General features: G+C 39.0%; 1 protein-coding gene across 1 annotated transcript; it reads left to right on the top strand.

Annotated features, from left to right (window-relative positions):
• Positions 1-39805: 39805 nt before the first annotated feature.
• LOC114268318 (monooxygenase 1) lies at positions 39806-46524 on the top strand. The gene is made up of 6 exons (XM_082875203.1): positions 39806-39977; positions 40107-40253; positions 43785-43835; positions 44063-44231; positions 45465-45693; positions 45862-46524. The coding sequence occupies exons 1-6, from the start codon at positions 39874-39876 to the stop codon at positions 46389-46391; spliced, it is 1230 nt and encodes a 409-aa protein (XP_082731329.1). The 5' UTR covers positions 39806-39873; the 3' UTR covers positions 46392-46524.
• Positions 46525-72089: the final 25565 nt, after the last annotated feature.

Below are 72089 nucleotides of genomic sequence, written 5' to 3'. Positions count from 1 at the left end.
AGATGTCGTAAACTAGGCTTAAGAATGCCTAGAATGGGATGAGGATGCAAAGATGTACTCAGAAAACATTTTCAGAAAATCAGAGGTCCCGCTCGAGCGTGGGTTTCTCCGCTCGAGCGGACATGCTGACAAAGGTCTCCGCTCGAGCGTACATTACTCCGCTCGAGCGGACTGTAAAACAGTGCAAGATGCTGGGAGCTGGAATTCCCCGCTCGAGCGCCACTTTCCCCGCTCGAGCGGGAGACCAAAATCTGGAAAATCCAGATTTGAACTCCAATGCTCAAATCAAGTTCCAATGCATCAAATTCGATCCTTTTGGGCTAATTTTCTGGAAAACACTTCAAAACTCATAATACAACATGTTTCAAAGATCAATTTGAGAAATCAAAGCCCAAAGGTAGTTCAATTAAACATGATTTCAAACCAAGGTTCAAGAACAACAACTCAAATGTGACATGCATGGCTTTAATCAACTTCAAAGCTCCAAAGTAAGTTCAAATGAGTCTAAACTTCCAAAAACATGATGAATTCATGATCTACTCTCAAGACATGAACATGCATGTGAGGAATTATGAACTACAACCTCTAAACTTCAAAATACATACATGCATGCAAGCCTTAAGCTTCAATTCAACATTAAGAGGCCAATTCTTGACTCAACTCTTCAATTAACATGGAGCATGCAAGAACTAGCTTGAATACAAGAATGAAAAGATGAAATTCTTACCTAAGTCTTGTACATCAAGTGTAGAAGCTTAAATATGAAATCTATACTTCAATCCCCTTAATTTCCAAGCAAGACCAAGCAAAATGAGATGAAATCCAACTCTCTCCCTTATCTCTCTCTCTCTAGTTGGCAAGAGCAAGGAATGAGCTGAGCAAAATGTTTGTTTCAAGCATACAAAGGCTCTAACATGTCATAAATAAAAGGCCCACTAACAATGGCAATAAGGTAAATAAGGCAACTATTGCAATTTAACTCATTTTAATCTAATTTAATCATACCTAATCAGTTTTCAGATAATTACACTATAAAATCACATAAATTATGATGATCATGAAACACTAATCGGTTTCTGGTTCGGCCGCCGATAAGGCCTTCAATTCGCACTTTAAACATTAAAACATGAACAGATAGTTCAACAGTCAAACAGATAGACATGCAATTAAACAGATACCGTCGATCGATCAGTTTCAGAATTCAGTCAGTCTCAGTTTAGCAGTAATCAGTGACAGTATCAGTAATCAATGGTCAATCAGTGATCAGTGATGAGAGTTGTTACACTAGCCCTCATCACGACAGCAAGAAAGTTGATGCATTACTTTCAAGGCCATACCATTGGTGTACTAACGGACCACCCCCTCCGGTCAGTACTCCGTAGTGTAGAGGCGTCAGGGCGCGTTTCAAAATGGGCTCTTGAACTTGGTCAGTACGACATTCAGTTTCTACCTAGAATCTCAATCAAGGGGCAAGTACTTGCCGACTTTGTAGCTGATTCACTGGGGGTCTTGCCGACTTCAAGGTTGATGAAATTCAACCTAAGCCGGACTGGAGAATTTATGTCGGGGACATTTGGCAATTGTACTGTGATGGATCGTCCAATCAACGCGGCAGTGGGGCTGGAGTAGTGATCATGGCTCTTGACGGAGCAATAATCGGGGAGGCTGTCAAACTCAGCTTCGAAGCATCAAACGACGAGACCGAATATGAGGCCCTGCTAACCGGCTTGCGTAATGCTCATCTCTTGGGTGCTCGGCGTCTGCTCATTTTTTGTGATTTGAAACTAGTGATCAATCAACTGAAGGGGGAGTACGTGGCCAAAAATGATCGTATGGTCGCTTACATGAAAATGGCAAATTCCTTGTTGGAAAAATTCGACCATCATGAGCTGAACCAAATAACTCGTGATCAGAACACACACGCAGACGCCCTAGCATGCCTAGTCTCAGCTACTAACTCAGAGATTAAACGGACAATCGAAGTGGGTTTCATCCCTAAACCAAGCATTGGCCCTTCAAAAGAAGTCTAGATCAATGTCATAGAGTCAGGTCCAAGTTGGATGGACTCCATTGCTGCATTCCTATCTTCCAAACAGCTCCCGTTGGATAAGAAAGAAGGATACAAGCTACGGAACAGAGCCCTGCGATACTATTTGGACCCGCAAGGAAAACTTTACAAAAAATCTCTTTCTGGCCCGTACCTAGAGTGCGTTCATCTGGATAAAGTCGAGGGACTCCTGACTCAAATACATGACGGTAGCTGTGGTGCCCATTCTGGCAGGCGCTCTTTGGCCCATCGAGCTGTGACACAAGGGTATTATTGGCCGACAATGAGAGCTGATGCCAAATGTTACGTCAAGAAATGTGAACAGTGCAAGAAGTTTTCTCCCTTAACCCACCTGCCTACTGAGGAGTTAAGCTCTATAACCAGTCCTTGGCCGTTCGCCCAACGGGGACTTGACATCGTCAGGCCGCTGCCTCGCGTCCCGGGCAACAAGCGATTTCTGATTGTCGCAACAAATTATTTCACAAAATGGGTAGAAGCGGAGGCACTAACGCACATCTGAGACACTGATATGAAGCGTTTTCTATGGAGAAATATCATAACGTGATTCGACATTCCAAGAGCACTAGTCTCCGAAAACGGCACCCAATTTAATTGCGGTGTCTACAAAGAACTGTGCAGCAAGTATGGTATTCGGCCCTATTTCTTCACCCCAGCTTATCTACAGAGCAACGGCCAAGCTGAAGCCTCCAACAAAGTCATTCTGGACGGCATCAAGAAGAGGCTGGAGAAAGCTAAGGCAGATCGGTTGAAGAATTATCGAGTGTATTGTGGGCTCATCGCACTACTCCAAGATGGTCTACTGGTGAAACGCTGTTCGCCTTGTGCATCGGGAATCAAGCCATCATCCCCTTGGAAATCGGCCTCCCAACCTTGAAATCGAAATTTTTTCATATAGGCCGAAATGACATGATGTTAGCCTTGGATTTAACTCTGATTGAAGAACGAAGAGACCGTGCCCTTGCATCCATGGCACGGTACCAGCAGCAGCTCGCTAAGTCATATAGTCAACGCGTTCAGCTACGCCGTTATGTTCCAGGCGAATTGGTCCTGAAGAAAGTGCTTCCAGCTGCCAAGAATCCGGCTGACGGGAAATTGGGACCTAACTGGGATGGCCCCTATCAGATCGACTCGATCACGGGAACAGGGGCATATCGGCTCAAAGACATGTTTGGAAAAAGTATGCCACGCCTTGGAATTCTTCGCATTTGTGTAAATTTTATCATTGAACCTGACCTATGGGGCAAGATATTCGTTTTGAATGATTCACCATGTACACATTTTGTTTTCGCAACGCAAAGTCTCTTATTTCCTCACTGTGAAATTCAACTTCTTACAACTCTTAAGCCTCCGAATTCGGAGCGCCCTTCGTGGATATCACGATTGGCCAAGATAAGTCTCCGGATTTGGAGCCCCACCAGGGCAAGACGCTTGTGGGCCGATTAAGCCTCCGGATTTGGAGCCCCATCAGCGCGAGACGCTTTTGGGCCGATTAAGCCTCCGGGTTCGGAGCGCCTTTCGTGGATATCATGATTGGCCAAGATAAGTCTCCGGATTTGGAGCCCCACCTGCGCAAGACACTTGTGGGTCGATTAAGCCTCTAGATTCAGAGCCCCATCAGCGCAAGATGCTTTTGGGCCGATTAAGCCTCCAGATTCAAGGCGCCCTTCGTGGATATCACGATTGGCCAAGGTAAGTCTCCGGATTCGAAGCCCCACCGGCGTAAGACATTTGTGGGCCGATTAAGCCTCCGGATTCGGAGCCCCATCAGCGCAAGACGCTTTTGGGCCGATTAAGCCTCCAGATTCAGAGCGCCTTTCATGGATATCACGATTGGCCAAGATAAGTCTCCGGATTCGAAGCCCCACCAGCGCAAGACGCTTGTGGGTCGATTAAGCCTCCGGATTCGGAGCCCCATCAGTGCAAGACGCTTTTGGACCGATTAAGCCTCCGGATTCGGAGCGTCCTTCGTGGATATCACGATTGGCCAAGATAAGTCTCCGGATTCGGAGACCCACCGACGCAAGACGCTTGTGGGCTGATTAAGCCTCCAGATTCAGAGCCCCATCAGCGCAAGATGCTTTTGGGCCGATTAAGCCTTCGGATTCGGTGCGCCCTTCGTGGATATCACGATTGGCCAAGATAAGTCTCCGGATTTGGAGCTCCACCAGTGCAAGACGCTTTTGGGCCAAATAAACCTCCGAATTCGGAGCACCATCCGTGCAAGTCACGGTTGCTTTGAATAAACCTCCGGATCGGAGCCCCATCCGTGCAGGTCGCGTTTGGGCCAAATAAGACTCCAGATTCGGAGCACCTTGCGAGGCTAACACAACACACGGTGATAAGCCGTATAAATATAAATTGAAACATGCAAGAATTCAAAATGAAATGTTTCGTTAAATTCTACTGGCACAAGCTGTATAAACATAAATTGAAACACGCAAGCATTCAAAATGAAATGTTTCATTAGATTCATCAACTAGCATAAGCCGTATAAACATAAATTGAAACATGCAAGCATTCAAAAAGAAATGTTTCATTAAATTCATCAACTGGCACAAGCCGTATGAACATAAATTGAAACATGCAAGCATTCAAAATGAAATGTTTCATTAAATTCATCAACTGGCACAAGCCGTATAAACATAAATTGAAACACGCAAGCATTCAAAATGAAATGTTTCATTAAATTCATCAACTGGCACAAGCCGTATAAACATAAATTGAAACATGCAAGCATTCAAAATGAAATGTTTCATTAAATTGATCAACTGGCACAAGCCGTATAAATATGAGTTGAATCACGCCAACATATGAAACAGTGCATTTTATTAAATTAGAAAATAAATACATAATCTGCACTCAATCTACGTGTGAACATTACAAGGTCTGCTTTTATTTGGCGTCTCCCTCATCATCACTCTTCTCGACTTCGAAGGCAGAAAAGGGGAAATCATCACACTGATAAAGCGGAGACGCCGAATTGATAGATGCTGCCCAGAGAGCCTCAGCGGCCTAAAGCGCCTTGATCCAACCGTGGTTAAATCCATGATTTTCACATCAGCAAACTTCCTCCGCAAGTTTTTCCTTGGTCTTGTCTATTCCGGCCTTCCGACCGTCATGAAAGCCTTTTTCAAAGGCCCTGGATTTTGCAGTCTCAATCGCAAACATGCTAGTCGTATCTCTATCAGCGATCGCATGACTTATTAGCCTCTGGGTCACCCTCTCTTCCGCGATCGGGTTAGGGTGGCTGGCCGATTGTGACTCGGCAGCCTTGACTTTCCTTAGTTCGCGCTCAGCCTTCTCCGCACGAGCTTCTAAGTTCCGAATGCGTTCGTCTCTCTGCTCTATATCCCGCCGAACAGCATGAAGACGCATGCCGATTTCATAGGAGGTGTACAGCCCCTTCACCGCCCCATGAATGTCTCCACGAAACACTTCAAAATCCTGTCGACCTACCATCGACTACTGGACTTCAGGTGGAAAAATCTGTCGAGCGAACTCGACTGCCACATTTGGGTCATGAATGATTGAATCCGCCTCCGTCATTGGTCTATTCCCCAGAAAGAATGCAAAACTCAATGGGCGCGGTGCCACATCAGATTCTCTTCCAGAACAGGGTTGAGGAGATTTGCCCCGTGGCTGCTTATCCCTTCTGGGCGACCTACTTCGATGACGAGGGGACTGGCGTCTCTCCCGCTCCCTCGAAATCCTACTTCTCGTGCGCGTAGGTTCGCCAATTCAATTCATATCTCCTTCCAGCTCAGCTAATGTCCTCGCCTATTCTCTGTCGTTGAAGAAAAGTCTATTTGACATTCGCACTTGTTTAACCTTCCTCAATGGAGTGGAATGAGTTACTGAATCTGAGCATATAAATAGGACCTACATGCATGAAGTACACGCCCCATTTATTCCCTATGGGGGCAGCCCCTCCGAGGCGATCTCATTAATACTAAAATTTCAGCAGCCCGGCGCCGATTGAATCATGTGCCCCAGCCAATCCATGAACCTCTGTTATTCGGTGTTTTAGTTCATGAACCAGCTGGGGCAAGGGCAGATTCATCAATCTAATCGGCTTATGTGCCCCAGCTACTCCATGAACTGATTTATCAGTACTTCATGACTTCATTTTATTCGGCGTTCCAGTTCTTGAACCAGCTGGGGCAAGGGCAGATTCATCAATCTAATCGGCTTATGTGCCCCCACTGCTCCATGAACTGATTTATCAGTACTTCATGACTTCATTTTATTCGGCGTTTCAATTCATGAACCAGCTGGGGCAAGGGCAGATTCATCAATCTAATCGGCTTATGTGCCCCAACCGCCCCATGAACTGATTTATCAGTATATCATGACTTCATTTTATTCGGTGTTCCAGTTCTTGAACCAGCTAAGGCAAGGGCAGATTCATCAATCTAATCGGCTTATGTGCCCTAGCCACCCCATGAAATAATTTAGCAGTACTTCATTACTTCATTTTATTCGGCATTCCAGTTCTCAAACCAGCTAGGGCAAGGGCAGATTCATCAATCTAATCGGCGGACGTGCCCCAGCCGCTCCACGAATCTCCATAATTCGATATTTTAGTTCATATACCAGCTGGGACAATGGCAGATTCATCAATCTAATCGGCTTATGTGCTCCAGTCGCCCCATGGACTAATTTATCAGTACTTTATGACATCATTTTATTCGGCGTTCCAGTTCTCAAACCAGCTGGGGCAAGGGCAGATTCATCAATCTAATCGGTGGACATGCCCCAGCCGCTCCACGAATCTCCGTAATTCAGCATTTTAGTTCATACACCAGCTATGGCAAAGGCAGATTCATCAATCTAATCGGCTTATGTGCCCCAGCCGCTCCATGAATCGATTTACCAGTACAGTATTCATGAGTTCATTTTATTCAGATTCATCAATCAAATTCATTAGTCTAATCGGCTAAATTCATCAATCTAATCTGCTACATTTTACCAGTACAGTATTCTTTTGCCGTCTCACTTAGTCGTGAAATTTTGTTATTGTAACTATTGATTATTTTAATTATTTTCATATAACAAACAATATATGCAATAAACTTAAGAGCGTAGGAAATTTTCATTAATAAATTGGGCGCTCACAGCGGTCATTTTACACATGAAAATTGGTTGACATCCAAAAAGAGAAAAATCTACTAGCAAAAAACCTACAAAAAAATTGTGCATCTAAGATGCCTACCAAAAATGAAAATATGCCTTAGTCATTCCTCAGGGTCAAACGCCAGCAGCTCAATGTCCACCTGCTCATATGGAATTGGCTGTGCCAATGTTGCATTCGCAACAGTGAGGGCTTTGACCCAGCCGTGTTTCAAGCCCCGGTTCTCAAACTTTGGTATTTCTTCTGCGTAGCTTTCCAAGGCGGCCTCTTGCCCAGCTTGGAACACTTTGGAAGTCTCGGAGTTGGCTATTTCCTTTGCCTTCTTCGATTCCTCCAAGTCGGCTTCCAGCTTGGCGATTGCCTCTTGGGCTAACTTAAGTGCATCCTCCCTTGCCTTTTCCCTTTCCTCGATGGCAAGCCTTAACTGATCGAAATTTCTCGCTCGCTCAGCCTCAGAGTCGACTATCGCGCGTTCTAACGCTGCTTGCGCTGCCTCATAATCGGCCCTTTGAGAGGGCGCCACAACCTTGTTCTGTTCATTTTCAATTCTGGCTTTCAAGAGGCCGATCTGTTCTATGGCGTCGTGTTGACAACGGCCGATCTCGGCTATCCTGCCCACCACAACAAACAAATAATCAGAAAAATATTTACAAATGTATATATGTGAAGACGGAAGATTGCAGATAAGACAAGTAACGTACTGATAAGGCCGACTGAGCGGCCAAAGCAATTAGCATTAGATCTGACTCCGCTCGAAATACGGCTCTGTCGACCGACAGGGATATCGAGGAGGCCATGCACAAGGCCATAGTCGGGTCCCTCAAAGCCGAGGAATCTGAGGAAATCGGCATATTTCTGATCCTTGGTTGAATCGTGAATCGAAGGACCAAATTCGATTCCTCAATGCGGGGCCGTTTATCGCTCTGTTCCTCATCATGCCCGGCCTCTAGATCAGCGGGGCGCTTTTCTTCCCTTCGCTCACCTTCGTCGACCCGCCCCACCTGCTCTATCTCGACTATTTCAGGATGAGCCATCTCTTCCACAATAACAGAAGGAGTAGACTCGGCGACCGGGGCCGGTGTAGACTCAGCGACCATGGCAGGTGGAGTTTCTGATCGGACGGCCTCGACTCTCCTCTTGGGGGCCATTCTCTCGACGTTTTTCTTCTGCGCAAGTTGCAAATGTGATTCCCCAGCCATGTCCTCAGGATAAGTGCCGGGGAGATCTCCTAAGTTTGTAAAAATGTCTTCAAAGACGTCCACTCGGCCGGATGTGGATGGAGGCTTAGACAAATTTAGTCCAGCTTTCTCAAACGCCGAGTTAAGGGCTTCGTCTACCTCGGCTCCCAATTATTTTGGGTCCTCAGTGATCTGATCGGCTATTTGTTCTTCTGCGTGTTCCGAATCAGATTCTTCAAAACCAATCTCCTTCAGACTTTTAAAGCTGGAGAAGATAAGGGCTGCAAGATGATTTTCGCCTCTTGGAACTGGAATATGGTCTGCCGCCAAAAACGTTGCATAGGACGGCGCGTAGCGCAAGAGAATATGAGTCGCCCTTCCTTGTTTTTGAAGATTTGGACGGCCAACGAACTGCAGAGCGATTTTAATATCCGCAAGTACAGCGTCGTTGGCTGAAACCAACACTTTTTTCAAATCGTTGCCTGTCCAAACAAAACGGTAAGTACATGAAAGGATAGTCGAATACACATACGGAAATAAAAGCAACTAGAATGAGCTATATGGCCACCTAGATCTCCTTTTCGCCTAGACACGAGATCTAGGCGACTTTCACCCTCGTCAAATTCCCAATTGCCTTGAACAACAACCATCACGTCGTCAACACGCTTGCCAGAGCTGGCAAGCATGGTCACTAAATGATGATCGGTGTCCTTGGTCCTAAGAAAATGGTGTCCTAGCCGGCTAGTGAACTTGGCTAAGGCATAGCAATGCCTAATCGCAGGTATGCCTAGGTTAATCCTAAGACGACGGTTCAACTCTATGATCCCAATTATGATGCAAAAAAAAATTCATGTTAGGCTGGGAAAGAATTAGGCCCCAATGTCGAATGACGGGTCTTAAAAACGGATGAAGGGGAAAACGGACGCCGCCTTCAGCAATTGATAAAAGAGGGAAGATGATTGTGCTCTCATCGGTCCTCCGCATATCAATGGTGCTGTCTTCTACGAGAGACAGTTGGACGTCATCGGGGATGGAATAATGGCATCAGAAGCCGGAAATTCGATCCGTAGAAAGGAGTTCTTTCAAATTTTTTGCCATCGTAGCCAGCCTAGGGATTATGCAAAACTAATAGTAAACAAGAAAATGGTATTGGGAGTGAAAGAGAAGAGAACTTACAGGAATGGAAGGGATGTTGAGAGACAGAAGAAAGTTGCAGAGGTCGCCAGGTGGAGGAGTTGTACTAGAAGGCGAGCCAAAAATCTTGAGTATTCAAAGTATACATTCAAAGAGACAAAGTTTTAAACCGCATTAAATGGAGGAAGCGGACGAAGAGGCGGGAACTTGTAATGATGACTTAAAAACGTGTGCATTCTGACACGCTTTGGAATGAGGTTAATCGCCGAATTTTTGACTTTTCAAGCTCGAAACCGAACACACCGACTAAACAGTGTTAGTGGGGTGTTCGGGGGGCAATTGTGGTAGCCAAATAAAATGAAACGCAAATAGGCCAAAGTATATATCTGCCCAATCGGTATATAGTATGTACTCGGCCCCGTCTCTCACGTTTCATATGCTGAATAACGTGACCGGCCACAGATCAGTTGAGACAGGGGCCGATTGAAAGTTAGAATACGGCATAATGGGGGGGCCGAGTGAACAATCACATGACAGGTCGAGAGTGGGCCCTGCGTAGAGGACTAGGAGAGTATATAAATAGAAGAATGACAAACAAAAAGATATATGTGAGAACAAATATGCTTAAATTAAGATACAAGCAATCTAGAGAGTATACACTAGCTTATCCGTCGGAGTGCTAATCTCGGCACCCCCGACCGGAGTATTCATTCTTTTTCAGGTTACTAGCTGAGGATCACAAGCGTCCCATTGGATCCAAAGGTATTTCCAAACCACTTCCCCACAATATGTTAATCCAGAATTTCCATATTTGTGATTAAAATTTAGCTAGTATATAGTTTACGTATAAAAAGAATTTAAGTCACACATTTGTATTTTTGAAAAAAATTATGAGTTTGTAACATTACTAATATTGATGATATATATATATGCAGATTTAACAGGTTCAAATGATACATCAAAAATCATATCGTCAGCACTAGAATCAGTAAAGGGATTTCCAAGAGAAACGTTAGAGATGATACAGAACTGTGACGTAGATTCACTGACTTTTAATGGCACTCAATATCGAGCTCCATGGGAGTTACTAAATGCGAGGCTTAGAAAAGGAATAGTGACGGTTGCTGGAGATGCCATGCACGTAATGGGCCCATTTCTCGGACAAGGAGGCTCAACTGCATTGGAAGACGCTATAGTCCTCAATGAACTCCATCCACCTTCTCTGCCTCAAATTTAAGTCTCTCCGTGTAAACAGATACTTCAAACTCTTGTGGTCCGAGAACACCTCGAACCTCTCACCATAAAGGTAGTGCCTCCAAATCTTCAAAGCAAAAATCACAGCTGCTAGTTCTAGGTCATGTGTAGGGTAATTCTTCTCATGTATTTTCAACTGACGTGAGCCACAAGCTACCACTTTCCTCTCTTGCATCAACACACAACCCAAACCCTCCCGTGAGGCGTCACAATAAACCGCATAACCCAACCCTCTCTCCGGAATAATCAAAACCAGAGCGGTGGTCAGTCTAACCTTCAACTCTTGGAACGACTTTTCACAAGTCTCACTCCACACAAACTTGACCCCTTTCCGCGTCAATCTAGTCAACGGCGAAGCTAGCCTGGAGAAATCTTTTACAAACCGGCGGTAATACCCAGCTAATCCCAGAAAACTGCGGATCTCAAACACACTCTTAGGCTGTGCCCAATCTTGCACTGCCTCAACCTTGGATGTATCAACAGACACCCCTTCCTCGGATACTACATGGCCTAAGAATTTGACTTCTCCTAGCCAGAACTCACACTTCCCAAACTTGGCATACAGCCTATGGGTTCTAAGCAGTTCAAGCACTACTCTCAAGTGTTCCTCGTGCTCTTCCTCAGAAGACGAATAGATAAGAATGTCGTCCACGAAAACGACTACGAAGCGATCTAGGAATTCCCGGAAGATCCGGTTCATCAAGTCCATAAAGACTGCCGGTGCATTGGTAAGCCCGAATGGCATCACCAGAAACTCATAATGGTCATACCGCGTACGGAATGCCGTCTTTGGAATATCCTCCTCCCTGATCCTCAACTAGTGGTAACCCGATCTCAAGTCTATCTTAGAGAAACAACGGGAACCCTTCAACTGATCAAACAAATCATCTATACGAGGCATAGGGTACTTATTCTTAACCGTAGCCTGATTCAACTTCCAGTAGTCGATACACAATCTGAAGGCACCATCTTTCTTTTTAGCAAAGAGGGCCGGTGCTCCCCACGGCGAAACATTAGGGCGGACAAAACCCTTATCCAACAATTCCTGGAGCTAAATCTTCAATTCACTCAACTCGGCTGGGGCAAAACGATAAGGTGCCATAGAAATCGGCGCCGTGCCGAGCACTAAATCAATAGAGAACTCGATCTCTCGGTGAGGTGGCAAACTAACGAGGTCTTCGGGAAAAACATCCGAATACTCACAAACCACCCTCGGCAATACAATCTGGGTCTCATCACACTCACCACTCATAAAGCTAGCAAGTAGACCACTAAGCTCATTCCGCCCTCGTGGATCATACACCGGCGGCAACACACTACCAACCCGATCCCCCAAGAAATGGAAACACTCCCCGCTCTCAAGGTACAAACTGTGACCCTCTGGCGGTAGCAATCAATAACAGCCCAGTATGACGATAGCCAGTCCATACCCAAAATAACATCAAAACCCTTCATGGGCAAAACAACAAAGGGAAAAGGAAGCCTACGGTCGGCGACCTCTATATCACAACCTCTACATCCATGTTTCAAAATCAATTCACCCCCAACAGGTGATGCTACACAAATAGGAGATGCTAATAGTGCCAACTCCAACTCCAACTCCAACACAGATGCAAATGCAGCAGACACAAAAGAATAAGACGCACCCGTATCAATCAATACACTAGCAACCGAGTTGCAAAACAGAAAGGTACCTCTCACTACTGATGGAGCCGGTACTAGGTCCTGCGCGGTAACAGCATACACGCGCCCTGTAGGCCCCTGATCCACCTGCTCACCTCTAGGAGCAAAAGACTGCTGCACTGACTGGGACGACGAAGCTCTCGGATTGGCCCTCGAGGCCTGCACAGACTGAGCTGGCTGATAACTCTGCGTCTGCCTAGAACCAGATGCTCCTGAAGTGGCACTCAACTGTGGCAATACCTCTTCAGGTGCCCAGGCTGACCACACTGATAACAAGACAAAGGCTGGCCCCTACCCTGACTCTACTGAAGACTTGTGACCCAGCTGGCCACATGCAAAACAAGTCAAGCCTCCCTGACTACCTCTCCCTGAGCTTGCACTCGGCACTGGGAAGGTCGATCTGGCCAAACCACCCTGAGACTGTTGAGGGTTAGAGCCCCTCTGTCTCCTGCCGTCACCCTGACCATCATGGCTCCTCTTGGAGCCTCTCTGCCCCTCATCCTCCTCCTGCATCATGAGGGCCATATGAGCTGCAGCATCAACCAAACATCTGTACTCTCGAATAAACGACCCTCCAATCCTCAACTTGAGTCCACGCTTCAACTTCCACTCAAACTCAAAGCAACGGCGTTCCTCGGACGCCACAAGCTCAAGTGCAAACCTGGACAAACTAGTAAAAGTAGCCTCAAACTCGGCCACTAACAAACCCTGCTGTTTAAGCTGGCAAAATTGCTCCCTCAGCTTCTCCCTAGCAGCTGAAGATAAAAACTTCTCTTGGAAGGTATTCACAAACGCCTCCCATGCTCCACCAACACGGCCCTTCTCGTACTTCCACCATTGACCCGCATCTCCCTTCAGCTGGAAGGATGCCAAGGTCACTTTTAACACCCCGTCCTCGATGCCAAGCATCTCGAACGTCTTCTCCATCTGTTCCAACCACTAGTCAGCCTTAAGTGGCTCTTTCGGATCCCCAACAAACTCGTCCAGGTTAGACCGGAAGAACTCCCTCTTCAAGAAAGAAGGTCCTGCCTCAGTAACCTGGTTCTCAGCTTTGAGAATACCGAAAGCTCCCGCTATTTCCCGGGCCAAGGCGCCCATAGCCTGCTGACCCGCTGGCTCGACCACATTGGCCTGGCCAACTCCCTCCTGCTGTGCCAGAATATCATCCGGTAAAGGCATCTCCTGCCTACCACGCCTGCCACGTCCTCGTCCTGACATCCTAATAAAGGTAACCAAGACTATTAGCACATTCACGAATGTGTCGAAGCTATAACACCCGCGTCCTAATGCATGGACAACTGTAATTCACTCCACGTAAGCACATAATCGCATAAGCAATTACGAATTTCATTCCCGGATAATGATAGTCCCGAGGCGTTACTAGAGTTTCGATTAGAAACAGCATTGATCAAGTGCCTTTCCAACAAGACTCCCAGAAACCCAAGGATCCAATCAATATCCTAGAAACTACATTCCATACCCACATAGTCACATAAGCATGTTATCAACTAAACATATAACATATGACACAACACCTAAGTCTCTCTCAAGCGAGACAAACCCATTGTGATACTAATCACTTCCCGCATACCCAAAGTATTCGAACCCGGTACGCTCTAATACCAAGTTGTAACGCCCTCAAAATAATACATAAAACTCATCACTTTAGACATGCATTGATATAAAAGAAGCCAACCATTTATATTCATCAGAGTAGTTCTTACAACAGTATTACATGTTAACGACAAAAGCAAATGCCCTAAGGGCTTACAGCTTTCCAAGTTAACACTTGGTTACACACAAGAAGAGTACTAACTCTATACAAAATAAGCCCTTGGCTTGATATACATGTAATGTAAACAAAGTAAACAAAAAGAGTCTTCAACTCTCATCAGCACCCAAGCTATGTCCTTGGAGGTGGCATGCTACCTGTACCTGAAAATAATGTCCCATATAGGGTGAGCCAACGCCCAGTAGAGATATACTAAACACAGTATGAGCAATAACTAAGACATTAGCAAAATGATAAATGTTTAGTTCCCATACATCAATTCATAACTCATTCCCATTACATGACCACTATGTCCATGTTTCATTTCCGTTTCCATTTCTTATCAATTTTCCATTTTCAACAACGGCTCAGAACCTGGCCAACCACTTATATGAGACAGTGACTCATATTAAACGTTTCCCATTTTACTACAGATAAACATATTAGTTATATCAACATCTCAACAGATAAGCATACAAGTTGTATCCACATTTCGACAAATAAGCATATTAGCTATATCAGCACTTCCCAAGATAAGCATATGAGCTGTATCAACACTTCTATAGATAAGCATATGAGCTGTATCAACACATTATCTGATAAGCATATGAGCTGTATCAGTGGAGTCCATCCCCTATCTCCTCCCAAACAAAATCCGGTTTAGAGGTCCATCCCCTATCTTCCCCTAAACCGTGGAGTACATCCCCTATCTCCTCCCACACACACAATGTATACACACATAGGTCATATGCACAATCAGTCAATACATAACGTTAATGTATTCTATCAACCGTCATACTCTATGACATATCCAATTGATTAGTTTTAGTTTGCCTAATCATCATGCATTGTCTACAACAATCAAAACTACCCTCCACCGGTAGCCCAAGCAATTATTTCTAAACAGATAATAAAGGCTTCAACAGATAAAATATCAATGTTTCCAATAGTGAGTGATTAATAAATCCAACTCTACTATTTCACAATATAATGAGCCAATTTTATTATTTCCAACTCAATTCCATATAACCCCAATCTTCCCAAATTAATTATACCAATTAATTTATGCAACAAATTAGAGCTTTCCACCCCATTTCCCAATATTGACCAAATGGTCTATGTATCAACAACCAACAACAATAATACCATTTTGAAACCCAAAATACATATTTAAGAATCAAAATGACAAAACCCCCTTTTTAACATTTTCAAACCCTAACTTCCCAAAACCAACCATTTAACAAAATACCCAATTATCTATGTCAAAACCCATAATAGTGAGTAAGAATCCCAACCTCAAATTCGGAGCCCAAGAGAAGAAGATGAAGAAAACCAAAATGCTCCAAACTCCAAGATCCATGGATCAAAATGAAGCCCTCGACGATCAACACAACTTTTACAAAGGGCAAAGGGAAGGAAAACACTCTAACTAGATCAAACCCTAGAAAGAAGGCAAGGTTCTGGAGAGAGAGACTCTCAAATGGTCTTTTCAGAAAAGTAAGAGAGAGAATGAGGATGTAAAAAGTGACTTTACAATGCCCAGCTGCCAACTGATATATGACATTCTTGCTCGAGCGAAAAACACAACGCTCGAGCGTCAAGAACAAAGACAAGGTCCGCTCGAGCGCAATAAGGCCCGCTCTAGCGCAATGACACAAGAATAAAGTACATCCGCTCGAGCGAGAAAACCAGTCCGCTCGAGCGTAGATCTCCCCTTCCCAGAACTTAAACCAAGAATGTACTACCCGCTCGAGCGCCAACAAGCCCGCTCGAGCGTGACCCGCTCGAGCGCAGAAAACCTGCTCGAGCGTAGAAATCACGACTACAGAAGTTTTGCAGGGACACGAAAATACTAGGAGTGTGCAATCTCCGCTCGAGCGTCATAACACCCGCTCGAGCAGACAACCAAAAGCCAAACTCCGCTCGAGCGCAGAATTACCCGCTCGAGCGCAACACCGAAAACCTGGGCAACAACACTAGAGACCAAAACTCATCCTACCTGTTCGAAACATGCCCAACACATCCCAAAACTCAAACAAACGAATTAAAGGATGACAACAAGGTATACAACCACTAATCCCACGGAACCAAAGTCCGGAATACGACAAATACAGAAAGAGAAAACCGGGATCGCTATATCCATCATTTTTCTTTCCCATTCATTTTCTCTTGGGGTTTGGAGCAGAGAGCTCCTGATCTCTCTCTCTCTCTCTCTCTCTCCTCCTCCTCCATTGTTGCTCAAGCTTTGAGCTTAGAGTGGGAGTCTTTAAAGTGAGATTTTGCAAAAATTTTGTATATAAAAGTTGGAGAGCTCGTCGTACTCTTCGCGATGGCAATCTTGGATTCATGATCGGGCGATGTTTGCCTTCCAGATCTGCTTTTCGTCATTATTTGAGGTAGGGACTTTCTTCATATTTTTACATTAATGCTATGTTAGGATTATTTTGAGAAAATATATCATTATAAGAGGTATTGCATATATATATATATATTTGAATTTTTGTTTGGTAATTTTTGGAGGAAAATTTATGTTGAAATGTTAAGAATGTTGGCTTTTTAAAATTGATTTGGGAAAATCATTTTGTGTTGATAATTTTGCAAAGCAATCCGAAAATAAAATTTAATAGTTGTATGGATTGTCTCTACATCATATTATGATTAGATGCTTTATTTTAAGAAATATAAAGTTGAATTTTTTTTTTTATCTTTGATTTGGAATTTATTTTTGAGAAAAATAAATTAATGTTGAGAAATATGGAGTAAATGCTTAAGTAGGAATTATAGAGTTGCATTGGGATTAAAACTCTGAAAGTGTTATATTCATGATATTTTATAAAAGGTGATATGTTGATGATTAAGTTGTGTTCATTTTTATGAAAATAAAATTGTGAAATGTGGACTTTCAAACTCATAACCTTAAAAATGTTACTATTGGGCATATTTCATAATTTTTTATGTATATATCATGTTGGTTAAGTAATTTTAGAAAAAGTTGTGAAATTGTTATTGGTAGAGAATTTGGAAACAATATTACCTCTTTAAATAGCTTGGTATGAAAAATGGTTATGTTGACGTATAGTTATGTTTGAGGGATGAGGCATGTGAAATTAGGTTTGGTATTATTAATTTGAAATTTTTTGAATATAATAAACTTACTAATTTAGTAGATTAAATTAGTTTTGGTTAAAAGGTTATATCTGTTATGGTTAAAAGTGTGTTATTAAGATTATACCATAACTTTTGACATAGTAGGATGGAAATGGTAATATTTAATAAGTAGGGATTTCCTTTAAGTTATATACATATTTTTGCAAGATTTCGATGATTTTCAAAATCATCCTTTGATTTGTTTTGAAAATTGATTGTTGATTCAAGAAGATGAGAGATTTTTTTGAAAGTGGGTTTACTTTCTTGTTCCTTTTAAAATAGAAATTGAGGGTTTTGAACTATGAGGATTGAAGAGAGATGTTTTCGATGGCTTTCTTTCAATAAATGAAGATGAGTGGTTTTTGTGAGAAAATCTAGAAATTGGGGGTGGATGTTGACAATCTTTGAAGATGTTGTTATATTTATTTTGTGTGCCAAAATAAATGATGTATGAAAAAGTGTTCATTTGTTTACATATAAATGATGGTTTTCATGGAATATGAGAATTGTTGAAATTTTGAAAATTGTTGTTCAAAATGTTGATATAGTTTTGAAGTGACTAAATGGTTGACATTACTCTAAGTGTGAGAATCTTGTTGTCCCATGCATGAATTAGAATAAAAGTATTTATATTCACCTTAAGAAATCATATTGAAATAAGGAATGAGAATTTTGATCACAATAGGAATATTGTGTGGAAGTATTGAAAGTGGAAGAAATATTGCATTGTATTATTAATCATTGCATTGGCATATGAATTCAGTTGATAACGATAAGCTTTGAAATTTGATTTGAAAACTTTGCATTGAGAAAGGAATATTGGGAAACAAGTTTTCATGAAATGATTTTGGGGTAAATATGGCGGTAAGTCTTGAAAGGTGGTGTAGATGTTAGGTGTCGAGCCTTCCAGTTAATATTGGTAAAAATGACAGATTATAGGTGTCGAGCCTTCTAGTTAATGCTGGTAAAAATGACAAATTAGTACTCTACTTGCAGACACCAGCCTAGGGATTACCTGAGTTGTATTTACCATCTTGGAATTTTATTAAAATTGTTGGATTAATGTGTTTTCAAAATGACATTGTGCGCAAGATTTTCAAAAGATGAGAAAAATATTTTGAGCATGACATGGCATATGCATTCATCTCATAAGACCGTATAAAATGGATTTGATAAATTGTTTAATTATTTGATTCAATTGATAATGAGATAATTGAATGAATTGAAAAGGATGTCCTGTTGCTATTGAAACATGTTTATTTACTTAAGTTAACTTGTTGTGGTTAATTAAATAAATTGGATTTAAGAGATTATATAATAAAATCATGTGGCTTTGACATGATATGATTTCACGTATATGTATGAGTATTTTGGTATTCGCATATCTTCTAATACTTTAATATGAGATTGCTTGGTGAGCTAGTGGTTGCTCATCCCCTGCCTGTACATGTGAATAGGGAATGCTTGTCAGACTTGAAGATCAAACAATGGGTTTTACCATTTCATAAGTGTAATGTAGTAATGGATTGTACTACTTCATTTGTTGTTTGGCTGAGTGTTATTTTTTTTGTAAAGAGTAGTGTCCTCTCTTTTATTGTAAGCCTAAGGGCATTTCTTTTATTTGTATGTAAATGTCATTGTTGTATAATGAGAGGGAATATGTATATTTAATTATTCATCATTTCATCCAATGATGATATGTTATTTGTAAATGGACTTAATTAATGAATATTGGTAAGGTTTTCCGAGACATTGAGGAGCGAATGATGAGATTGGTGCAGATTTCCATGAAAACATATGCTGCTGGATGCTTCTAGAAACTTCGTCTGTAGTGTTGAAACTTCTATGCATCGTCTTGATGGTCATCTTCTTTCGTGAGAGACTCGGTCATACTCGTTATGATTGTGGCCGGCTATAATTAAGTATAAATTATTTAACAAGTCCGAACATATCTATTCAATGATATTTCATCATTTTATCTAACGTTTTCTTAATTTTTAAGGTTTATGTATTCTTTCAATTATTATCTTATCAATCAAGTAAAAACGAGATTTATGTTAAAATAATATCACAGTCAACAAACTCCAATTTTCATGAGAGCTCGTTTAGATTTTCCATGATTATGTTTTTTTTTTTTTATGCAATTTTCATTTATTTTGTGAATTTGGCTTAAATTAGTAGTTAGTGAATGGTGGTTGATAGATAGTGAAAAACAAGTTACAAATTCAATAACAATATTACATTGCTTGAGCACTTATGCTATTTTAGCATAATAAATACTAATGAGTGGAGCAACTCATAACAAATTTGTTTAGTGCACTTTTACTGTGATAAAATAACTCCTAAAAAGAAAATTTTCTACACCTTTGGAAATGCTCTTAGGTATGAAACTTAAAGCAACACATTGGGTATGGATATCCAAATTTTGTATTGGGGAGCACCAAAATGAAGAAAGCATAAAACAAAAAGAAAAGAAAAGGATAGTAGTACTTTAGTTTTCTCTCACGTTAGTTAAAAGTTACATAAGCCTATGAGTAGCAAAATAAAAGTAAGAAAATTTTGAGCAATGCTACATGCGTAGAATAAATGCAGAAAATTAGAGCAATACTACATGCACAGAATAAATGCACAAAAACATTAATGTGTGTGTTGGATTCATTTTAGAAGTGGTACCCACCATACAAGATTTGAATATAGACCAACAATTAAATTTTTACGCAATTTTTTTTGCACATATCTTTTTCAAAAAATTATTATGCAAACATATTCAGAAAAAAAAAATTAATTGCAACTTCTTTGTAATTTATTTTTTTTTTCTCGAGTGTGTATTTTACATGAATGATTACATAGGTTCTTCCTTTCTTCCTATATAGGAAAATGTGATGGTGTGAAACTCAGTTGTATAGCTTGCGTATAAATAATACCAAATCTATTCATATTTTTTATTAATCTTCAACCCATTACCACTGGTAGAATTTAATAAAAAAAATTATGCCTAGAGCCAAAATATTAATTACCATTTTATTGCCTAGCTTGGCCGATGCAAGAAACTCAACAGCTCAAATTGGTTTTGTGGTAGTTTAATTTTGAATAAGAACATAAGCTTGCAATTTTCAATCTTTTTTGTAATTCTTACATTATGGCTAAATAATGATGGAATATGAGGTGATTAGACCATAGCACGGTACACCCTCCTGAGTCTAATTGATCATCTTGGAGTGGTGACAAGCCTCTCGTGGCTCAGATCTTAGCCATTTCTTGCTCAGCGGTTAGAGGGATGAAGGTGATATCTGGAAGATTTGGGTCTGGTTTAGGAGTTGGCTCAACCAAGAAGTCAATGACTCTGCCTTTGCGCAGTGCACTGTATCAGTAGCTCAGTTCGTAAGCAAGCAATTCATGGCAAAGCTAGCCTGGATGTCTCAGTGCGGCCCTAATTGCCTCTTGGTTAGCTCAGCTATAATTTGATGCCAAGTGTTTGTAATCTGCATACAAAAGGTGAGTGTTAGATCAGCAACGAATATCAACATGAAGAGTATAACCGAGCTACATTGGCTTACCAGCATCTCCCTTATTGTTGTTTATACCAACCCGATATGTTTGCTTCGGTGTTAGGTTTTATTTCTTGGCAGTCCCGTTTGACAAAACTCCTTTCAATTGTATTTATTTTCGCTCTTTTATTTCAGTGAGGCTATGAGTGTTTAGATGCGAATCCAACTCGAATCGTGCTTTTGCAAAGAAGTTTGTGATGTCAATGTATACAAGTTTGCCACTTCGCTGATTATTACAGGGGTCGAGCTGCCCGGTCAGCTCGCGGCCCGAAGCAAAATGCAAAAATGCATTCAAAGTTGCCTATCCGATCATGTTATACTTTTCCAGATTTTCCAGTTTTGGTCTTCTCGCTTAGCGGGGAAAGTGACGCTCGAGCGGGGTTTGCAAGCTCACAATATCTCTGCAATGCCTGAAAAAGTACTGGATGGTGTGATTTGACGCTCGAGCGTCAAAACCGACGCTCGAGCGTGGAGCCTGTATGAAATCACAGAATTTGAAGTCTCCGCTCGAGCGGTAAGACCCATGCTTGAGCGGACCGCGCGAACCCAGATTTCCAGATTTGTTAAAGAATTGGTTTTCTTCCCAATCTAGGATTACTTTTGGTTCTCTATAAATACTTGGTTTTCTCCCAAAACTAGGTAATTGATTGAAGTCCTCCAGATCTTCTTTTTGGTTCTTAAGGTTCATATCTGGGGATATTTTGTTATTTTTCTTTGATGTTTTATTGAGTATTCAACTCATGGTTTAAAGAGAGTACATCAAAGGTTTGTTTGTTATACACAAAAGAGAGAGTTGTTCTTCAGTTATGGAGTCTGAAGAATTCGAGCCTGAAGCTTTGGTGGAATCCGGAGTGGCTCATCAGAAAGACAATTTCGTGGTGAAGATGGGGTTGGAAGAGGCACATAGAGGTTGGTTCAATTAGGCATTGTGGATTCGCTAGATAATTGAGAGTATACCTGTGTAATTCCTTTAATTCTTCTTAGTGGATTGTCTTGTGGCAGTTGCCCGTGGTTTTTTTTATCACAGTTGGAGGTGTCCAATTGTGGTTTTTCCACGTAAAAATCGTTGTGTCTTTTTCTCTTGATTGTTTGATTGGGATTGTTTTTTACTGCTTATTATTGATACATAATCACAAATCAACATCTAGGGTTTCTAGATTTTTGAATTCGGTATTCTCGTAATTCCCAAAAACCCATATAAAGTCATCATCATGCATTTCTTTGTCAGTGGTGCTTTCTATCAGTTTTGCTCGGCCCTTTTCTCACTTTAAGGTACCAGTAGAGGCCACCTTTATTTTTGCTAAGTGTGTATTGGTGAAATATATCGGTCAGACCCAGGTGTAGACCGGTTTGATGGTTCATCTAGGCTACACTATTAATTATTTTAAAGGTATTGGTTAAGACCTAGGTTAGGCATAACCTGGTTTGTCTAAGAAACTCACAAATGAGGGGTAGGACTGGGAAACGAAACCCCTCTCCCCCTCTCCCCTCTATTATTGATACCAAGGTAAAAAGGCACTAGTCAAGTCGACCCCAAGGCTTTACTCCCTCTTTGGCTAGTTCAAATTGAACATCACCTAGGATTGAAAATTCTTTACAAAAGTCAGCAATTGCTCCTAGTGAGCTCACCCTAAAGCGGTATTTGCCCATTTTTAGCTCGGTTCAAAGCTTCATGCAGAAAATAACCCCGATTGTTCAGTTGAAAAATAGCACCAAATGACAGTGTTAAGGTGTGCTTGATCAAGTCCTAGTTCAATCTGTAAGGCAGAAAAATAATTTTTTTGCGCGGGATCATTGCTCATTTATAGCCCGATTTTTGGGAAAAGGGCCTGTTTAGTGGTTTAGCCCAATTTTTGGGCAAAAAGCCTGTCTAGTGGTTTAGCTCGGACATGGACAAGGGGCAAGAGGCCATAGCTCGGGTTTTTGAACAGGAGCTATATAGTTCAGTATCCAGATCAGTGAGCCAGAAATCCCTAGCTCGGTCTTTGGGTAGGAGATATATTGTTTTTAGGATCAGAGTCAGTGAGCTAAGTCTATAGCTCGGTTGGGAGCACACGATGGCAAACAGACCAAAGTCTTGGTTTTAGCTCAGTCTAAGAGGCTATGTTGCTAAGTTAGCTTGGTCTTAGAGCATTGCAGGTTCCACATATGAGAAACTAGTTTTAGTTCGGTGTCTTCAGATTTTAAGATTGAAAGTGTGGTTTCAGCTCGATCTGTCCTAGGGTTCTTAGAGTTCATAACAAAACCTGGGCGAGAATAACTCCAAATGAAGATCTATACCCAAAATAAGTCTAAGTGTTCGTTAATCTACGTTAATGGGCATTTTAAAGGTCATAGTTACAGTTATAGGTTCAGAATCCCAGTTTAGGGTAGGAAAATGCACAAAAAAAAGAAAATGCAGTAAAGAACATCAAGAACAAAGAGGAAAGGTCATGAGAAACTTACCAATTTGGGACTAAAAAACTAATCCAATCTGCAGAAATACTCTAGAAATGCAAACGACTAGGTTAATGCAAAAGACATGGCGTGATCACGCGGCAACGACAACAGGGGCAACGATGAAAAGGGTGTGCATGTGTAGCACTCTAGTTTTTAGGGTTTGGGTAAAGAAAGAAGATGAACAGGGAAGAAGAAGTGTGGGTGTATTGGCTATATACAGAGAGTCTAAAACAATGCGTCGATTTGAGAGTCGCAGTGCAGTGCAATTTAGTTAGGGCTACAGCCTGAGACCATTGAGGGGGATGCCATGTATTCCACGAGGAATGGACTGTCAAAAACACTGAATAGAGGGCTAGTGAAGAGGCACAGACAGATTTCAGCCGAACCAGAAGATGGGATTAATGGACAATTGAGAGGGGAATTTATATCGTACAACAAGGGCCAATTTAAATTCATTGTTTTGTGGTTAGCTGGGCTAACAAAGGGTTTGAGTACGTCAGCCGAGTTGTCCTTCAGAATATGGGTTGAGCTATTCCCATAGTGGGCCGAGCTAAATCTATCGCCCTATGGTCGACCGAGCAGAATATAGCCTTGCTGAACGAAGCCTTGGCGTGTCTGTGACGGAACTGATGGCTCGACCATACCGTGGGCAGCGGCACAACCTTGGACCTATGGGTGTTGTTCATGAGCTAAACCGAGCTATTATTAGCTCGGCCAAGGGTGGCTGGGTAAGTGTTGCTCATGCCCCAACAGTGCGTAGAAGACAAACTTTGACTTGCCCAAGTTATTGCTAACTGACATCTTGTTTGCTTCTGACAAGTGCATGTGTACAAATGAATAATGAAAAAGAATAATATTGCCCCAAGATATTAGGGAAGAAGGGCATTACATAGGGAAACGAAACGAGTTGCCTATATAAAGGCACTGGACTTCAGTGTGAAAGGTATGCAATCTAGAACTCTGAAAATACTCTCTCCATCTTATATATTCTCTAGGGGTGCTAACTAAACCGTCGGAGGGATTTTTCGACGAGACACCCACTGGTTAGCTTATTCTTGCCATGTTTGCAGGTGCAACAACGCCATTGAAGTAAACGGAACACCAGAGGCAAGGAAGTGTGGAAGCATAGATTATTTGCACCCCGTACAGATTATATCATAAAAATCTAATTATTTGATTCGCAAGTGTCACAACTCGAATCAGCCCCTAAAAGTTTAGGTCATAACCAACCAGTAATTCGTAGATTACTGAAGGCGTTAAACGAACATACATAATATTTATGATAATGGGGCCATAAGCAGAAGCATATAATAATGAGAAGACCATTGAGCTATGCCAACATGAGTAAAATTATAAAGCTAACCTCATAACACATTCAAACATTTACATGCCCATGCAAAAATATAGGTGCCATAGGAATTTGTACATATTATTTACAAACCCAACACCATAAAAGCAAAACAAAATAAAGTCAAGGTATGGTGTGAGTCAAAGACAAAACTCCATCTCGGAGGTAGGACTCGATTGGGTCACAAAAATAGCTCCTGAAACTGACCTTAGGGGTGTGCTCCATGCTGTGGATCCCCTATATGTGCACACACAATATTGGAAGAGCGAAACTCAATGAGTAATAATAAAGTAAAGCAGTATAAATAGATAATCATACAGTTTTCACAATATCCATAATCATATCAACAGAACGGCCTTAGGCCCGTCATATAAACAGAACAGCCTTAGGCCTATCATATCAGAACGGCCTCAGGCCCACAAAGTTCAGAACAGCCTCGAGCCTACATATAAGCAGCACAACCTCAGGCCCAATCATATTAACAAAATGGCCTCGGGCCCAATCATATTAATAGAACGGCCTCGGGCCCAATCATGTTATAACATAAATAGAACGACCTTAGGTCCACGTTGCACTTGTCATATAACTTTTACAAATTCTATTCCTTTCCATCAAAACACAATGTTGGTACAATTCCTAATTCGTGGCTCCAAGTACACAATTAAGAATATATATGTACAATATTATTACTCACAGTGAGTTAGGTTCCGAGGTGTTTCCTCCAGCACATGATCGACAGAAATATTTCACACACACATTCGATGAATAATCCGTTCAATTCATATGCTTTCTTTCATTAATTTGTTTTACGATTCGTTCATTATCCATTCATCTATAGGCATTGCGGAGGGACAAAATACGCTCAGAAACGAATTCAGAGGGCCAAGGAAGTTAACAAAAGAAGGAAGATTTTTCTCCTGATTTTCGCACGTGCGAAAGCCCCTCACTGCACGTGCGGAAAGCGTGCTGCACATGTGGCCCGTACATGCTTTTATTTAAGTAGCGAAGTGTAGCCCTGCCCTATTTTTCGCACGTGCTGCTGTGAGCCCTGCACGTGCGACCGTGAACCCCGCACGTGTGGCTGTGAGCCCCACACATGCGATCCTAGCTATTCTGGGTAATTCGAAGCTGAAAAAAAAAAACTTAAGCCTTTAGGTTGATTTTCAAGCCCTAAATCATGCAAAAATAACTCAAAAACATAATACACTAGCATGATACAAGGGTAATTGCATCTCAGAAACATCAATGTTGAACCAATAACAAAATCAAGGTCTCATCTTTTTCATAACTTCATAAATTTCATGATCAAGCTCAAACACATAAAAACACAGGTGATCCTTCAACAAATCTTTGTTGTATGCACAATCTAGAGCTCATTTCATGCATTAATCTCAAGATTGGACTCAAATCAAACAAACGTGAAGAGATTTCTTGCATTTAATCCAATCCATTACATAACTCAAACCCTAGCCCAAAATCCCAATTTCTTCTTGATTCCATGACAAAGATGAGTTAGAGACAAAGATTAGAAGTAGATTATCATACCTTAACCCATGTCTAAGGTTTGCCCTTTGATTCTCTTCCAGAACTCTAGCTCTTCTTCTTCCTCTCTCTCTAACTCACTCTAGGAAGCTCTCCACCAAATGAAGAACACAAGAGGCTAAACACAAATATGACTTATCTCATAAATTTTTATTTAATCATTACGAATCGTAAGTTTTCAAAATTTCACCAAAAGCTCTATAAATCATACTAATCACAGATATGAAGTCGGTTTTTGTTTATAACACCTCTAAGGTTTTCAATTTCAGTTCGAAGTTGTAATTGCAACAGATATTCCTATGTTCGATAGATATTATTCCAAATTCACATACTCAAACTTGCAAATTCATATCAAACACATAATCACATGCACAATTAAGTAGAGTACGGGTTGAGTTATCACAGTCTTCACCCTTTTAGGAAATTTGGTCCTCCAAACTTGTTTACCTCAAGTCGAGAACAATTCTGGATATAGTTGCCTTATTTCTTCTTCCTACTCTCAAGTAGCTTCGTTTTCATGATGTTCTCTTCATTCAACTTTTACCATTGGGATAGTCTTATTCCTTAGTTGTTTGACTTGCCAGTCAAGGATTCGAATAGGTTTCTCCTCATAACCCATATTGCCATCTAGTTAATGACTTGAGAAGGGTCCTGAATGTTGCTTTGCAATATTGATATGTGGAACACATTGTGCACTTGCTCCATACCCGGTGGTAAAGCAATTCGATAGACAACCGGATCCAATCTTTCTAAGATCTGAAATGGCCCTATGTACCAGGGTGACAATTTTTCTTTCTTCCCAAACTTTGTGTGTCCTTTCATTGGAGTGACTTTGACAAAAACATGATCCCCAACTTCAAATTCTAAGTCTCTCCTCCTTTGATCCTCATAGCTCTTTTGTCGGCTTTAAGTAGTTTTCAATCTCTATTGGATGATCTAAATCTTTTCCGTAGTAACTTGTATAATTTCAGGCCCAATCAATGACCTATCCCCAACCTCGGTCCAACAAATCGGAGTTCGACATTTTATTCATACAAAGCTTCATATGGTGTCATTCTAATACTGGAATGGAAACTATTGTTATATGAAAATTCCGCCAAAGGCAAATGAGTTTCCCAACTTTCACCGAAATCCAAAACACACATCTGGAGCCTGTCCTCCAAAGTTTGTATAGTTCTTTCAGATTGTCCTTCTGTTTGTGGATGAAATGCGATACTGAACCTCAATTCCATCCCCAATGCTTTTTGTAAGCTTTGCCAAAATCTTGACACAAACTTAGAATCCCTATCCGATACAATGGAAATCGGAACACCATGCAATCGAATAATCTCAGCAATGTACACTGTAGCAAGTCTATCAGCATTATAAATAGTCTTCATAGGCAAAAAGTAAGCAGACTTAGTCAATCTGTCCACAACAACCCATATAAAATCCACACCTCGGGGCATTCGGGATAAGCCCACAATAAAATCCATAGTTATGTGCTCCTGCTTCCATTCCGGAATAAAGAGTGGTTGAAGTAACCTCGCCGGTCTCTGGTGTTCTGCTTTTACTTGCTGACATTGAAGGTACCTTGAAATGAATTCTGTAATTTCTCTCTTCATATTGGGCCATCAAAAAGCTTGCTTAAGATCTTGGTACATTTGGGTATTCCCAAGATGCATAGCAAATCTGGACTTGTGAGCTTCTAAGACTCTTCCTTTAATTTCGGGGACATTAGGAACACACAATCTTCCCTTGAATTTCAACAACTGAGCTTCCAAAGAAAATCCCGGTCTTGGCTTTGTTTCCATCTCCTCATGTACTTTCTTGAGAAATTCATCCTCCAATTGCCTTTGTCTAATTTTCTCAATAATAATCGATTATGCTGCCATTGCGGCTAACATTCCATCCTGTTCATGTAGCACAATCTCCACTTTTATTCTTTCCAAGTCAAGTAATAGTTCATTCCACTCCGTAAGCAAATATGTTAAATTTTCCATTGATTTTCCACTAAGAGCATCCGCTACTGTGTTGGTTTTGTCGGGATAGTAATGAATCTGCTAATCATGATCTTTGATGAGTTCTAACCACCGTCTTTGCCGCATAGTAAAGAGATATTTGAGGCTCTTGTGGTTGGTGAAGACTTCACATGTTGCTCCATAGAGATAATGCCGCCATATCTTCAATGCAAAAACCACAGTAGCTAGATCCAAATCATGTGTAAGGTAATTCTTTTCATGCAGCTTCAATTGTTGAGATGCATACGCAATTACTCTTCTATTCTAAATAAGTACACACCCCAATCCCTAATGAGAGGCATCACTATAAACAACAAACCATTCTGTACATAACTGTAAGGCGAGGATCGGTGCTGTTATGAGCCTTGCCTTTAATTCTTGAAAGGCAAAGTCCCTCTATTCTGTCCATTCGAATGGTACACCTTTTTCAGTCAACTGGGTGAGCAACACCGCAATCTTGGAGAAATCTTTAACAAATCTTTGGTAGTAACCTGCTAAACCCGTAAAACTGTGTACTTCTGTAACATTAGTAGGAGCAGGCTAATTCACAATAGCTTCTATCATTTGCGAATCGACAGACACTCCATCATTGTTAATCACATGCCCCAAAAACACAACTTCATTCAATCAAAATTCACATTTCTTCAATTTAGCATATTACTTCTTATCCCTACGTGTTTGAAGAATTAGTCTCAAGCGCTTTTCATGTTTCCCCTTACTTTTTGAATAAATAAGAATGTTATCAACGAATGCCACCACAAACTCATCCAAATACAGTTTGAAAATCTGATTCATTAAATCCATAAAAGTTGCTGGTGCATTCATAACCCCAAATGGCATAACTAGAAATTCATAATGACTATACTTGGTTCGAAAGGCGGTCTTCTCAACATCCTCTCCTTTGACTTTCAACTGATGGTACCCAGATCTCAAATCAATTTTTAAAAACACTTGTGCCCCCTATAATTGGTCAAACAAATCATCAATCTGTGGTAAAGGATATTTATTCTTCACTGTTACCTTATTAAGTTCTCGGTAATCCATACACAACCGAAGGGTCCCATCCTCTTCTTCACAAACAAAACGGGTGCGCCCCATGGCGATGTACTCAGCCGAATGAACCCTTTGTCAAGCAATTCTTGCAACTGTATTTTTAATTCCTTCATTTTTGTCGGAGACATTCTGTACGAAGCCTTAGAAATCAGTTGAGTACCCGGCACAATATCAATGACAAAGTCAATCTCACGGTCTATCAAGTCCCCTTGTAATTCCTTAGAAAACACATCCGAAAACTCATTAATAATTGGAATATTTCCAACACCCACCTCGGTTGTCTCTACATGCAAAATGCTGCACAAATAACCCTTACAACCCTTCTAAAGTAGTTTACAGGCTTTCATAAACGAGATTAGATAGGGTGGAGGAGCTACCCCATGTCCCACAAAAGTAAACTCATCTTGGCCCGGCGGGCGGAAAATAACTTGTTTAGACACACAATCAATGGTTGCATGATACTAGCTAACCAATCCATCCCCAAAATTATATCGAAGTGTACCATATCAAGAGGCATCAAATTAGCACATAATGGAATATCGCCAAGTAAAAGCTCACATGCAGGATAAATCGAAGCACGTAACATATAATCTCTAGATGGAAGAGAGACACACAACACATAATTCAAGGGTTCCATAGATTTATTCAAGTTAGAAGCAAATGTTTTCGAACCAAAGGAATGGGTGGAACCCGAATCAAGTAGGACACGAGCAGGTTGGCCATTGATGGAAAGTGTATCTGAAACCACAGCATCCAAATTCTGAACATCACCCAAAACAAGAGCAAAGACTCTCCCTTGCCTAACATTATCTCTAGAAGTAGTAGGCCTTGCTGGAATCTTTGTTGTAAGAGTGGAACCGGCTGAACTAACGGTTGGCCTATTCTTTTTTTGTTGCCCAAACATAGGACAATCTCTCATCATATGTGTCGTCTTCCTACTCTTAAAACAAGCTCTTATTACTCGATAGCAAACCCCTCGATGCTTCTTTCCACACTCCAGGCAAGTTGGTGTTGAATCACGGCTAGAACCCGAAGTGCTGAAAGTTTCCAAATTTTGCTTCTTATTTTGTGAAGACGTCGACCCTTTGTGCATATTAGACCCCTGCTTTTTGCCCTTCCAATCCAAGTACCTGTTGCAGTTGGCCTGGTTACCTTCCACTATGATGGCCCTATCTAATACATCCACATATTTCTGCACCTTCAACACATTAATCTTCTCAAGAATGGAGTCTCGGAGACCTCCCTCAAATTTCCTTGCCTTTTTGTAGTCCATATCGACCATATGCGGTGCGAAACAAGCTAGCTCAGTAAACTGTGCCTCATACTCCGCTACGATTTTGCTCCATTGCTTCAAGTTTTCAAACTCTGACACCTTCTTGTCTCGGATACTCTACGGGAAGTACTTCTCATAGAAGATCTCCAAAATTTGAGCCCAATTCATTCGTTGATGTTCCTCTCAAATAAGCATCCACCAATGGCGTGCCTCATCCTCGAGTATAAAAGCAGCAAGCAAGACTTTTTATGCCTCCGTGCATGAAAGACTTCAAACAGTTTTTCTATACCAAGCACCCAAGCCTCTGCCTTCAGTGGATCAATTCCTCCTTTGAACGATGGCGGTTTCATCTTTTTAAATTCCTTTGTGAGAGCAATAGTTCGGTCGTCAGCTTGGTGGTCTTGCACTACAGATGGTGGCACAACCATTAGTGGCGGTGGTAGTTGTTGTTGCTGTTGTCTAAAAACCTCTGCCATGTCCATAATCATTGCCTCCATTCTATCAAATCGTGCGGAGGTTGAATCCTCTCCATCTTCCGCCCTTGTTCTCACCATGATCTACAAGAACATACATTATAACTTTCACAAATAATATGCACATAAGTCACATTTACAAATGCACATTTTCATATCATACTTGATTAAAAATGCATTATGGATGCAACTTAAACCTTTTTCTAGACTTCTTATTTCTCAAATGGACTCGTGTGTTAGATATTAACTTATGCTCTGATACCACTCTGTCACGACCCAAACTCGCCCCTAAAAGTTTGGATCATAACCGACCTGTAATCCGTAGATTACCGAAGGCCTCAAACAAACATATAGAATATTTATCATAATAGGGCCATAAGCAGAAGCATATAATAATGATAAGTCCATTGAGTTGTGCCAACATCAGCAAAGTTATGAAGCTAACCTCATAACACATTCAAACATTTACATGCCCATGCAAAATATAAGTGCCATAGGAATTCGTACATATCATTTACAAACCCAAGACCATAAAAACAAAACAAAATAAAGTCAATATATGGTATGAGTCAAAGACAAAACTCCATCTCGGAGGTAGGACTTGATTAGGTCACAAAAATAGCTTCTGAAGCTGACTCTAGGAGTGTGCTCCATGCTACGAATCATTTACATGTGCATATATAATACTGGGTGAGCGAAACTCAATGAATAATAATAAAGTAAAGCAGTGTAAAAAGATAATTATAAAGTTCTCACAACATCCATAACCGTATCAACAGAACGACCTTAGGCCCATTATATAAATAGAACGGCCTTAGGCCCATCATATAAGAAAGGCCTTAGGCCCACAAAGTTTAGAAGGGCCTTGGGCCCACATATAAGCAGAATGGCCTCGGGCCTACATATATTAACAGAATAGCCTCGACCCCAATCATATTAACAGAATGGACGGCCTCGGGCCCAATCATATTGACAGAACGACCTCGAGCCCAATCATATTATAGAATAAACAGAACGATCTTAGGTCCACGCTGCACATGTCATATAACTTTTACAAATTCCATTCCTTTCCATCAAAGCACAATGTTGGTACAATCCAAGTACACAATTAAGAATATATATGTACAATATTATTACTCACAATGCGTTAGGTTCCGCGATGTTTCCTCCAGCACAAGACCTACACAAATGTTTCACACACACATTCAATGAATAATCCGTTCAATTCAAACACTTTCTTTCATTAATTCATTTTACTTTTCGTTCATTATCCATTCATCTATAGGCATTGCGGAGGGACAAAACATGCTCAGAAACAAATTCAAAAGGTCAGGGAAGCTAATAGAAGAAGGCAGATTTTTTCCCTGATTTTCGCACATGCGGAAGCTCCTCACCGCACATGCGGAAAGCGTGCCGCACGTGCGGGCCATTTTAGTAGCGAAGTGCATCCCTGCCCTATTTTCTGTACGTGCAGTTGTGAGCCGCGCACGTACATCCATGAACCCTGTACGTGCGGCTGTGAGCCCCGTACGTGTGGTCCTGACTATTCTAGGCAATTTGAAGCTGAAGAAAAACTTAAGCCTCTAGGTTGATTTTCAAGCCCCAAATCATGCAAAAATAACTCAAAAACATGATACACTAGCATGATACGAGAGTAATTGCATCTCAAACACATCAATCTTGAGCCAATACCAACTTCATAAATTTCATGATCAAGCTCAAACACATAAAAACACAGGTGATCCTTCAACAAATCTTTGCTGTATACACAATCTAGAGCTCATTTCATGCATTAATCTCAAGATTGGACTCAAATCAAACAAACATGAAGAGATTTCTTGCATTTAATCCAATCCATTACATAACTCAAACCCTAGCCCAAAATCCCATTTTCTTCTTGATTCCATGACAAAGATGAGTTAGAGACACAGATTAGAAGTAGATTATCATACCTTAACCCAGGTCTAAGGTTTGCTTTTTGATTCTCTTCCAAAACTCTAGCTCTTCTTCTTCCTCTCTCTCTCTCTAACTCACTCTAGCAAGCTCTCCACCAAATGAAGAACACAAGAGGCCAAACACAAATATGGCTTATATCATAAATTTTAATTTAATCCTTACAAATTGTAATGTTTTAAAATTTCACCAAAAGCTCTATAAATCATGCTAATCACAAATATGAAGTCGGTTTTTGTTTATCACACCTCTAAGGCTTTCAATTTTTGTTCAAAGTTGTAATTGGAATAGATATTCCTACGTTCAACAAATATTATTCCAAATTCACATAATTCACATACTCAAACTTGCAAATTCATATCAAACACATAATCAAATGCACAATTAAGTAGAGTAGGGGATGGGTTATCACAGCAAGGAATATTAAGTTTCTACCGTGTCCGGAATCTACGATAGAATAAGACATTATACAGATCAAAAACTTTTTCATGGAATTCTAATAATTTAATTCGCAGAGAATTCTAAGCATATATCATACCCGGAGTTAACAGTAAATCAAAGAACTTTGTAAAATAATTATTTTTTTAAAATAAATTAATTAATTAATCAATCAAAATAATCTGACATTAAAAATCATAATTAAACTATAAAATATTTATAAAAAAAAAAACCATTGAAGCTTTACACCAACTTTAATAAAGAAAATTAAAACGCCATAGACATAAATTAAAACAATATGTAAAGTTTTCTCAGAATGTTCCCCTCGTTCAGCTCTTCTCTTATCTTTAATGGTTCAAGGTGGTAATTCTTCTCCAGGTTGAGATCATTCTGCCAATGAACTTCTTGCCTTGCATCATTCATCCAATTAGATTAAGGAAATTCTAATATACACTTTTGTTTTTAATTGTACTATATATACCTTTAATTATGTAATTTTTTTTTAATTATGATTAATTTTTTTCTTTAATTATGATATTATTTTAGTTATGATTTATGAATTTTTTTAGTTATATCTCATGTTGTATTTAGTTATAATAATTTTTTATTTATGACTTAAAAAATTAAAATTATGTATATTTTTTTAATTATAAAATATATATGGTAAACACATGCTTAAGAATGTGCACCAAAATATTTCCATCATGCCATCATTCATCCAATAACCTTTGAAACCATATCATCCAACAAATAGAATCCAATTACTTAACCTTTGAAACCATATCATCCAACAAATAGAATCCAATTGCTTTTGCTTCGCCCGTGAATCACTTCTTTTCAATTGGCCATGACACGTTGGTTGCTGCTGAGAATAGAGTTTGGGTTCAATTTGACTTATTTTTCTTCATTTTTTTTTCCCTTTAATTATCAATTAGCCTCCATCTTCACCTTAATTGCAAATTATTCTGTAAAAAGTAAAATTAAATGATTTAACTCACAATTAAAAATAAAATGAGAGAATTTAAACATATTTTCAATGGTGAATTACACTAATAGTCTCTATAGTTTGAGGTTTGTTTCACTTTGATCTCTAACTTTTTAATTGTGACACATTTGATCTTGAAATTTGAATCTTGTTTCAAATTAGGACAACTGAAAATACCATTGCTTAATTTCAATGGCAAAATCATCAATTTGATAAAATATAAACTAATTTGACAAAAATAAATATCAAAAAAATATTTTTATATTTTAAAAAATTAATTCTACCCAGTAAAGATAAAATTATATAAAATTGATAAATCTTTTAAACATTTTTTTTTACCATATTAATTATTATGTGTTTGGATGATTATCGTGTAATGGGTAGTTGTTTTTATTTTCATTAAATTAGTTTCTATTTTTCAAAAGCCAAATATGGTTAAAACTTTGATATCATTATTAAAACAATCCATTAAATCAAACAATCCAAAACTAAAAATATTTCATCTATTAAATATATCAATTACACATTAAAATCATAATACCCACCCATTACATAATCATCATCCAAACACATAATAAAAATTAATTTGGTAAAAATAAATAAATAAATGTCTAAAAGATTTATTAATTTTATATAATTTTATCTTTTGTGCGTAGAAATAATTTTTAAAAATTTAAAAATATTTGTTTGACATTTAGTTTTATCAAATTAATTTATATTTTATCAAATTGATGATTTTGCTCTTGAAATTCAGTAATGGAATCTTCAATTATTTTTATTTTGAACAAGATTCAAAATTCAAGATCAAATGTGTCACAATTGAAAAGTTGGGGATAAAAAATGACACGAGCCCCAAACTATAGAGACTGTTAATATAATTCGCTCTATTTTTAATTATGTATAAAATAAAAATTCCATTGTGGTCTATAATTTCGTATCATGGCCTATTTTGACAATTTTAAAAAAAAAAAAAAAAGTTAACTTAATAGTTTGTTAACTTATTTGGATCACATCATTTCTCTATTTGTGTACATATTTTTTCAAAAAAAAAAAAACTAAAACTAAAAAAATAATCAATAAGTTAAATTATTATTATTGTTATTTATTTATTTATTTTATTTTTTTCTAGTTGGCAATCCTATGCTGTGATGCTTGAAACAGGGGAAAAGTGTAACCTGAAGTCAACTCCAGTATTTGTGTTGTTTTTTTTTTAAATAAAAAATGTTAACTGACTCCTAGTAAAATTTTTGTTAGGCTTCGACAAAGGCTTAACAAAAATCTCACCAAACAATACAATCATCAAGTAATCGTGTTGAAGTTCTATGTCAGAAAGTTCAAAGACTTTCTTAGAGTAAGAAAAAAAAAAAAAAGAAAAAAAAAAATGATGATGTAAATGATTAAATAAACAATCAAATATAAGTAAAGTACATTAAGACTATTCGTATCTAAATTTAAACTACTCCTATGTAGATTAGATCTACTCCAATGATAGAAAAGCGATGAAAATTAAGTCATGTATTGATTTTTTGGTTCTCTTCACAATAGAGCCATCAATGACAATTTATACAAAAAAAAATATAGAAAAAAACTTCTATTAACTATCATCTAACCGCCCATATAACTTTCACATTCTTGCATTGTCACTTGTCCTCCATCCATTGAATCTTCAAAATTTGACTTAACTTCTTTTAACTTTCAAGATTTTCCTGCATAATCATAATAATAATAACAATAATAATAATAATAATAATAATAATAATAATAATAGAAAGTTAAACAAAATTTTTATTTATGGTGTAAACAATGCCCCCAACTCTTTAAGAATGAGTATTCGAATTCTTTGAGAGTTGTATAAAAATATATAATAGAAACTATGAAAATTATAATCCATTGTCCATATATATATAGTTTTTGTTTGTTGAGATCACATCCAAATGCTGCCCCATTACTGTTATATAAAAAAATAGAAATAAAATTCATAATTTCTTTTTGTAAACCACTTATCAAAATTAATTTTTGATGTGAACCACAAAGCCATTGTAGTGGTTGGATGGCAGAAATCATAATGTCAATTGACTTTAGAAAATTAATTTTTTTTGACAAAATTAACAACGTCGAAAACTTCAAATTCATCAAATGTAGGTTGTTCATAATTTTTAGCCATATTTTTTCATCAAGTTTAGCCATATTTGACTTAAAACCATGCCCTCCAATTGAATTTTCATCATCATTTTGTGATGGTTGTTCATCAAATTTAACCATATTTTATTTAAAATCATACTCTCCAATTGAATATTCACCATCATTTTGTAATGGTAATTCAACATTCTTTGTCATATTTGACTTAAAACTATATCCTCTAATTGGATTAAAATGCTTAATAGCTTTTAGCAAGACAAGTTGATTTTCTTTTTCAATTAATGGCTTAAAAAATTACCCCTCCGACATGTCATTTTTAGAACTTAATTTTTTCTTAGCCATGATTTTTGTGGAGAGAAAGTTTTGCTTGGAAAAGCCTCTCATAAACACATAAAATTTGTGCTTTTTAAGATTCTTTAATTTTTTACTCCAATGTTGAATTTCTCCATCAACTTGATAAATTAATAACTAAGTTGACGAGTTTTTTCACCAAAGTAATTTATATCTTTTTGCATCAAATAATATGACGGTGATGAAATTATTTGAAATTTTTGCCAATCAAGAGAATTAATTTCTTCTTGTAGGGCCAAAATTTCATTCTTGCGGCAATAACTTTCATCCCCACAACACTGAATTATTCTTTCCAAATCATTTGTCATACCATTATGTTGTAGAATCATTATCATAATATTGATAATCATTATGCATAGAAGATGAGGCATTCTAATAATAATTCGTACCCATTGGAACATTGCCACTCCATTAGTAGTTTGCGTTCATGGGTGCATAAGATGCAAACATGCCACTTGATGGCATATTTTCTTGATATTTTGTTTGTATCATTTTTTTTTTTCTCTCCAAGTTAGGATGATGTCCCACTGGGCATGCCAAAAATTGTTGGTAAAATTTTTATTAGGCTTAGATCAATAGAGCGTTAACCAAAATCTCACCAAACAACACAATGATCAAGCAATTGTGTTTAGGCTTTATGCCCTGAAAGTTTAAGGACTTCCTTGGAGTAAAAATAATGATAAAACAAACAAGAAAAAATAGAGAAAGAAGAAGAAAATCATGATGTAAATGATTGAATGAACAACTAAATACAAGTAAAGTACATTAAGACTATTTCTATCTAAATTAAAACTACTCCTATGTATATTAGATCTACTCCTAAGATAGAAAACAAATGAAAATCAAGTCATCTATTGATTTGTTGATCTTTACAACAGTGCCATCAATGGGAATTTATACAAAAAAAATAATAAGAAGAAGAAGAAAATATTTCTATTAACTATCATCTAACCATTCATATAACTTTCACTTTCTTATATCGGCACTTGTCTTCCACCCCTTAAATTTTCAAAACTTGATCTAACTTCTTTTAACTTTCAAAATTTTCCTATATACTAATAATAATAATACGTAATAAAAAGTTTAAATTTAATTATAATCAATTCAAATTGGGTAAATTACATTGACACCCCCTGAGGTTTATGTATATTACAGTTCATCCCTCACGTTTTGGAAATTACATCTCCCTTCCTAATGTTTAAAGTTTCATTACAGATTCTCCCATTAGCAATTTAATTTTTTTAAATACCAATTTTGCCCTCATTGGGTAAATTACATTGACACCCCTCACATTTTAGAAATTACAATCTCCTCCCTAAGGTTTAAAGTAGCATTACCAATTGCCCCCTCGGTTAGTATTAGTTGGAAAAAAAAATTCATTGAAAAAAAAATTATTTGAAAAAAAAATTAATCAAAAAAAATTTTCTTAGTAAAATTTTTAAATTTCTGTTTAAAAACAAACGTAAACTCATTTTTTGAATTTACGTTTTTTTTTTTCTCAAATTTACAAACTGAGACAACCATTTATAAACCAAAAAATTATCAAACAAGTTTTTATGACAGTTTTTAAAATTTTTGTAAATATAAATTGAAAATAGAAAACGAAATGGTTACCAAACAGGCTTCAGATGGTAAAAATGTTGTAAAATTAACAAATAATTAAATAAGTTGTCAACGTAAGAAATAATTTATCAAAATATTCTTAGGATATGTATGGCTTGATTTTTAGATTTTTTTTAAAAAAATTAAAAATTAAAAATTAATTTGGTTAAGAAATAAAAAATAAAAAATAATTATCATTTTAACTTTTGGGCAGGTTATATACATACATATGGCTGTTTCAATTTAATTTGTAAAAAATTATTTATAATCACTCGAAAGATAAAATTATATAAAAATGATAATTGTTTTTTATTTTTTATTTCTTAACCAAATTAATTTTTAATTTTTTAAAAAAAAAATTCTAAAAATCAAACCATACATAGCCTAAGAATCTTTTGATAAGTCATTTTTTACGTTGGTAACTTATTTAATTATTTGTTAATTTTATGATATTTTTACCATCTAAAGCCTGTTTGGTAACCATTTCGTTTTCAATTTTCAATTTATATTTACAAAAATTTTAAAAACTGTCATAAAAAACTTGTTTGATAATTTTTTTGGTTTATAAATGGTTGTCCCAATTTATAAATTTGAAGAAAAAACGTAAATTCAAAAAATAAGTTTACATTGGTTCTTAATAAGAAATTTAAAAATTTTACTAACAAATTTTTTTTTTCAATGAATTTTTTTTCCAACTAATACTAATCGAGGGGGCAATTGATAATGCTCCTTTAAACCTTAGGAAGGAGATTGTAATGTCTAAAATGTGAGGGGTGTCAATATAATTTACCTAATGAGAGCAAAATTGATATTTAAAAAAATTAAATTATTGAGAAAAAATCTATAATGAAACTTTAAACCTTAGGAAATGAGATATAATTTCTAAAACATGAGAAGTAAAACTATAATAAATATAAACTTCAGGGTGTCAATGTCATTTACCCATTCAAATTTTATTTAGGGTCGACCAAATGATTATTTAATAATATAAAATAAAACAATGCGATGATAAAATGGATGAACAATGAGTGGTGTTGGAAATTTGGTTCTCAGATTTTTTTTTTTTTTTTGATTTTTTTTTTACTAAAAGACAAAAGTTTTGTAAAATCAAGAAAAATAAATTTAAATAAAATATCACATCTAATTTCATAATCATTTTACTTTTTTTCTCACAAACATTACATTCAACCACAAAAAAATTCAACTATCTTTCCAAACACTAAAAAATTTTTATCCAATAATATCCTACAACTAAAAAAATCTACATAAAAACTCACTTGCAAAACACCCACAATTTGAACTGAGGAAACAGAGGGATTTGGATCCTCTGTCCATATCCATTCTCAGAGAGAGAGAGAGAGATATGGATGGGAGAGAAGTGAAGGCAGAAGAAGAAGAAGAAGAGCATGAGATTGTGATAGTCGGCGGTGGGATTTGTGGTCTTGCCACCGCCCTTGCTCTACACAGGTTACTCCTCATCCTCACACTGTTTTATTTTTATTTCTTTAAATGGTAAACGGAGATGTATAGTGATGATTAATGAGGAAATTGATTAAGAAAAAAAAATGAACATAAAAATGATATTGAAAAGTGCAGGAAGGGTGTGAGAAGTGTGGTTCTGGAAAGATCAGAGACATTGAGGGCAACTGGTGCAGCTATTGGGATCTTGGCTAATGGTTGGCTCGCCCTTCATCAGCTTGGCCTCGCTTCTCTTCTCAGACAATCTTCTCTTCCTCTTCAGCGGTATATATATATATATATATTCACACACTAGATGTTTGAATTTTCCATGTGTGTTTGAAATTCATAGTTGTAAGGATTGGGCGTCGTTCCTGTCCAAATCTCGACCGAAGGGTGCTATCTACGGGTGTGGTTTTGATGATTCGAAACCCGTCATGTTATTAGATTTTGCGTGTATGTAGATTAGGTCGATATGATATTCGTAGGCAATTAATTTTATTGAATTGGTCTCTAAAAAAAATTTATGGTCAATATATTTTTAAAAATAAATCATCTATTTTTGCATTAAAATAAACACGTTACAAATGTCATATCAATCTAATTATTATTATTTATTTATTTTATGAATAATATACACAGAATGCCTAATAAAATAAACGATTCGGATCATTGCACCGGACCTGTGGTGGCCCCACAGGCCCTTACAACCATCCTTTTAAACCGGAGTACAATCCATCCCGATAACATATACATACACCCCACTTATGACGTTTGTAGTTTTTAATTATGACCTATTGTATTGTATTCGTTATAATTTGAATACAACCAAATATGTTTTTTTATTATACCTTTATATGGTATTTGATTATTACTTATTAAGTTTCTGATAATAACTTATGAAAATGAATCACCCATAGAATAGATATACATATTTACATCTTTTATTTTGCCCTACCACAAACTGGTTGATAAGTCAATGATTTGCTTTGTGTTTTTATATTCGGCATATAAGAGTCCAAGAAGTGTTATTCATTTGAGAAATGCTATTCCCATTTCACTTTTTTATAAATGCTCTAAAAGAAAGAAAAGAGTGATGGAGGACATGAATGAAATAGAGAACCAAAAAATAAAGTTACATGATTATTATGACTTAGATAACTCTAACAAGGAGCCTTATGCAAAAGCTTATTATCTTATCAACAAAGTAAAAACGAGATTTATGTTAAAATAATATCACAATCAACAAACTCCAATTTTGATGGGAGCTTTTTCTGATTTTCCATGATTTTGTATTTTTTTTTTTTATGCAATTTTTATTTATTTTTGTGACTTCGACTTAAATTAGTGAATGGTGGTTGATAGGTAGTGAAAAACAAGTTACAAATACAATAACAATACTACGTTGCTTGAGCACCTGTGCTATTTTAGCATAATAAATACTACACATGAGTGGAGCAACTCGTAACAAATTTGTTTTAAGTGCACTTTTATTGTGCTAGAATAACTCCCAAAAACAAAAAAAAAACAAAAAAAAAAAAGAGAAAATATCGTTTCATCTTTTAAACTTTTATGTATTTTTCAATTTGACCCTCAGATTTCAATTAATATCAATTTTACAATCAAACTTTTGAAATTTTGATCAATTTGGCCATTACTGTCACATTCCGTCTACAATTGGACCGAATATGGTGACGGAGGGCAAATTGATTTTTAAGGTATAGTTTGGGAGTAAAATGAAATTTCAAATGAACTTAGGTGCTACGTCAGCACAGTTCTTTTAATTGTAAACGGAATGTGACGGCAAGGCTCAAATTTATCAAAATTTTGAAAGTTTGAGCGTAAAATTGATATTAATCGAAGTCTGGGGGTCAAATTGAAAAATGCGTGAAATTTTGGGGAGCAAAATGATATTTTCTCAAAAACAAAAATTTCTACACCTTTGAAAATGATCTTCGCTGTGAAACTTCAAGCAACACATTGGGTATGGAGATCCAAGTGTTTTTTTTGTATTGGGAGCACCAAAATGATGAAAACATAAAACAACAAGAAAAGAAAAGAAAAGAAAAGAATCACTTTGCTTGGTTTGGGTTCTCTAAAACAAATTTTTCAGAAAATTCTACTTTCTAATTTTTTATATTTTTTTGTTTTACTGAATTTTTTTAATATTTTAAGTATTTTTTTAAATTTTAGGCACACCTAACATAAATACACTTCAAAAGTATAATTTTCGAGAAAAAAAATCTTAAAAAATTCACTAAATACCAAAAATATAAAAAAAAAAATGAAAATTCAGTATATTTTATGTATTTTTGTGTATTTCTTAATTTTTTGAAATATTTTTTTCACAAATATTTTACTTTTTAGATACATTTAAGTAAGGTGCATCTAAAAAAGTAAAAAAACAAATGATTAAAATTTTAAAAATATTCACTAAAAATAAAAAAACACAAAAAACAAAACACTCAATTTTTAAAAAACTGAATTCAGAAAACTGAAATTAAACACACTTAATAATATTACCTTGGTTTTCTCTCACCGTAGTTAAAAATTATATAAGCCTATGAGTAGCAACATACAAGTGAGAAAATTTTGAGCAATGCTACATGCATATGCAGAAAATTAGAGCAATACTACAGAATAATGTTTGGTGGCCCGAATTTTGTGGCTCAAATGATCCGAATTCTGTAAAACGACGTCGTTGTACACCCAAAACGACGTCGTTTTGGGTGTTTCGAGCCATTCGAGTCATGTATTTTCGGGCCACCAACCATTGCTGAATACTACATGCACACAGAATAAATGCACAAAAACATATAAAAGTGGTCCCCCCCCCCACCATTCAAGATTTGAATATGGACCAACAATTAAATTTTTGCACAATTTTATGTGCACATATCTTTTTCGAAAAATTATTATGCAAACATATCCAGAAAAAATAAATAAATAAATTGCAACTTCTTTGTAATTTATTTTTGTTTTTTCTCGAGTGTATATTTTACATGAATGATTGCATAGGTCCTTTCTTCCTATATAGGAAAATGTGATGGTGTGAAAACTCAGTTGTATAGCTTGTGTATAAATAATACCAGATCTATTCATATTTTTTATTAATCTTCAACCCACTACCACTGGTAGAATTTAATAAAAAAAATTATGTCTAGAGCCAAAATATTAATTACCATTTGATTGCCTAGCTAGGCCGATGCAAGTAACTCAAAAGCTCAAATTGGTTTTTGTGGTAGTTCAATTTTGAATGAGAACATAAGCTTGCAATTTTCAATCTCTTTTGTAATTCTTACATTACGACTAAATAATGATGGAATAGGAGGTGATCACACCATAATACAGTGCACCCTCCTGTATCCAATTGATCCTCTTGGAGTGGTGACAAACCTCTCATGTGGGAACTTGTTTGGCAGTTACAGTTTCATTTCAATTTGAATTCTATTGGACAAAACACTTGGAAAAGAGTTGCATCCTATTTTATCACACATAACAACTCTGAAAAAGAGTTATGTCTCACACTTAAACGGGATGCCTCGGTGAGTTATTTATATCACAAACAGAAATGCTAGGTGCATAGAATTAGAACACAGAATTGTGTTCTAGTGTTTATGTATCACAAATTTCCCCCACTCTCGGATGAGTTTCTACATGCAACATACACCCTTGCGGGAATTTCGGAACCTTTAAAAAATAAAAACACGGATAAATGTGAAGCAAATTTCAAATTATTGCAAAGTAGTCTATGGTTAATGCATGTTTCCAGGCATATATACTACTTCTAACTATATGGCCATTGCACAAGTATAGGGTTCGAGAGGTATGGCTTGATAAGGGTTCAACCAAAGAAACATCATTTGGGTAAGCTCAAATGTTTAATTCTCATTTTCTTTATTTATTTATTTTATGTTTCTGAATTAGGCTGTTTTTCAATTGGGGGTTCTAATTTATAAAATTAATGAGCCCAAAATTAATGAGGATATTTGGGACTTAATTACGCAAAAGGGATGGAATGAATCCAATTAAATATATTTTAATAAATGCCAAAAAAAAAAAAACAAAATTTAAGCCAACTTTTGATAGGATAGGCATGGTGAAACTCGATGCTTGAAGCGGAGTGACCTTATCAATACACTTGCAGACGCTTTGCCACCACATACAATACATTTTGGGTGCCAGATAGTAGGCGTTAAGCTGGATCCTTTAACTTCCTATCCAATTCTCCAACTTCTTGATGGCAGGTGTATTGTTGCCAAGGTAATTAATTAATGTTCATCATCAATCTTCACTGCGTTGCTTTTGTATGACAATTGTGTACAATAACATACTCTGTAACCAATTTATTATGCATGCACATGTACATGATCAGCATTATGATCCATCTTGTGTTGTAGTGCAAACATGCATAGCTAGCCCTTTTATTTTATCTTTGTCCTCCAAAGCTTGAATTGAGGAAGGACCTTTAAAGATCATTGAAATTAGTTTCCTGTGTGTTTGAGGTTGGAATCATTTCCTTTACAATACTTATTAACATCAATTTCTAATTTCATGCGACATGGGAGATGTCTCTTCCTCATGAAGTCAAACAAATAATGTTGTAATATATATATATATATACACATTTGATAGCAAGAAATTGCAAATTACTTGCATATATAGCTGCATATTGGGGTATGAAGAACTCTCTAGAAAACTTGTGTTTTCCTAGCTTGTTTAGGTTGCTGCTTGTAACCAGATCGACAAAAAAGAGCTATTATTGCATAATTTTAGCAATGTCATCCATGCATATTGTAATCTTGTGCCTCTTAGTCAATAAGGGCACTTGAGTAATAGACTGGAGCTCGTCAAAAACATTCAGGTATTTGTATTCATACACCGAAATACACATACAAGCTTGAAGGCTTCATTAGGTTTGTGATAAATTGGTTGAATCAATCTCTATTCATTATTCGACCCAACCATTTGAATAAATTTAGGCTCAAAGCTTGAGAACCTTTTTAAAAGAGCAAGATAAACATATCTCAAACACAAGAGATGAACTTTTAAGAGGGAAAATATAAATTGTGTAACCAAATGTTTAAATTACTTAACCCCAAGGGGTTTGGCTTAGTAGATGAAGAAAGCAACCAAAGGGCTTACCACCCAAGAGGTCACGGGTTTAAGACCCACAAAGTTCAAACTTTCCAAACCTTGAGGCCATTGAAGGTTTGTCTTGTTGTTAACTTCAGAGCCCCAGGATTCAGTCGAGGTGTGCATAAGCTGGCCCGAACACCTGGTTATCAAAAAAAAAATGCTTAAATCACTTTATTTCTCATGCACACTCTTTTCTTTTATAGATAAATTGTCTGGTCCATTAATTCATCAGGTGCACCTAACAAATCAATATGTGAATTTGAATTATCTACTAATTTTAGTTTTAAGAAGATGAAATACTAATATTGACAGTAGTGAACTAAAAACAATTTGAGAGGAAAGTTACTAATCTTGCAGGTTTTGATTGGATGTGATGGAACAAATTCGGTGGTAGCTGACTTCCTCAAGTTAAAACCCCCAAAAGCATTTCCCCTGTCTGCTGTGAGAGGTTTGACGAAGTATCCAAGTGGCCATGCATTTGCCCATGAATTTGTCCGAATGAGGAGGAATAACATTATGGTAGGAAGAGTTCCAATTGATGATAAGTCAGTCCACTGGATGGTGGGTCAACAATCCACTCCTAAAGGTAATAGTATTTTCTAATACGTTTGATTTAATATGCTAGTTGCTTTCTCTGTGTGCTTATAAATAGCGTAGGATGTGCAAATGTGCACAAGGTCAGTCTATAGGCGGTTTGCTCTTCTTCTTCTTTTTTTGTTTTTTGTTTTTATGTTGTTTACCTGCACGTGGACAGACGCCAGGGCTTTACAAAATCCAGACCTTATTAGACAGTCAACCCTACCCTTAATCTATGGTTTCCCACCTGAAATTCAACAAATGATCGAAGACAGTGACGTAGAATCTTTATCTCTCACGCGCTTGAGATATCCTGCTCCATGGGACTTGCTATTGGGAAAATTTCGAAAAGGAACAGTAACAGTAGCTGGGGATGCAATGCATGCTATGGGTCCATTCCTTGGACAAGGTGGTTCGGCAGGTTTGGAAGATGCTATTGTTCTCGCTAGATGTTTGTATCAGAAACTTAGTGAAGTTGATCAAATCCAAAGCCGAAGTCAGATGATGATGCATAAAGTTGGAGAAGCAATGGATCAGTATGTGAAAGAGCGGAGGATGAGGGTGGTGCGATTGTCGATGCAAACTTATCTCACTGGTTTGCTAGTGGGACCTTCATCAATGTTGGTGAAATTGGCTAGTATTGTTCTGATGGTTATTTTCTTTCGTAAGCAAAATGATCATTCTAGGTATGATTGCGGTCCCTTGTGATGTAGAAACTTTGCTATATAAATTGTTTTCGTTGTTGCTTCTATTGCTGTTACTCTACTACACTCCTTATTTATGTATGTATTGTGAAATCATTGTTCTACATTTAATAAGTATTTCTGCAAATGTTTTGCTATATTTAGATGTTTTCTTGAAATGATTTGAGGCCTAAATTTCTCGAGCCTTTTGTATCGTTAAAGTCATTTTCCTCAAAATATGTCGTATTCTAATTTTTAAATTGTTTCATTCAGTTGGTTTTTCATTGTTTTTATGGGGTTTTTATTTTTTTTGTTCTAATTTTTCTAATTGTGGTATTAAGTTGTTTTTTAATGTTCATTTTAGTGTGTTTTTGTATTTTTTTTTTCCTCCAAATTGAGCAAATTCACTTTCGTTATTTTTATATCATTATTATTTTCTTTTAACGTGATATTTTTATATCATTAGGTTATTATGTTTCCTCCTCTCTAATAGCGAAAGCAGGCGTTTTTATCATTTGTTTTTTTCCCCTAATATTTTAGGGTTTTTTTTATTTTTTATTTTTTTGTATTCTAATTTTTAAATTATTTAATTTAGGTGGTATTTTTTTGTTTTTATGGGTTGTTTTCAAATGTTAATTCAAGTGTTTTCAGTTTTAATTCAGCTTTTTTTCATAATGTTTTAGTTGTTTTATGGTTTTTTTAATTCTAATTTTTAATTATTTAATTCAATTAGTTTTTAATTCAGTTATTTTTACAAAAATTTTAGGTTCTTTAGTCAAAACAAATTAATACAGTAAAAATATTTCACAAAATTTTGAATTTTTTTCAATTGAAGAGAAAAATAAATAGAACTAACCAAACTATGGGGAAAAGAAATTCTTCAAAGCAATCTTTAGCTTCAAATTATGTGAATAATATGAGAAATTAGGGTTTTTTAATTTTAGGATTTTTTTTTTATTTTATTTGTGTAACTTTTATTATAAAAGTTATAACTTCCTTTATGATACATATTTTTAAAATTAATACATTATATATTGATACCTCGAGCGATAGGTCAGATTCATGTCACGTTTGTAGGTTTTCAATTGCAAATTGACAATTCCATACTGAGTGAATTCCATTAACGGTTTCTGTAATTTTGAATTTGTGTTATTTTGATTTTTAAATTTTTAATTGTGATACATTTAATTTTAAATTTTAAATTTTGTTCTAAATAAGGATAATTGAAGACACTATTGCTTTATTTCAAAGGCAAAGTCATCAATTTGATAAAATACAAATTAGTTTGACAAAAATAATTGTCAAAAAATTATTTCTGAATTTTTAAAAAATATTTCTACCTATAAAAAATAAAATTATATAAAAATTATAAATCTGTTACATTTTTATTTTTTACTAAATTAATTCTTAATATGTGTTTGGATGATAATCATATAATGAGTGGTTGTTTTATTGATATTTTTAGATAGTTATCATGTAATGATAGTTATAAAGGTTTTGTTTAATATATGAAATATTTTTAATTTTGAATTTTTTAATTTAATGTATTGGTTTAATAAGGATATTAAAGTTGTTGTCATATTTGACTTTTGAAAAAATAGAAGCTAATTTAATGAAAACAAATATCAGGAAAAAAAAATATATTTCTACCATCTCAAAAGATAAAATTTTATAAAAATAATGCGTTTTTAATTTTTTTACTAATTTAATTTTTAGTTTCTTAGAAAAAATTTATAAAAATAGATTCTAAAAATCTAATTAAACAGAACTTTAAAACCAAGAAAGTTCTAACATTATTCATTAAAAAAAAAAAGGTCATTACATTTCAAACATACATACAAGTTAACCAATACAAAATAAGTTCTATGACAACTTTGCACTTGAAGTGGACCGTTTACAAATGAAATATCTTTGATTGTCTTTATTTAGAACAAGATTCAATCAAATTATACCTTGTGTCTCATTAAATGGGGTCTGCTACATTAATCTTTCGTCTCTATTCGGCTCTATCAAAGACTATTTGGTTAGTCAAATTAAAGAGATTCATATCTCTATTCACTACACCATCTCACATCAATCTATGTCTATCTCTTCCCCTAGCATTTCCATCTATCGTAATTGTATCGTCTCTTTTCACTATTGACTTCATTGGTCTCCATTATATATGATCAAGCCAACTTAATCTACTCTATCTCTAACTTATTTTCTATCGATATTATTTATACACATTCACGAATATATTCATTACTAACTCTATATTTTTAAAAAGCTTATTAACAGTCATAAAATATGATATGATATTGTTAACATATAAAAATCATGAAATACAATAAGTTATTTTGTGCCTCTCAAGTTATTTTTTGTTTGGTCATCTTTTTTTTTTTTGGGTACATCAAAATAATTTTGGTCATCAATTAAGAACACAATGTAATGATATTACATAGATGGTATTCGTGACTATTGAATAAGAGGATAATAGTATTATTTTATAGGAAAAATTAGTCTAAGATCTCTCTCCCATTTTTAGTAATGGAAGAGATCCACAATATTATTTTGGCCCTGTTTGGTAGAGCTGTGGGAAAGTGCTTATAGCTTATGCCTAAACAGCTTATAGCTTATAACTATGAACATAAGCTGATTTCTGACTTATAAATTAAGCATCTCCTGCCCCACTCAAAGAATAAGCTGATTTCTGACTTCCAAAAAGCTATAAGCTAAACCAAACACATCAAAATAGCTTAAATTAAGCTGAAAGCTGAAATAAGCTGCTTTTAAGTTCTGCCAAACAGGCACTTTATAATATCTAAGGTCCCTCAACCCTACACACATATATCACAGAGAAATTTGACTCTCTCAAATCAAATCTCATTTCTCTCTCTCTCTCTTCCCTATTTCGTCGTCTCTCTCTCTCTAAATCCAAACCTCACTTAATCAAATCTCCAAATCTCTCTTCCGAAAACGAATCGGAATCGAAATCCAAACCCAAACCCGAATCCAAATCCAAATTCAGAGTCGAAATAGCATTCGCGTTCATCAACATCGCGTAATTCTCTCTCTGAATCTACAAATTCATCAACCCAAATCTGGCAACACAATGATTTGTAGTGCCCTAGATTGTTCAGTTCCGGTTGGTTTCGCCGAAGAAGAAGCAACTTTTCCAGCAAGTAATCGACGAATTCAACCCCACTACCACCACCACTTTGTTTTTGCTTTGGCTCCGACCTTTGATTCTTTCTCGTGCGCTTCAACACAGCAAGGAAGAAACTGTCGATTTCCATGACAACCACCGCAAAGTTTATCTTGCCGGTGATGGGTATTTTTCGGCGAATCTCAGTAGATGACTCTAATAATAGCTCCTAAAAAGGCTAACCCTGAATTTCCTTTAGCTGCACTATCTAACCAAGTAAGAACTAATCCTAGTAGAATTTTGAAATTGAAGACTTGTTTTCCGTTCAATAGCATTTGCCAAAACTGATTGGGTAGGTATCTGGTTTGTTCAAATTTCTCAAATTGTTCAAATTCTCTGGTAGGTCTTTGCTTTGTTCAAATTTCTCTGGTAGGTCTCAAATTTCTCTGGTAGGTCTCTGGTTGTTCAAATTTCTCTAGTATTGGATTTTCTTTGCATTAGCAATTTTTTCAACAAAATTAAAATTTCTATAGAGAGAAACAAAGAATCTCTTGGTTTGATTTCTGCTTTTCAACTCCAAATTGATTGTTCTTATTGCATTTATGATTCTGACTTTGGATTTTCTCTGCATTAGCATTTTTTTTCAACAGAATCGAAATTTCTGTGGGTTGCCAGGAATTATCCTCCTCATGCCCACGCGAATTGACCCAATTTTCTATATAAATTAGCATCACAGTATGCTAAAAGTTCAGTACAAATTGAAGAGTCTGATATCAACTATTAACCCTAGACAGAGCACTAGATATACAAGCCTCTCAATAGCACATTCTCAACGAAGAAAGCTCACAGTATAGGAATATAACATCTTCCATCTCCTTTTACTTTTAGTGTTGTGTTGTCATATGCATCCAAATCACTGAAGCCATCAAACTGCAGACAACACAAGTAAATTTCTCTGGTTTAGAGGGAGATTTTCTCTAGGTTTGAGTGAATTTCTTTGGGGTGGAGAGGGAATTTCTCTGGTTTTGAAGAATTTCTCTTGGTTGAAGTGAATTTCTCTGGAAAATCTAGAGAAATTCTTCTTTTCCCAAAATTTCTCTAGTGAGATTTTCTCTGCGAAATTGAATTTTCTCTGGATCAATTTAAGGGACCTTAGACATAATTAAAATATTGAATGTCCTTTATGCTATAAAATCTTAATATCAGGGACCCTAAAAAAAATTTCTCATTTTATATATATATATATAGTGATATTAAAAAAAAGTAACAAAAATAATAATAATAAACAAATGATATATAGTATTTTATTAGAATAAATTAGACATTTTTTTCTTTTATGTTTGACCATTTTTTTTTTACTTTGGTCCTTAAAATTTATATTTTTCTCATTTTGACTCTTCATATTTTAAAGTTAATTTTTATCAAAAATTAGACATAAAATATCATAATAACTGTCACATAACATAAAAAAAAATATTATTATATTAAAATTTAAGTTTATATTAGAGATGTGAGTTATATATAATAAAATATTTGTATGCTACACGACTGTTAATGTGTCATTTTTTGTTAATTTATAATAGAAATTGGTTGAAGAGTAAATTAGGAAAAACTTAAAACATGAAGAGCCAAATTGAGAAAAAAATAAATTTTAAGTGTCAATGTAGAAAAGTGATCAAACATAAAGGGCACAAAGAGTAATTTTCCTTTTATTTTATTGAATAATTGCTCGTTAAAGGTAGTTTTTTGGTGTGCAATGCACATTGTGTACAATTTTATACAAAATTACATAGGTTGAATACAAATTCACGTAAATTTGTGAAACTTATATGATTTCGAAAATTTGTATTCAACTTATACATTTGTATGATATTATTTATAATTTTATTCAGACTCACGCAGTGTATACAATGCACACTGGAAAAAAATTTCTACTTTCGTAATAGCATCTCTAATCCTTCATCAAATTTAAATTTGATGAAATTCTTGGTGAAAATAATATCCAATCTTTTCATCAAACTTATATCAAATTAAGCTAGAAGTAAATTTTTTATCAAATCAATGATGAACCAAATCTTTTAGTAGATTTTTAATAAGTCTTTTTTCACTTATATTTGATGAAATTATTAAAAGATGAAGAACTGGAATTGGGTTTTTTTACCAAAATTGATGAAAAATGAAATTTAGAATGAGAAAGTAATTTTTTTTAAAAAAAATTGAAAAAAATTAAGAATAATTCATATAAAATAAATTTTTTTATTTAAATTTAAAATTAAATAAAATAAAAAATTTAATGAATGATTGAGGATAGTATTACACGCAAACGTATCATTAAAATTATTTTGTGATGTAAAAGTTGTGGTTCAAGTCCTCATTGCAATAGTCCAAAAAAAAAAAGAAAGAAAGACAGGTCGTCATTGCAAAGCGATGTGATGATGTCATAATGTGGTTGTTACCACGTGCCATATGAAAATCAGCAATACAAGTCAGTTGTAAGAACAAAAGTCACTTTTTTTGGTTAGTAGTAAAAGTCAAAAGTTAGCTTTTTTGGCTTTTTTTTCATTTGGCAAGTTGGTTTTTAGCCAACGATGAAATTACAATTTTACCCCTCATGGGTCACAACGTGTTACATAGGTTCAGTTGTAAATATTTTAAATAAATAGGGGTAGTTTAGTCATTTTATTATGATTTGACATCATAAACAAATATTAATCAAAAAAGTCAAAAGTCACTTTTTACCAACTTCCCAAATCATTTGTCTAAAAAAGCCAAAAGCTTAGTTAAAAGCCAAAAAGTCACTTTTTACCATCTTCCCAAAACAACCCTAAGGGTGTTTGCGGATCGATTTTGTGCGATTTGCGGTTTGATTTTGACCCGTTTGTATCTATACGGTTTGAGAAAAAGTCAACCCGTAACCGCCCGCAGTGCGGTTTGTGGGGATAAGGTTTGCAAATATGCGGGCGGTTGTGGGCGGTTTGCGGTTTACAGTTTACACTCTTTTCTTTAAAAATTAATTTTTGAATTTTTTTGTCCCATCGAATTTAGGCATCAGATTCATTTTACATATTTGTGATAACAATTTTCTGATGAGTTTACAAATAAAAAATGAATATCAATGCATTAAATGAAAGTACCCAAAACAAAGAGACCCTACACTAGCATTTTTGCCATGAAAAAAATGTATATCAATGCATTAAATGTTGTACTTAGAATTGCCAGTTCAGTAATTAATAATCAAACTAGAAGTTCCATTGACCACCAGAAGGAAAATTTTATTAGAAAAAAGTGGATGAATCACCAATGAAAATCATATAAGAAACTAAGTTTAGGATTTGATAATTCTACGGCATTAAGAAAGTTGAGAAATACTTAAAAATAAGGATCCTAGTGTCATAAAGAATATAATGGTGCTCCTGTAAAAGTTACAAAGTTGGTATATAAAAAAAATATTAATAATAATAATTAAAGTGCGAGCGGTTTTTGCGGGTTGCGGGTTTAAACTGCGACCCGCCCGCAACCCGCAAATTTGTCATATTTCAAACCATATCTACCCGTATTATGTTTGCGAAAACCGCCCATTTATATACGGGTTAGACGGGTTGAGCAGTTCGGATAAACCGTTGCTTACCCCTAAGAACATCTCTTGTGTCAAGCCAAGCTTTGTGTAATTAAAAAATGAGCAGTATGCTTACGTATCTGCCATTTAAAAGAATATATATATATATATATAAATATAATATGTATTATTTAAATGATATGTGTTTTTCTTATCAAACTTGGCCTCCGTTTGGGAAGTGGGTTGGCTTTTTAGCTTTTTGACTTTTTTGGCTATTTTAACCTGGGCTAAAAAACTTGATTTAGGAAGGACTTTTTGACTTTTTTGGCTTTTTTTGTGAAAGAAGATTGTAATGATTATGGGTTGGATGTGATGTTTTATTTGTTGTGGCTAAAATAGCCTATTTTGTCTTTTATGGCTATTTTAGCTACAAACCAACTTGCCAAACAACACCCAAGTTTGGTTTGATTTTAGGCGAGGAAAGAATTTAGAATTTTTTTTGGTTTGTTTGATTCTATATTTTGGAAATAGTTTGAGTATGGACATTGGGATGATTTGATATTTTGTTATAATTGAATAGATGTATATGAGAGAAAAAGTAATTGAAAATGATAAAGGAGAGAGAAAAAGTGATTTTGAAAAAAAAATTAAAAAATTCCCAACCAAACAAAATTTTGAAATTTTTTTAAAAAAATTATGTTTTGAGAGTTAAACCAAATAAGGCCATAATCTTCATTTTGAGTTTCATCCCCATCTTAATATAATTTTTACATAAACACCAAATGATTAGATGACAAGGATATTTTGAAAAAACTCAAAATATGAGACGCTAATGCCATCATAAGCTTTCACTTTTGAAAAAAACTTGTACTATGAAACATAAACAAAAAACTCAAAATATGAAACGTCAACACCATCTGGAGTCTTATATAATATATATATATATATTTTTATGACCGAGTGTGCAAGTCAATTTACGCATACTTCGACTAATCTGGGACCTACACAAAGCACCTCCTCTATGTGGGTTTGACAAATCTCAAGCGGAGTTAAACCTGAGACCTAGAGGAAGTACACTCCTAGGGCCTAAGTTGCACTCACTAGGCAAATCCCTTGGGATTTATAATATATATAGTTAAAAAATAGTTAAATCTCATCCTCCGAAAATTTTTTGAATCAAATTCATTGTTAAAAAATAGCAAAATTAAATTTTATCTCAAAATACTGAAGATTACCATTGCAAAGTTAAATTACCCTAATAATTATAATAACATTTTATTCATCCACAAAAAAAAAAAAGAAGAAAAAAATAATCAAAAAATTAAAAACTTTGATACTCATCTAGACCAGTGAGAGAAATGATTCATTTGATTTAGGGTTAAATATTCAAAAATTAATTGGAAAATATTGATGTGAAATTTAATTATGCTAAAATGAGGACTCACCAACAAAACCATCTAGTCAAAATATATAACTTTTTTTGTAGTAAGCTAAAAGAATAGTTTTGCACAGTTTTGACAATTATGTCACAAAGAAACTTCAACCATTTCATCCCATGACTTTCATTTTGTCATAAATAGAAGATGCCATCCATGTAAATTGTAGATCAACTGAAAATTCAGACTACCGAGAGAGAGAGAGAGAGAGAGAGAGAGAGAGAGATGGATGTTGCTGAACTGCATGCATGATATTGTAATAGTTAGGGGTGGGATATGTAGGCTTGCCAGTGCACTTGCCCTTCATAGGTGACAATTTTATTTATTTTATAAATATATTTGCATACATGCCCAATTGATTGGTACTTGCTAGTATATATATATTTATCATGCTAGTATATATATATATTGTAATATATATTGATATTAGATAATATATCGATAAAAAATGAATAATTTAGTGGTTGGTTTTTTGGATATAGGAAGGGCATGACTAGTATTGTTCTGGAAAGAGCTGAGACTCTAAGAACCATAGGAGCTAGCATAGGCATGCAATCGAATGGTTGGCACGCACTTGCTCAGCTTGATGTTGGCTTAAAGCTTAGACAAACTGCCATTCCTATTCTACGGTACATATACTTACTCATGATTTTAAATAACAATATTAAGATACATATAGATATATATATTTATCGATCGACCTATCAATTAATAGATGTATATTTCTAATTATACGGGAAGGAGATATTCGTAGCTGTCCGTACTCCTTGTGTCCAAGCTCCGTGTCTATCCGATCAACTTAAGAACACAACGACGGTGAGCTACCCGGTGATGTGTTGCCGGAAAATCCCTCCGATGGTCAAGTTAGCATACACTCAGAGAGAGAGAGAGAAAGAAAAACTCAATCAATGTCAAATTGTATCTCACCAAATGATGTTCCATCCATAGCATGGGAGGCATAGTCACGTTTACATACCTTCTGCGCATGCCTCTGTGTCCATTTACCTTTCGACGCGTGGACCTGCTCCCCTATCCTACTTTCCCATGTGTTAGCGCAAATACAGCTAAACACTACCTAACCAAACTGCCAAACGGTGTTGGCGTGAACGGACTGCCCGGTGACGTTGCCCCATCTGCCTACGACTGTATTACTTCCGGGACATGCAATGCTCCGAGCTGAGCTCCGTTATGACCGAGCTTAGTGGCCCCCCGTAATGACTGAGCACTTGCTCGGTTGGCCGGTCTACGGTGGATCTTGCACGCCGATCTCAATGAGCAAACAACGCGAACCGTGCTAGTAAAGATGTTATCCCAGCCAAATCGGACATGGGCTTTAACTGAGCACACTGCACCTGGATTGTCCCAGCCCAACTGGGCCCAAACATGCTCGGACCAATTTTAGCCCGGTCATTACTGCGGCCCAAAGCTAGATTATGAAATCTCCCTCACAATTTCCCTTTAATTCCATCTGCATTTGCATGACCGGAATTACATTACAAGGCCGGGCTAGACTTTTTTCTCAGTGGTTCATTTTGCTCGGGTAAGAAACCTCGAAGTTGGCAAACAAAGTCAGCTCGTCAACTCGCTTCTTGGCGAGTAAAATCAACTCAACAACTTCCTGGGCGAGCAAAATCAACTTGGCAAGGACCTTCAAAGTTAGCGAGGAAAGCCAGCTTAGCAACTTGATTCTTGGTGAGCAAGATCAGCTCGGCAAGGAACTTCAAGGTCAGCGAGCAAGGTCAGCTCGATGACTTTCTTCCTAACAAGCAAGATCAGCTCGGTAAGGAACTCCAAGGTCGGCGAGCAAGGTCAGCTTGGCGACTTTCTTCTTGACGAGCAAGATCAGCTCGTCAAGGAACTCCAAGGTCGGCGAGCAAGGTCCGCTCCGCGACTTGCTTCTAGGCAAGCAAGATCAGCTCGGCAAGGAACTCCAAGGTCGGCGGGCAAGGTCCGCTTCGTGACTTGCTTCTTGGCGAGCAAGATCAGCTCGGCAAGGAACTCCAAGGTTGGCGAGCAAGGTCAGCAAGGCGACTTGCTTCTTGGCGATCAAGATCAGCTCGGCAAGGAACTCAAAGGTCGGTGAGCAAGGTCAGCTTTGCGACTTGCTTCTTGGCGAGCAAGATCAGCTCGGCAAGGAACTCCAAGGTCCGCGAGCAAGGTCCGCTCGGTGACTTGCTTTTTGGCGAGCAAGATCAGCTCGGCAAGGAACTCCAAGGTCGGCGAGCAAGGTCCGCTCGGCGACTTGCTTCTTGGCGAGCAAGATCAGCTCGGCAAGAAACTCCAAGGTTGGCGCGCAAGGTCAGCTCGGCGACTTGCTTCTTGGCGAGCAAGATCAGCTCGGCAAGGAACTCCAAGGTTGGCGGGCAAGGTCCGCTCGGCGACTTGCTTCTTGGCGAGCAAGATCAGCTCGGCAAGAAACTCCAAGGTTGGCGCGCAAGGTCAGCTCGGCGACTTGCTTCTTGGCGAGCAAGATTAGCTCGGCAAGGAACTCAAAGGTTGGCGAAAAAGGTCATCTCGACGACTTACTTCTTGGCGAGCAAGATCAGCTCGGCAAGGAACTCAAAGGTCGGCGAGCAAGGCCGGCTCGGCGACTTGCTTCTTGGGGAGCAAGATCAGCTCGGCAAGGAACTCAAAGGTCAGCGAGCAAGGTCAGCTCGGCGACTTGCTTCTTGGCGAGCAAGATCAGCTTGGCAAGGAACTCAAAGGTCGGCGAGCAAGGTCAACTCAGTGACTTTCTTCTTGGCGAGCAAGATCAGCACGGCAAGGAACTCCAAGGTTGCGAGCATGGTCTGCTCGGCGACTTGCTTCTTGGCGAGCAAGATTAGCTCGGCAAGGAACTCTAAGGTCAGCGAGCAAGGTTAGCTCAGCGACTTTCTTCTTGGCGACCTAGATCAGCTCAGCAAGGTACTCCAAGGTCGGCGCGCAAGGTCAGCTCGACGACTTGCTTCTTGGCGAGCAAGATTTTCTTGGCAAGGAACTCAAAGATCGGCGAGCAAGATCAGCTCGGCGACTTGCTTCTTAGCGAGCAAGATCAGCTCGGCAAGGAACTCAAAGGTCAGCGAGCAAGGTCAGCTCAGTGACTTTCTTCTTGGCGAGCAAGATTAGCTCGGCAAGGAACTCTAAGGTCGCAAGCATGGTCTGCTCGGCGACTTGCTTCTTGGCGAGCAAGATCAGCTCAGCAAGGAACTCTAAGGTCGGCGAGCAAGGTTAGCTCGGTGACTTTCTTCTTGGCGAGCAAGATCAGCTCGGCAAGGAACTCCAAGGTCGGCAAGCAAGGTCAGCTCGGCGACTTGCTTCTTGGTAAGCAAGATCAGCTCGGCAAGGAACTCCAAGGTCGGCGGGCAAGGTCCGCTCGGCGACTTGCTTCTTGGCGAGCAAGATTAGCTCGGCAAGGAACTCCAAGGTTGGCGCGCAAGGTTAGCTCGGCGACTTGCTTCTTGGCGAGCAAGATTAGCTCGACAAGGAACTCCAAGGTCGGTGAGCAAGGTCAGCTCGGCGACTTTCTTCTTGGCGAGTAAGATTAGCTTGGCAAGGAACTCCAAGGTCAGTGAGCAAGGTCAGCTCGGCGACTTGCTTCTTGGCGAGCAAGATCAGCTCGGCAAGGAAGTCCAAGGTCGTGAGCAAGGTCCGCTTAGTGACTTGCTTATTGGTGAGCAAGATCAGCTCGGCAAGGAACTCCATGGTCAGCGAGCAAGGTCTGCTCGGCAACTTACTTCTTGGTGAGCGAGATCAGCTCAGCAAAGAACTCTAAGGTCGGTGAGCAAGGTCATCTCAGCGACTTTCTTTTTGGCGAGCAAGATTAGCTCTACAAAGAACTCCAAGGTCGCGAGCAAGGTCTACTCGGTGACTTGCTTCTTGGCGAGCAAGATCAGCTTGGCAAGGAACTCAAAGGTCAGCGAGCAAGGTCCGCTTCGCGACATTTCTTCTTGGCGAGCAAGATCATCTCGGCAAGGAACTCCAAGGTCGGTGAGCAAGATCAGCTCGGCGACTTACTTCTTGGCGAGCAAGATTAGCTCGGCAAGGAATTCTAAAGTTGATTAAAACCATCAACAAACCTCTTGCCAAGTAAAATTCATCCGATAATGAATTCCAGAGTTAATAAAATCATCAACAAACTCTTTCCGAGCAAAATCCGTCCGGCAAGGAATTCCAAAGTTGATCAAAACCATCAACAAATCTCTTGCCAAGCAAAATCCGCCCTGCAAGAAATTTTGATCTTTTCGTCAAAATGATTGTTAGTTGCCCCTTGGACCGCACTAATTCTGCTTGGCGAGGCAAAAATACAACAATTCTCAAGAAAATGGTGTACTTGTTTCATTGTGCCAATGGCAAAACGGGTTACAAAAATAGAACTAAGAACAAAATTTTAGATTGGCAGAGTTCAATGTTTTGAAAATGGATCGGCCATTTACATTCCGCGAGTTTTATGCCCGTTTTCCTCGGCCTTCTTATAGACATCTTCCAAAAACCAAACTGCCTATATCTCTTCCATGGTGGTTTGCATGGCCATCATCTTGTCCGACTGCATGAACCTTTCGCACTACTCTCTTATTCTCTACTATCAAAAGAAAGCAAAAAGACAAACACAACACAAAATAGTGATGCCCGAGGTAACATCCCCGGAATCACCCGACTTCTATACAACAGGACTGACTCTATACAACAAGACAGACCCAACCGACATAGTAAGAAAAGACTGACTAAATATAAGACAACAAAACTGACTGAATACCTAAGTCAGAAAGTACAAAAACTAACATTTGCAAATGCTCAAAATAGTGCGTGCCATACGCCACATTCGAAGTAATCTGAGCGACGCCCGCAGGTGGTTCAACCCTTGATCACATACTTGTATTATCCTCGAAGTCCACCAACCCGATGATGACAGACTTTGCTGAACTCGGTGGGAGGATGACCCCATCGTCGAACAGATCCTGTACTTCGTGGCGAAGTCGGAAGCAGTTGTCGGTGGTGTGACTAGTCTGTTGATGGTACGCACAGTACTGGGTAGCATCATGTGAGAGAGGGAGATTACTCGGGAGAGGCCGAGGCTCACGAGGTTTGAGATGACCTTTTTCAGTGAGGATTCGAAGAGCCTTGGACAAAGGGATATAGAGGGCATGAAAAACCCTGCGACCTCGGGGCAGATACTTCAAAGTTTGTGGACCTTTGCTGGACGCACTAGCAAAAGGATCGGTAGGTGCTGCCTTGGCTCTCTGATCTTTTCCAGGTGCAGGGTTAGGATTGGAAGGAACTGTTCTGGCATGACAGTCCCTATCCCGATTTTCCCTTTGGCTTGAACTGCTCTCGATCTGAACAGGAAAAATGTCATCTACAGTCTTAGCCACAACTGCGAGTACTTGTTACTTATTCAACCCCTCGGCTTTCAGGGCCTCAACAGCTTGCTGGAGTTGTTCGTAGGGATCAGTGTCCACCTTCGCCTTGTCCTTATCACTCGCCTCAGCTTGGTGGAAGGTTTGGGTTGCTATATCAGTGCGAAGCCCCGTTGTCGTTGACATGTCATTGCCAGAGCTTGAGACAACTTCAGGTTGGCTGAGCTCAATTACAATTCGCCCCAGTAACAGGGGCTCCTGCGGCATGAAATTCCTGGCATACGATATGGTTGGTGGCGGAGCTGACATTCCATAGGCCAGATCAGCCACAGATCTATGGAGATCACCAATCATTCCCATTAACTCAAATGTGGTTGGCTCACGAGCTTGAAACAACTGGGGTTCCCAGATCGGGTGCCCGATAGGTGACCTGGGTGGGTGCGGCCCTTCAACGTCGGTCTCGCCCTGTATTGTGATTCCTTGGTTTAGTGCCACTGTCATGACCACAATTTCTTCTGAATTCTGTGTCATCACGGGTCTGCTTAACTGAACAGAGGGGACATGACTGGTGGCTAATGGATCTGATGAATCGGTGAGCCTCAATTGCCCATTTTTTTGCTTTGCCTTAGTGAAGAAGAGCCCTGGTTGCTCTGAACCGAATCTCTGAACCCCCCCTGAAAGAGAAAACATGCGGTATCTCAGCCCAATTTCACCAAAACAGACATAAGTATAGCTGAATAAGTGTATTCGACCACTGATCATTGTTCCCCAAATTACTGTCCCGAAGCCGAATCTGATACCCACAGATATAACTAATTCTCAAAATACTGATGCTCGCAGGCCTGATACCCAGACTCGCAAACTGATACGTGCATTCCTGTAGAGGTACACTCTAAAAGCACATAGCAAGCAAATGAGAGCCAAAACACCCCTATGTTGGGTTAGGGTTTCCCTGTCCTATTTTGTCAGGAGCTAGGGTTTCACTACGTACACAGCGGTTTCAAACAACCTGTAATCGGGTAGGCAACCTGTCCTAGTTTGGAATAGTCACTATGGATTCCGATATGCACTAGGTCGAATGGTCAAAAAGGGTGCCTCGGTAAAAATCGAGGTTTGTGTTCCCATCGTGGCAGAGCCCGTAACCGGTCAGCCTTATGGCATGCTTCTCAAAGCGAGTCTTCGGCAAACCGTTCAGAAATAGCAGATGACAAACACGGTGTCCTAGGCGCACCAATGCAAATGCAATGCAAAGAAACACATAAGTGTAATCAAAACAAGATATCATGAGTTCGAGTCAAGTTCTCTAAATTCCCAGTAGAGTCGCCAGAAACTGTAGACGCGCCCTCGAGGGGCCTCATGCCACAGTTCGGACTCGTTTATCACGGTTCTTAATCTGAACTCACAATGTGCGATGTGAGGTTGATAAATCACCAAAGAGTCCAAATCTGGAAAATCGTTTTGGAAAACTGATTTTTAAGAAAGAAATGCCAAACATGGACTGTTTTTTCAGATACAGAGTCGCCACTTGAATGTTTTATTTTGGGAGAATTTAGGAAACCGTGACTTGTTGCCTAAGGCCACGTGTCCGTCATCACCAAAGTTGCCTTGGCTCGGGAACATGGGTACGATTGGGGAAGGTCATGAAATGAGCACCCCCGCTTGCCCGATCAAAGATCGGCCACTACTAAACATGATATCTTGTTTTTGAAAACACATGCGTTCTTATTTCGGTTATTAGCTAGAATTACTATGTGACGCACACAACACACAAGTATAGACTAGATCGCCTAAGTTGGAACAAAACATCTCATGTTTGTTTGAAAATGGTTTGAAGGTGCTACTCGCAAATAGGCTAAGACGTGGATTCGTCACCCTCGAGTGGGCTTAGAAAAACATGATTTTGTCACTCTCAAGTGGGCTTAAAAACTCGCATTTCGATAAATTGTTCCAATTCAAGTAATCTAACCATCACCCACAGGCATTCAGGCAGTTATATCACATAAGCAAATAGCCTCATGGCAAGCATGCTATCATGGCAACACTCACATTCATGCAAGGATGCTAAAGCATAAAAGCTTATCTAGTACTCCGAGCCAAAACAAGAAACTAGTTAGAAATCATGCATGATCCTAATTCATGTTAAGATGGCTAATGTAACGCATGGAAAATGCAACTAGAATAGGCCCAGCTAATCTAAGAATGGCATGTGAAATGCGACAACTCGATACACGTATTCAAGTTGGAATTGAAATACTATGCAATTAGTATGATACGCAGAGCCCTGTGCGTGCAATACGAATGAATGTATGCAAACATGCTAACATAAGTATGATAATTGAAACATGACCTAAAACTAACCATTAAAAGCAAGTAAGTAAAAGAGAGAAAGACGTGGGGTTGGAAGACATTCATACAAACACGCACGCTTATTACAATTTTGCCCTCTCGACGGAGGGTTCGAATAAATAATACAAACCCAAATAATTAATCAACTATTGTAGACACCCCATTTTTGACCGACCTTAAGACTCAGACATCACCGATTGAGCGCTCGGTGACGTTGCGTATCGTGCTTGTTTAGAAGTTTCAGAGTTGTGGCCGTGAGCCCTGCCTCTGGACTTCCGAACCCTCTTTTGTGCTTTGCCTCGGTTTGCGAACCAAGCTCGGTTTTCTTTGTTTCTTTTCCTGAGGGGAGGGAGAGGTCCCGTAGACCATCTCTCAATGGCCGTGGGCTACATTTTGTGGCTGTAGGCCATTTTGCCCATTTCGGAGCCCGATTTCTGGTTTTTCGGGACCGTTGGCCGTGTGCCCCTGTTCGGGACCGCTTAACCATCTCCATCTGCTCTAATTTTTGGCATGCATCTTATTTTCTCCCTTTTGAGGGACACTAGGGTCTGAGAAACCCACTTCGTGGCCGAATGCCACTTTCGGTGCTTAACAGCCCATTTTCGGGACCTCGAACTGCGCGTTTTGGCCCCCGAACATTCGTTTTGCAACGATTTTCGTTCATTTTTGGCAGGTACCTCTATTTTATCACTGGGAAGGTCACTGAAGGGTGGGAGGCCAGTAATTGTTGCAGCAACCAGTTATATATCCTCCGACGCCCTCCAACGCCCGTTTTTCACACTTCCGGGCTAATGTTGAACACCTGGGGCCCATTTTCTTGAACTTTGAACCACATATTTGTGATGTACACACATGGGAGGACCCTAAAAGTTGGTGGCCGGCCACTAATGTTACTTGACCCTTTTGAACCCCTCCTTCCAGGCTAATGTTGAACACCTTGGGCCCATTTTCTTGAACTTTGGACCACATATTTGTGATGTACACACATGGGAGGACCCTAAAAGTTGGTGGCCGGCCAGTAATTCCACCTGACCCTTTTGAACCCCTCATTCTGGGCTAATGTTGAACACCCTTGAGCCACTTTCTTGGACTTTTAACCACAGGGTTGTGTTGTACACACATGGGAGGACGCCATCATGTGGTGGCCGGCCACTAAACCAGCTTGACCCTTTTGACCCCTAGCCAGCCGGCTAGGGGATGTGGCCGGCCGGCCACCTGCAGTAAAAATACTTGGCCGGCCATGATCCTCACACTGTTCACTTTACAGCTGTATGGCTTTATCCCCCAGAAAATATCTATATCCGGGGGATATTTTGTGGGGGAAAGCTGGCCTCCTTTTCCCCCACCTTTACACCCCCTTTTTGGTCCTTATAACCAGCAAGCCATATCATATTTTGGGGTTAGAAAATTTGTTCTTCAAGCCTCAAGACACAAATCTCCCTCCATCTCTCTCATTTTCCTAAAAATCCCTAAGTCCTACACCTTGTTTTCTTCATCACCACCAAGCTCTACCACCACCACTCCATTTCGGCAGCAAGGGGAGGAATTCCAGCAGCTAAAAGGCAACAAATTTGGTCCAAGAAGCAACAAAAGCTTTGGTCTTCAAGGGTGAGTGACATTTCTTCTCTTTTGACCCTTTTTCTTGATCCATTTGTAAGCCCTATATGCTTATTGTTTCAAGCTCCGGCCCTAGCTTAAAGTGGCCTTCTTTTGAGCTCATTTTCACTTTTCATTAAGGACTCAACCCTGTTTGAGCCCTCCATGATGCACTTGCTTCATTGATCCTCTTATATGTCATAATCTTGCATGCTATTTTTGGCCCATGAGTAATCTATTTTTGAGCATGATGTAAGCTGTGAATGTGCTTATTTTGGGCCCTTCTTCAACATTGTTGAAGGGCCCCTCACCATTTGATGCTTCCATGTGCCACTTGTAGTTATATCCCTTATTTGGCCCCCATTTTTGCATAAATTGGCAGCCCCCCTTGCTTCTGTTTTTGGCTTTTCCACAGAACTGAAAGTGGCCTTATTTTGGCCTATACTTCATGTTTCATTAACATTTTTTTTTTCTGTTTGGTGATTATTTTGTATACTTCATGTTATAGCACCTTTTGAGCCTCAATCTTGTGCCGTTTTTTTAGCATGTTTGTATATTGATTTGGGGCTTTCCATATACTGTAAAAATTCATATTTTTGGTCCCTCTTCAATGTTGTAGAAGGAAATTTTTCAGTTTGGATTTTGCTTATATCACTTGCCTCATTACCCCTCTCTTGGCCCCTATTCTTGCATGCCATTTTTGCCCTACCTATGCTTGCTGTTTGGCCATGTTTATAACTGTGAAAGTGTCTTTTTTGGAACTGCCTAGCTTCTGTCTTCACATTGCATGTCCATATTGTGCATGTTTGGCATAGCTATAGGCCATTCCGGGTGCCTAATGTTGCATTTCGGGACCATTTCATGCTTCGGGTGTACTTTCGCCCCATTTTGGGACTGTTTTTCTACACATTTCATTGCTGAAAATCCATTAGCATACTTGTATCATGTTTTCATGTCATTTGCATTGCATATGCCATTGCCTCGGTTTGCGTGCCCGTGTGCACGCATTTCGAGGCACTTCATTTTCATCCATCGGCATCTTATATGAGTGTGGCTGAGGCTCCCCCATGTTGGTATAAGCCCATGCCATTTCCATGTCATTTGCATTGGGTATGCCATTGCCTCGGTTTGCGTGCCCATGTGCACGCATTTCGAGGCACTTCATTTTTATCCACCGGCCTCTTATGTGAGTGTGGCTGAGGCTATCTCATGTTAGTATAAGTCCATGTTGCATTCTATATGCCATTTTTGCCCTATTGCATTGCATATGCCATCGCCTCGGTTTGCGTGCCCGTGTGCACGCATTTCGAGGCACTTCTTTTTTATTCGTCGGCCTCTTATGTGAGTGTGGCTGAGGCTCTCTCATGTTAGTATAAGTCCATGTTGCATTCTATATGTCATTTCCATGCCATTACATTGTATATACCATTGTCTCGGTTTGCGTGCCTGTGTGCACGCATTTCGAGGCATCTCATTTTCACAGCATAGTGCATACTAGGTTGTATCTTAGATCGCATTCTGCCATTTTCTCGATTTGCGTGCCCGTATGCACGCATTTCGAGACATCTCATTTTCATAGCATTGAGCATGCTAGGCTGTATTTTAGTTGCATTCATGCATATCATGCATATCGCATCGTGTTCGGAATAGGAGTTAGCCCGGGCACGGGAAACGAGGTGCATTTCGTACTCCGAGTGACGGAATGTGCCTCAATTCCCCAGTCACCGACACTCCGGATTATCCATGATGGAGTTAGGTTTTGTTGTGTTTATACGTGCATTCATCCTATATTGAATTGTGCATTTCGACTCCTCGGCCATCACGCCTCGGTATGCGTGATTGGTGGCACAAGGATCGAGGCATGCATATATTTGTGAAAATACATTGCTATGCCCCTTTCCTGCTCTCTGTTGCAGCAAAATGAAGAATCAGCAACTTTTCGGGACTTGGCACGCGTTTCAAGAATAACTGCTAAACAGAGGCTAATTGGGGCATCCCAGTGGATTTCCGCGCAAGGCAGCCCAGACATGCATCATCCATCAGAAGCAAGGCAGTCCTTGGCTTGCATGCCAGTTTTATTTATTTTCTTAGTTAATTTGTTAATTAATTAGGAATTTGTATATTATTTGGACTGTAATATTTGGACTGTAATATTCTTTTATTCGGGACTGTATTATTTATTCGGACCCTCCGAGAGAGGGCATAATTGTAATAAGTGTGGGTGAGTGTGATGTATGTCTTCCAACCCCACGTCTTTCTTCCATTTTATTTAACTGCTTATGATGGTTAGATTAGGGCATATTTCAATTAGCATACAGTATGACAGCATGTTTGCATCATTCATCTGTTTTGCATGCACCGGGCTCGGCGCATCATACTAACTGCATTGTATTTTTCAAATCTAAATTGAATACATGATAGTTGTAGCATCTCATATGCCATGTTTAGAATAGCCGAGCCTGCTATAGTTGCATCTTTGCATGTGTTGCATTAGGCATTTCTGTATACTTAGGATCATGCATGATTTCTAATGTAACTTCTATTTTGGCTTGGAGTACTCGGTAAGTCTTTATGCTTTAGCATCCTTGCATGCGTGTGAGTGCTGCCATGAATAGCATGCTTACCATGAGGCTATGTGCTTATATGATATAACTGCCTGAATGCCTGTGGGTGAAGGTTGGATTACTTGAATTGGAATAAATCATCAACTATTTGTTTTAAGCCCACTAGATAGTGGCAAAACCATCTTTTCTAAGCCCACCTGCGGGTGGCAAAATCTGCATTTTAAGCCTACCTGCGGGTAGAAAATCATTTTAAAAAAGCAAACATGAAATGTTTTGTTCCAATTCAGGCGACTCAGTCTATACTTGTATGCTGCGCGCATCACATAGTAACCTAGGCTAATAACCGGAATAAGAACTCACAATGTTTTCAAAAATAGATATCATGGTTAGTAGAGGCCGGTCTTTGACCGGGCGAGCGGGGGTGCTCACGAAGTGACCTTCCCCAATCGTACCCAAGTTCCCGAGCCGAGGCAACTTTGGTGATGACGGACACGTGGCCTTTTGGCACCGAGTCAGGGTTTCCTAAATTTCCCAAAATAAAATATTTAGGTGGCGACTCTGTATCTGACAAAGCAGTCCATGTTTGGCACTTCTTTCAAAAATCTGCTTTCGCAAAACGATTTGCCGGATTTGGACTCTTTGGTTCAGACTTAGAACTGTGACTACAAAGTCGAGTCCGAGCTGTAGCGAGGTCCCCCGCGGGCTTGTTACAGTTTCTGGCGACTCTGCTGGGGATTTAGAGAACTTGACTCGAACTCATGATATTTGTTTTCGACTACACTTGTGTGTTTCTTTGCATTGCATTTGCATTGGTGCGCCTAGGACACCGTGTTTGCCATCTGCTATTCCTGAATGGTTTGCCGGAGGCTTGTCTTGTCAAGGTATGACCATAAGGCTGACCGGTTGTGGGCTCTGCCAGTATGGGAACACAAACCCCGATTTTATCGGGGCACCCTCTTTGACCATTCGACCTAGTGCATATTCGGATCCATAGTGACCATTCCAAACTAGGACAGGTTGCTTACCCGTTTATAGGTTGTTTGAAACCACTCTGTGCGTAGTAGAACCCTAGCTCCTGACAAAATAGGACAGGGAAACCCAACCCCAACATAGGGGTGTTTTGGCTCTCACTTATCTGTTATGTGCTTTAGAGTGCGTCTCTACAGGAATGCATGTATCAGTATATGAGTTTGGGCATCAGGCCTGCGGGCATCAGTTCAGTATTGTCAGCATCAGGCCTGCGGGCATCAGTTCAGTATGTGAGTTTGGGCATCAGGCCTGCGGGCGTCAGTTCAGTATTATGGGTATCAGGCCTGCGGGCATCAGCCAGCATTTGAGAATCGGTTATCTACGGGTATCAGATTCTGTTTTAGGGGACAGTGATACAGAGATAATAATCAGTGTTTGAGGACAGTATGTATTCAGCTTATTGACTGTGTGTTGTTATGCCCGGCTGTGTGTCATGCATTTTATTTTAAGCTGTTGTGCTGTCCGTTTATCTGTTTATTTATTTCCTTTTCGCTTTATTTATCTTTTGCTAGGTCAGTTCTAGCACAATTGCTTCTAACCCAGCAGGCATTCCCCAAGCACCTTGGACACGAGGTCGTCGACTTAATCGATCTGAGGATCTAATCGACGAACAGCCAGTGTTCCATTCTATACCCCCCGTTACCAAAAGAAAGCCGAAAAAGCACAGTGTATCTGAACAGAGATCACCAGAACAGTGGTTTCCCCCATCAGTGGACAGTCGGATTGAGATCCCCATTGAGATAGATCTGCCAGTAGTTCAGATAGATCAAAACAGTATGGCAACGCCAACAGGAGTTGAAGAGATGGTGCGCCAAATGCAAGAAACCATGCAGGCCATGCAGCAGGATGCCGTTTGCCGAGATGAACTCGCCAAGCAACAGGCCGAGATTATGACCCAGCAGGCTGAGCTGATTACCCGACTGCAACAGCAGAATGCCGCATCTGCTTCACATCAAGTCCCTCCTCCGACAGGGGCTCCATTACCTGAGCAGGCGCCTACTGTTCAGAACGCCCCACCAAATGCCCAGAATACCCTGCCGAATATCCAAAACTTACAAGAGGACATGAATCTTCCAACGGGGCCAGCTCTGCCCCCGCTTCCACCACAACTGTCCAAGGTCCATGCACCCAATCGCCCCGACTCTCCCTTCGAGTTCGAGGTTGATCATACAGCCCTGAAATTGAGCAAACTTGAGAAGCTCTTCAAGAAATCCCAAGGGGTCAAGGCTATGCCGGATATCGAAGACGGATATACCAAGGAGGCCGTAACACTCCCCGATAGGTTCAAAATGCCACAAATCGACCGCTTTGACGGGTCCGGCGACCCCATGGTCCATCTCCGACTGTTTGCAGACATCTTGCGGCCAATGGGCCTAACACGACCACAGAAGCTTTCACTATTCGGCCGAACCCTGTCGGGTGTGGCCGCCCACTGGTACGCAAAGTTACAAGATGAAGTGAAAAAGAATTGGGATGAAATGGCTGAGGCCTTTGTCGCGCAATATTCGTACAACACTCAGATCGAGATTACAACTCGTGATCTTGAAACGACAAGGCAAGAGCCCAAGGAAACTTTCTCGGACTTTGTAATCCGATGGAGGGAAAAGGCGTCAATGATGACTTTAAGGCCCACTGACAAAGATCAAATCCGGATGATTGTGCGCAATCTCCACCCAAAGTTGATGCAGAGAATGATTGTAGTCCCCTTTCCTACTTTTGCAGATTTACACGAGATGGGGGTGCAAATCGAAGATGCAATGAAACAAGGTCTGTTTGACCACGACAGGGAACAACCGAGGAGGACCTTCAACCGTAACAACAATGCGGGCCCGAGTGGCGCTGCAAATACAAGAGCCTCGGAAGTTAGTATGGTTACCACCACTCTCCCTCCCCCTCCAAGGCCCATGGCGGCCACACCTTTCTCCGGCGCGTCCGGAAGCAACACACAAACCAACAGATTCCAACCTCGGGGCCAAAGAACCTTCACTCCACTATACATGCCCCTAACCAAAGCTCTAGGGGTATTGATCAGAAAGAAACATTTGAAACCTCTGGAGCCAAAGCCACTACCGAATCCACTCCCTCCCTCTCATGACCCATCAAAGTACTGCGCATATCACCAACAATACGGTCACGACACCGACCGTTGTTACAGATTGCGTCATGAGATCCAAGATCTTATCGACAAACAGGTGATCGCGCCTCCCGATAAACCCAATGTCACAACCAACCCTCTCCCACCACATAACCAAGCTCCTCCTCCCAATAGAATCAATTTTATCCAGACTGGGGTCGCATCTTACGATCCTAGCATCTATATTACGCCCACCCACCTACCCAAGCCGGAGGTGCTCCTCCCCGATTGCACTGACTTCTTGTGCATGGTGGACATCTCCAAAACCCAACCAGAACTGACGGTGGTGACCGTCGAAGACGGGGCAGGGCAGATTTCAAGAGAGAATGAGATTGTTGAATCTGGGACTGGACAGAGTTTTACTGGGGGAGCCTATGATCCAAGCGAGTACATCCTATCAACGAGCCGAATTGGGCTAGGTATAGAATTGCCAGAGACAGGAGAGCTATGCATGATCCGGGGGGACGGATCTGGGCTAGGGGCAGATGATCTGACAGCCGTAGAGGAGAACTTTGCCAAGCTGTAATTTTTCGATGACCAGGAACCGGGGGATTCGACAATCAACTGGTTCGACCATGAGGAATCGGCGGAGGCCACTGGATGGCTCGGGGATCAACCAGATGAAGTGGGGGAAACCCAACCAGAACAGAGCCCGGCAGGGGCAGGAGTATCAGCTGTGGCCAGAATGGCCGGAAGTCAAGTTGTATCGCCGGAGAGCGCCGGTGCTAAGAATTCCGCTCGAGATTTGGGCATTATGAATACGGGGATTGTTGAACAACCAGCTGTACTGAGGCAACTGGAACGAGAAAAGTTTGAGGATGCCGAGAGAATTAGGAAAGCTAAGGGCCCTGAGGGGACTGAAAGTGCTGTGTGCATGAAGATAGAGAATGCTGCGAGCATGTGGACAGGGAGTACTGCGAGTGCAACTAAACCGGAGCCAGACAGGTGTCTGTTGGCTGCCGACGGAATGTGGTGGGAAGACGACGACTTATGTCTTGCCCACACGGATGAAGACTGGGGAAATAATCAACCGGATGACACTTGGTACCTCGACGAGATTGACCACATGACGAGAAGTGGGCGGTACTTTAAACCCCCACACCTAGACCAACCCGAGGCATCCGGGAAGGATAGAGAAGCAGAAGGAGAAGCAGATTGAAGAGGAAGCTGTGCCGAAACAGTTAAAAAAGATACAAGCAGACATCTCCATCTGGGGATTGCTAATGGCATCACGGGTACATAGGGAAGCTGTCCTGTCTGCCATGGACAAGTCCAAACTCTCCATAGACACCACGCCTGAACAGTTGGTTGGGCTGGTTTTTCCGGGAGGAGGTTCCCCAGCATTAACCTTTTCGGACAAGGAACTACCGCCTGAGGGCACAAGCCATAACAGACCTCTCTATATTTCTGTGGAATGTAGACATAAGTGGATACCGGTGGTACTTGTTGATACCGGGTCTGCGATTAATGTCTGCCCGACCAGAACAGCATATGCAATCGGGTTGAAGCCCGTGGACTTCGTCCCAACTACCCAAGTGATCAGAGCATACGACAATACCAGCAGAGAAGTGATGGGGACTGTTAAAATTCAAACCAAGGTTGGTCCAGGACAACACAACATTGAATTTCATATCTTGGACGTTCCCGCAACCTTTAACTTACTTTTGGGGCGACCGTGGTTGCACCAGGTCAAGGCAGTCTCTTCCACTCTACATCAGATGCTAAAGTACCCTCACGGGAAAGGGGTAGCGATCGTTTTTGGGAATTCATCAATCCATCCGCCGCCGGAAGTGTCCACACCTGTCTTGGAGATCGAGCACGGCACGGAGGATGTGTTTTTATCGGGGTTCACTTTGGCGGAGGACCGAATTGTGCAGAATGTCATGGCTGTGAATGAGGGTATGTACGTTAGTGCTCAATCTATCTACCTCATGAACAAGCTAAAGCATACTCCCGGGATGGGATTAGGGAGAAGCGGCCGGAAGGGCGTCCCAGTGTTGGCCGAAGTGCCACACAACCCTCACACCTTTGGACTGGGTTATCTGCCCACCAAAGAGGACTGGGTGAGGAAAGGAAAAGAAATGGCCGGAAGAGCCAGGGCAAAGAAGGATGGGAAGCCATTTGAGTTAATGCATAGGCCCATCTAGGGTACCCTAAACGGACGTTTCGTCCGGGAGGGGGAAGATTTTCCATTCTGCGGCTTCCCGGAGCCATGGCTGAACGCGGCGGGGAAGCGCGTGCCTGGTTTTGAAATCTTCTTCGACATACAATTATCTGGGGATGACGTTGCCGAAGCACAGACAGACCCACCAACTGAGGTTGAGCAGTGTAGAACAGTGGATCCTGAGAGCACAGAGCTTGAAATGGGGGTAGCACTGGCGTGTCTACTATCAGATCCTCCGATCGGCCAAGAGTGCTTGGGGGATAACTCTTCGGTTTCTATGATCGGAGATGAAATAGCTGCGGGCTTTCCAGCGCCGATCTTGGATGCATCTATCGCACCTTCTCTCATCTGGCAATATAAGGAAGGCTTTTTATCTAGCAGCTCCGGGTCAGGTAGTGAGCTGGAATCTGATTCCACCGAATCTTGTGTGTCGGAATC

Source organism: Camellia sinensis, chromosome 6 (genome assembly GCF_055761805.1).
Source record: "Camellia sinensis isolate YWXY chromosome 6, ASM5576180v1, whole genome shotgun sequence".
Taxonomy (NCBI): domain Eukaryota; kingdom Viridiplantae; phylum Streptophyta; class Magnoliopsida; order Ericales; family Theaceae; genus Camellia; species Camellia sinensis.
The sequence above is the reverse complement of the archived record's forward strand: the minus strand, read 5'-3'. Positions and strand labels throughout refer to the sequence as shown.

What these genes read in the sequence shown, in the direction of transcription:
- LOC114268318 (XM_082875203.1), top strand. Translation starts at nt 39,874, where the DNA reads ATGGATGGGAGAGAAGTGAAGGCAGAAGAAGAAGAAGAAGAGCATGAG. An exon ending in GCAGGTGTATTGTTGCCAAG is followed by an intron (nt 44,232 to 45,464) that starts GTAATTAATTAA and finishes CTAATCTTGCAG; the next exon opens with GTTTTGATTGGATGTGATGG. An exon ending in TCAACAATCCACTCCTAAAG is followed by an intron (nt 45,694 to 45,861) that starts GTAATAGTATTT and finishes GCACGTGGACAG; the next exon opens with ACGCCAGGGCTTTACAAAAT.